This window comes from Convolutriloba macropyga, chromosome 9, assembly GCF_964194025.1.
Source record: "Convolutriloba macropyga chromosome 9, txConMacr16.3, whole genome shotgun sequence".
Classification (NCBI taxonomy): domain Eukaryota; kingdom Metazoa; phylum Xenacoelomorpha; order Acoela; family Convolutidae; genus Convolutriloba; species Convolutriloba macropyga.
This window is the reverse complement of record NC_134476.1, coordinates 17009210-17081298: the sequence shown is the minus strand read 5'-3', so window position 1 is coordinate 17081298 and position 72089 is coordinate 17009210. Positions and strand designations below refer to the sequence as shown.

Genomic DNA, 72089 nt, shown 5'->3' with positions numbered 1-72089 from the left:
ACAGTCTTCGTGATAATGAGAAATGTGAATTGTTCGTTTTAATTTGAAATGATTATGAAAATCGTGAATTGTTGATCTTGTGGAGACATTCACAGTGAGAAATCGGGACTTCCATTATAATTCTTTAGTATTCACGTATGGTGCGGGGAATCAATTGTATCCGAAACAATTGACGATAATATTGTTTTAAATTTTCAGTTGAAGCTTGCTGGAATTGTTCATCTGGTTTTACCGTGTTATTTTCCCTTTGAATCCCATGTAGAAATTCAATCATACAATCGGAGATAGAGAAAAAATGTGTATCAAGTATTAGAAAAGCTTGGCGGCAAGTTATTGGGTGGCGTACAAAAAGTAACGTGTCTTTGGTAAGTGTAAAGCGTAAGCGTCATGTATGACGTGAATAACGGCCAGCATTTAGTCTCGATTGTGTTAAATAGTTGTTTTTCTTAGTAAGCCATAGGAAACATAATCCTATCATATTGTCTCACTGTTATCGGCACCAATTAAACTTTATCTTTAAAAAAATCCAAACCTTACTCCATACAACGCGGAAGAACTATTCTCATTAAAAGCAAAAATCAACAAAATCTGGAAGATATTAAAACTTTTTTATATAGATGAAATACTAAATGATCAAAGACTCCGGCTTCTACTTAGCACAGCCTCGCAAAAAAACGACACTAATTTATCCAATTTTGAGAATGTGATCTCTAGAACCTGCAGTTTTTGTGCCTTTTTCACTTTTGTGAAAACAAGGTTGAGTAACAAGTCATGAGTTTTTGTACACTGTTTGCAACCGTTTGGCCGTGGCGTGCTGTATAATTATTTCCGTTGATTTTGGTGCTCTATTACCGTGCTCTATAACAGGGGGCGAAAAACGTACTGGGGGCCACAAACCGCAAAGATCCGCACTTGGTTTTGTGATGCTATCAAGCAACTGGGCTTGACATCATTGCAGACTTCTGTTAACAAATTCTACACAAATTAAAAAATTTCCTAATTAATTATTGTTCACATTTTTTTGTTCGGATTATCAACTTGTGGAGGGTTTGCTGGATCTTTGAAGAGCCACCTACGGTGAAAATTTTAGGGCAAGAGATTTCAGCAAGATTATTGGGTCACTGAAAAAAAGAAAAAATTTTCTTCATATTCAAGCAGATGAAAATGAGTTATCAAATACTGTTTCAGAGGAGCTGTTTCAAATCAGCTGTTTCAAATCTGAGGAGCTGTTTCAAATCAGTTATGAAATACTGTTTCAGAAGAGCTGTTTCAGATGAGCTTGTTACTCTCCTCTAGTCGGGCGAGAGAATTCAGCAGAGATTAGGGCGAGAGAATTAAGATTATTGGGTCAGTGAAAAATAAGAATTTCGTCATATTGAAGCAGATGAAAATCAGTTATCAAAATCCCATGACCCACTGAAGAGTGAAAAGCTCCACAGTTATTGAAATATTGCACGTGCTGCTGGGGGTGCAAACAATTTGCGCCCACAAAGCTGGGGGGGGGGCACAAACCGAAAATATCCCAAATTATATTAATGTTTTCAATGAATGAGCTTGTTACTCTCCTCTACTAGTCATCAGATTTTGTACACTTTTGCAACTTTTTGGCCGTGCTGTATAATTATTACCCTTAATTAGGGCGAGATTAGGGGGAGAGAAATCAGCCTGATTACTGGGTCAGTAAAAAAAAAGAAGAATTTCTTCAGATTGAAGCAGATGAAAATCAGTTATGAAAATCTCATGACCGACAGAAGAGTAACGTGCTACTGGTTATTGAAATATTGCACGTGCTACTGGGGGGTGCAAATAATATGCATCCACAAAGCTGGGGGGCACAAATGGAAAAGATCCCAAATTATATTAATGTTTTTAATGAAGTTCCAATGTGTTTAGATTAAATGAGGAATACGATATGGGATTTTCATTAAAAACATTAATAGAATTTGGGATCTTTTCCGTTTGTGCACCCCCCAGTTTTGTGGGCGCATTTTATTTGCACCCCCAGCGGCACGTGCAATATTTTTACATAATGATTTAATATGTAATGACACGTGCTCTATAACGGGGGGCGCAAAACGTACGAGGGGAGCACAAACGGAAAAGATCCATGCTATGTTTTGTGATGCTATCGAGCAACAGGGCCCCACATCATTGCCGACTTCTGTTAATATAAACAGATGTTGAAAATTGGGGTCTTTCCAATTGTAGCCCCCCATTATTGTATGTTTACCATGTTTGGGGGGGGGGGGGGGCTATCGGTTAACTGACCACTAAGCTGGGGGCACTATAATTAAAAAGACCGGAAATTTGAGTGCTGTGTTCATAAATAAGATGCCGAGGAGAGGTCCTGTATTTGTAAGATTAAAAGAAAAATTATCAAAGTCTTAACGTCACTAGCAAAGTTCTAACGTCAATTATTTTGATATGTAGGATAAAAAGTAGGGAAAAAAATGAAAATCAAAATGGTTGGACTTTGGAGCATCCGCTACGGATTGATCTTGGCCCTCTCTCCAGCAACCCTCTCCAATACCATCCAATAAATAAAAGAACCCAATACAATCTTCCAGCACCACCTCCTTTTCCCGCTGAACACAGTTGCAACAGCAGACTTGAGATTGCCCCCTTACAGAAGAAGGAAAGGACCCTGCGAGAAGCTACGAAAGGCGCAAGATTCAACAGAAGGCCTGGTTCTAAAGAACGTGTTCCGACGCGTTAGACAACCTTACACTAAAAAAACACTTTTCATTGAAATTCTCCTAAAAAACCAATATTTCTCATTACATGCCGACTAGAAAGTAGAGCTAGATTCTGTTTTGCCCCCAGCCTAGGGCTTTTATCTTCTACGCCAAGCCGCAAGTGCTGTTTTCTTACATAATGATAACGGCACTTGTGAAAACAATTTAATATTTGAGATTAAACAAAGAGGCTCGGTAATGTGCGTTCGCACATTAAGTTCCGAACCCGCTCATCTACATTTTTCACTTAATTGTCTACCAAATGAGGAAGAGATAAAAAAAATTAACATATCAACATAACGTTCATCAAACTACTAAAAGAATAAAACATTCTACTCTTGAGGGCCTATGAGACCTGTGGCTACCATAATATATGAATACAAGAAAAGACGGCAAAAAAATCAAAGATTTACAAATATTGTTCAAGCACAAGCTTGACTTCCTTAATTTGTTTTGATTGATTGATGACTTCTGATTTGTTTTGATTTGTAAAATTTGCGGGTTTTATGTTTTACCCACGTGTGCAACCTAGCAATTCATTGTAATCTGGAAATCTCTTGTTAATAAGTAGTAAACATTGGTGACCCTTTTTTATCGTAGTTAATAATCAAGTTTCCGATTTTTCGAGTCAAAAGGAATGTAAAGCAAGAAAGAACACAGCAATTACAGTCAAACGCTTTCTACTTCAGAGGGCACGTTAAAGAAAAAAGAAACTTCGGATTTAGGTTGTTCGTTGCAGAAAAGATTTAAACGTCAAAAAATAACGGTCAGCATCAAAGGCGATAACAAACACATTTTGATATTATTTTTTCGTAAAAAATTTGACGTTCTCTGACTCTCTGCAAAGTTAAACAGACCCAACAAAGTTTAGGTTAAAAGAAAATCAGACCACACCACACTTCACTTCATTAAAAAACCAGGTCTGATTGCTTTTTTGCTCAAATTTCAGAACAAAGGAGTTTTGTATCGAAAGGTAAACCACTTAAATCTGTAGCTTTCGTATAAAAGCAATCATATCGTCCTGCCCCAGAACAATAACACCCTCAACACTTTCACAGGACAACAAAACAAGCGTCCAGAGCAGCTGTTTTACAGCACCAAAGAAACTGAATACTCTCACGCGTGTCCATTGAAGTTGCTTTTGATAATACTTGATTTATTCAGCAGTTACAAAAAACTTAACAAAAACCAAAACTGACAAACTGATAGATCAAACAAGAACCAAGTTCAAAACTGTTGCAATAATCACCTGTATAAAAATGCCCAGCGCCAATAATAAGAAAAAGGTTATACAACAACAGCTGCAGAGGAGAGAAGCAGAATGGACAGTCAATGTCAACTTTCTTGAGGCAATGATTCAAGAGGAAAGTTTAGAGGGCATTAATTTTGTCCTATGAGTCTCTTTCTCAACAAAAGCTGCAGTTAGACAAACTCAGCGACGACCTTTTTAAATACAACCTCACACAAAATGAATTGAAAGAAATAATGGAGAAATCAGCAGAACGAAGTCTAGTTATCATGAAGTGGAAAAAATATCGCAAAGACCATTCAAGAGAAGTTACTACAGACTCCGACAGCCATTTGCCAGAGCGCCAAAAAAGAGCGCAACCACAGCAAAATAACAGTCAAAATGACGAACCCTCAACAACCCATAAACCCTATTACAATGACGAGGGTATCCCGAACTAATCATTTCTGACAATGGATCAAACTTCACATCCGCAAAAAAGATGTTGGATCTGAGCAAAATCGGTATTGAGAACAACTACAACAAGTCCCAGTTACAGCAGCAAAATATCATATGAAAAATGAATCCACCTCTAGCCCCTCACTTCGGCGGAATATGGGAAAGGCTAATTCAGTCTGCCAAACGCACTTTGCTCATAATTTTAGGCAGCCAACAATTGAAAGCCGAAGTTTTCAGACAATTGTAGCCGACACTGAAGGACTTCTCAACTCCAGACCAATTACATATGTCTCCTCAGACGCAAACGATGAAGAAGCACTAACCCCTAATCATTTCTTATTAAGACGCCCTTACAGCCCTTTAGCACCGTTAACATTAACCAGCCGAACATTTAGTAAAAAGGAGTTCTCTTACACACAAACATTACTGGATCATTTTTGGAAAAGTTTGCAAAAGGCGTGCACATCAGATCTTATCAGCCGACCAAAGTGGAGAACAGAATCAGAACAATTGAAAGAAGTCGATTTAGTCTGGCTCTTGCATGAGTTCACTCCGAGAGATATTTGGCTAATGGGTCGAATTGCGAAATGCCATAATGGATTGGACGGACGAGCACGATCCTTCGAAATCAAGATATCAACTGGAGTGCTGAACAGACCAGCAGTAAAATTAGCTAAAGTTTTACACAATACTTGAAACCATTAAATTTTAAATTTCAAACGACGTATTGGTTTTGAATTTCCATAATCATTGTGTCCAAAGTCAGCGTAACAATTATTCAATTCACACAAGCTCAAACAATCGAGCTCAAACAATCACGAAGAAGTAACAACGCTGTGAAAATACAAAACGAAAAGAGAATTTTAACTTCCCCAAGTCCCTATCTTCCCTAAAACTACGCGGAATCCAGCTTAAAGTGTTTCTTTGCCCTCACCGACAACAGTCATCATCAAGTTTTTGTTATTTTTGCCCTTATTTGCCAGTTCGACAAAAGCTAACGTTTCCGGAATCCAACCCATATAATTTTGTCAACAGCCTTCAGATCGACGGAGTATACACCTTCACATCAACAGAGTTTACAGGATATACTTCCAACGATCTTCAATTAAACTTCAACTTTCACAGCCCCCATGAAGCCTAATAACTACTTTCACATATCCTTGTCATTCAACAACACAATATTTCAACCACCACGCATCAAATTAAAACGTCGATGCAAACGTATGATCACCAACTTTCACCTACATATAGCCGGTGTATATGTGTCGCCCCGGAAGAGTGTACAACAAATTTACACATTGACACACACAGAAAGCCAAAAATGCCCTCAATTATGACAACAGATCATCTTAACAGCTTCGACATTACAAAACAATGTTGATTTTACATATCAGCAAAAAAATCATGTAAACTTGATTGTCGAAATCTTAAATTGTAAAATACAACAAGAGTATTCAGTTTTACCCTCATGCACGCGGCCCGGAGTGTTCAAGCACAAGCTTGATTTCCTTAATTTGTTTTGATTGATTGATGACTACTGATTTGTTTTGATTTGTAAAATTTGCGGATTTTATGTTTTACCCACGTGTGCAACATAGCAATTCATTGTAATCTGGAAATCTCTTGTTATTAAGTAGTAAACAATTATTATTACGACCAAAGCTCCTTGTCCATTTTTTGAAAACCCCTAATAACCAAATCAAAATGGCATCAGATAAAATTTATGCTCAGATTAACCGACACTTTGTTGGAACAAAACATGGGACATTTCCTCAATGCGACTTGGCAACAAGTCGACTAGAAATGAGCAAAAGGGGCAAAGTTTATTAAAATATTGCCTTTTAAAAAAAAAATTAATTTCGAACTGATTAGAAACATTACGCATTAAATGATATCATTGAGAGAGTTTTTTAAACCTCAATAGAGCGTCTGAGGCTCTTCATTATACAGGATATGTCATACGACTAGAAGAAAAAACGACAAGGACAGACAAAAACTAAAAATTTCCACGAAAATTTATGCACGAAAACGATTTCCACGCCAATAATAAGAAAAAGGTTATACAACAACAGCTGCAGAGGAGAGAAGCAGAATGGACAGTCAATGTCAACTTTCTTGAGGCAATGATTCAAGAGGAAAGTTTAGAGGGCATTAATTTTGTCCTATGAGTCTCTTTCTCAACAAAAGCTGCAGTTAGACAAACTCAGCGACGACCTTTTTAAATACAACCTCACACAAAATGAATTGAAAGAAATAATGGAGAAATCAGCAGAACGAAGTCTAGTTATCTTGAAGTGGAAAAAATATCGCAAAGACCATTCAAGAGAAGTTACTATAGACTCCGACAGCCATTTGCCAGAGCGCCAAAAAAGAGCGCAACCACAGCAAAATAACAGTCAAAATGACGAACCCTCAACAACCCATAAACCCTATTACAATGACGAGGGTATCCCGAACTAATCATTTCTGACAATGGATCAAACTTCACATCCGCAAAAAAGATGTTGGATCTGAGCAAAATCGGTATTGAGAACAACTACATCAAGTCCCAGTTACAGCAGCAAAATATTATATGAAAAATGAATCCACCTCTAGCCCCTCACTTCGGCGGAATATGGGAAAGGCTAATTCAGTCTGCCAAACGCACTTTGCTCATAATTTTAGGCAGCCAACAATTGAAAGCCGAAGTTTTCAGACAATTGTAGCCGACACTGAAGGACTTCTCAACTCCAGACCAATTACATATGTCTCCTCAGACGCAAACGATGAAGAAGCACTAACCCCTAATCATTTCTTATTAAGACGCCCTTACAGCCCTTTAGCACCGTTGACATCAACCAGCCGAACATTTAGTAAAAAGGAGTTCTCTTACACACAAACATTACTGGATCATTTTTGGAAAAGTTTGCAAAAGGAGTGCACATCAGATCTTATCAGCCGACCAAAGTGGAGAACAGAATCAGAACAATTGAAAGAAGTCGATTTAGTCTGGCTCTTGCATGAGTTCACTCCGAGAGATATTTGGCTAATGGGTCGAACTGCGAAATGCCATAATGGATTGGACGGACGAGCACGATCCTTCGAAATCAAGATATCAACTGGAGTGCTGAACAGACCAGCAGTAAAATTAGCTAAAGTTTTACACAATACTTGAAACCATTAAATTTTAAATTTCAAACGACGTATTGGTTTTGAATTTCCATAATCATTGTGTCCAAAGTCAGCGTAACAAATATTCAATTCACACAAGCTCAAACAATCGAGCTCAAACAATCATGAAGAAGTAACAACGCTGTGAAAATACAGAACGAAAAGAGAATTTTAACTTCCCCAAGTCCCTAACTTCCCTAAAACTACGCGGAATCCAGCTTAAAGTGTTTCTTTGCCCTCACCGACAACAGTCATCATCAAGTTTTTGTTATTTTTGCCCTTATTTGCCAGTTCGACAAAAGCTAACGTCTCCGGAATCCAACCCACATAATTTTGTCAACAGCCTTCAGATCGACGGAGTATACACCTTCACATCAACAGAGTTTACAGGATATACTTCCAACGATCTTCAATTAAACTTCAACTTTCACAGCCCCCATGAAGCCTAATAACTACTTTCACATATCCTTGTCATTCAACAACACAATATTTCAACCACCACGCATCAAATTAAAACGTCGATGCAAACGTATGATCATCAACTTTCACCTACATATAGACGGTGTATATGTGTCGCCCCGGAAGGGTGTACAACAAATTTACACATACACACACACAGAAAGCCAAAAATGCCCTCAATTATGACAACAGATCATCTTAACAGCTTCGACATTACAAAACAATGTTGAATTTACATATCAGCAAAAAAATCATGTAAACTTGATTGTCGAAATCTTAAATTGTAAAATACAACAAGAGTATTCAGTTTTACCCTCATGCACGCGGCCCGGAGTGTTCAAGCACAAGCTTGATTTCCTTAATTTGTTTTGATTGATTGATGACTACTGATTTGTTTTGATTTGTAAAATTTGCGGATTTTTGTGTTTTACCCACGTGTGCAACATAGCAATTCATTGTAATCTGGAAATCTATTGTTATTAAGTAGTAAACAATTATTATTACGACCAAAGCTCCTTGTCCATTTTTTGAAAACCCCTAATAACCAAATCAAAATGGCATCAGATAAAATTTATGCTCAGATTAACCGACACTTTGTTGGAACAAAACATGGGACATTTCCTCAATGCGACTTGGCAACAAGTCGACTAGAAATGAGCAAAAGGGGCAAAGTTTATTAAAATATTGCCTTTTTAAAAAAAAAATTAAATTCGAACTGATTAGAAACGTTACGCATTAAATGATATCATTGAGAGAGTTTTTTAAAACCTCAATAGAGCGTCTGAGGCTCTTCATTATACAGGATATGTCATACAACTAGAAGAAAAAACGACAAGCACAGACAAAAACTAAAAATTTCCACGAAAGTTTATGCACGAAAACGATGTCCCCCCACAATCAAATAAATATTAAGCTAAATATTTATCCCTAAAAACAACAAAAAATTTCCTGTGCATTTTTTAAAGTTAACAAAATTTGAAAAATCAAATGGCGCCCATTATTGTGATACTGTGAAAAGAGAACAAAAACCTACAAAAAAGGGGCAAATTTGCAAATATCACGAAAAATAATTTTATGAAAACTGGTTGTTCCAAGAAGAAAGACCATATGAGGAAAGTAAAACGGTTGTAAAGAACAAATTTTATTGCAAAAGATAAATGATGTGAATTGTATATAGAGATGCTTAGCTACACTTTAACAGAAATAAAATAAACAGATCTCAAAAATCTATCACTTTTTTTTTTATTAAAAACAAATAATTTCAAAATTTATAGCCAACAAAAGCTCTCGACTAAACGAGTAGACAGTTTGTCCTACAACTACTCGAAAAAAACTAATTGTGACTGTTATTAATGAGACAAAATCATAAGACTATGAATTAACATTGAAAACAAGCTGAACTAATAAGTTTCACAGACAACTTTATGAAACCACAGTTTTGAAGCCATTAAATTTATAAGATATTAACCGCGAGAATATAACATCTTCATTTGCGTCTCCTTTGACCATCATAATGACTTTTTGTAAAACGACTATCACAAATTGACAACAAAAAGAACCACAAAAAACTGAAAAGTATCTAAACTTCACAAAATTCTTCTGAAACAATTTGTCTAAGCCCTGAAGACATCATTTAAAACGTTTAAACAACCGAAAAATTATTGTTTGATTCAACAAAACATTAAAAAATCTGTAAATAATGAGGCTAATTTACGAATATGAAACAACATTGTATAATACGAAAACCCAAACCAGAACAAAAAGGGATAAGTTTTTTAGAAATTTATTTCGAAAGTGAAAACAACCATAAGCTATTTACCGGTATCGGTTATTAGATTCATTTGTTTATTTATAGTTGGCCATTGAGACCTTTAATTGAGCCCTTCAAACCATATGTTATGAAAACCGAGAATACGTTCAGTTTCAAATGTTGTAAAACTTTTTTTCATTTAGAGTGTTAAAAAATGTTACAATTTGCTATTGAAACAAAAACAACAGCAAAAATGAAAATTTTGCAAATAGATCAGAAAATTTTGTATGAAAACTCATAGTACCAAAAGCAAGAAAACCTTCTATTAAAACAATCCGCCACAAAATTATTTTGTCTTCTATACGGAGGAGAGATCGACTCGTACTTACTGAGAATAAACAAAATGTTATTAAAATACTAAAAAATTGACAAGTTCAAAAAAGCACAGAATTTTCCCTAAAACAAATACATTCAATATCATAAGAGACATTGGGTGACAACCGAATGAATTGAAAAAGTTCACTAGCACCTCCTGAGGAAGAAATATAGATCTTTCAGTGGTTAAATTTAAAATTAAGACTGAAGGCAAAAGACAAGAATTCAGGTAAATTTTACTATAACTCTTCCCCAAAGCCATAAAAACCCTTTGGTTCTCTGAAAACAAACTGTACCTACATTCAGCTTCAAATTTACGCAAATTTGAGCCGCCATTAACGGGCCGGGCATAAAAAAACAAAAGCAAAATATTTTGAAAAATGCAGCATCAAAAAAAAACCAAAAAGTCCCTGATTCTATGAATCCCCGATACTGTCGAACCTCTCCCTGATTTCGTCGCGCTCCCAGCAACCCGACCATTAGACAATTTTTGCGTGGAAGTCATAAAAATATTTAAAAAAGAACGATGCATTTTGTATAATTATTGAGTCAAATCTGCAAAAAACGGCAAAGTTTCAATCCCAGAAGACTTTCATACGGCACCTAATTGCATCTAGCGCTCTTTTTGAGATTAGGGAGTCTGTTTTAAGGTTTCTAGGTCACTAAGTATTGGCAAATGTTAACAAAGTTGACCAAAAAAGCATATTTTGTGTCATTTTTGATAAAAGTTATCAAAAATTTTAGCCAAAAAAAACTTCAAGCAAACAATTCAGCAACGCTGTTCTATCTCTAACGGTAACAACAACAATCTGTCGTTAAAAATTGAACTTATTTTGAACTATTTTAACGAAATTGTGCCAAATTTTAGCAAAAATTACTGAAAATGTGAACAAAAACAGTCGAATGTTTACAAAACTTTAAACCTCGATGACTCCCTGTAAAAAAAGAAAATCGAAAAAAAAAATTCTATACGATGATTATATCGATCAGCCAAAATTAAACACATTTGAGTATAATAGTTCCTCTTCCCCACTAAAGTGGGGGTCGGAACAATAACCTTGCCCAAAAACAGGGTCTTTTATCCTTGCTAAACTTTTGCGTGGTTTCTCTATAAAATCTTAGCTGTATTCTGCTAGAAAAGATACGTTTCTTGATTAAAGAATACTAAATTCTAAATTAAAAAATTGTTTCGTGTCGCAGATTCAATTGATCAGCCGACCATATGCATCAGCACGAACATCTGCCAAAGATTTGATATCGTCTTTTCAATTGGAATTGATCTTTTTCGGTGAGATTTTCATATCAGTATTTCGGCTACCTTGCTGCAAAGAGTTGGTTAGTGACACTTTTCCTCCCTTCTTGAAGGTCCTGAAAGCCGTGCGATTGATTCGTCGTTGACGAACGCGGGAATAATGTGACATTTCGACTCGCCTCCAGATATCCGATAAATCCATCTTGATGGGTTTGGGCTTGCGTTTGTCTTCAACTACTGAGCGGAAATTACCGTTTAGATGGTTGGCGAGCTGCATCTGAGTTTCATTGGAGTTGTTGATCGCAGAGCCTATGTGTCGTGCATTGAGTTCATGAGTCTCATGTCCATCGCGAGTTGACAACGATAACCAAAAAATGAACGATGCCAATGTAAGAACAGTCAACACCTCAACGCCTGGCAATCTCCTATAAAGACAAAACTGCCAGTACCCTCGCAACCGTATCGTGATCCACCCCCCCCCCCCCCCCACACTATTTCTGGCCTTTATATGGCCAACCCTCCGTATTACCATAAGAATTCCAAAACGGATGTGGTGGAGGGGCGGGGGGGGGGGGGGGGGGGGCAACCGTTTGGTGCCACCCCATAGCCATCTTAGTTCTTTTTCGTTATTGACACCACACCCAGGACATGTAACCCCCCCCCCTCCTTCCCCTAAAAAACAAAGGGCCAAAATGTGGTTAATAATTGAAAAAACAGGAGTCAATTACCGAATATCAACCCACATTTTCTCAATATTTGATGTATGATAAATTTATCTCGCTTTTATTTGACTTAGTTATCAATAGTTTTCAATGGTTAAACAGACAACTACACAAAAAGTCCGAATAAAAGATGCTCTTAATGTTTTCTTTTTTCTAGTAACAGATTGCCGCAATCTCACCTGTTTCCCAGTAAAATCAGAACTATGGTGGTAAAATCAGAACAGAAGTCAAAGGCTAAATTGATTCATATTTCTGGTCGCGGCTGAGAGGAGAGATAAGTTCGGCTGTTTATCTATAGCTAGCTCCTCTCAAAAATCACCCCCCCCCCCAGCTTAACAGGCGAATATAACTTTTGCGCCCCCGTCGTACGTGCTGTTTTCTACTCAGTAATCTTTTTATACCGACACACAAATTGTAATTGGGGGCGGATCTTTTCCGTTTATGCCCCCCCCCCCCCCAATCTTACTGGGTGCATATTATTTGCAACCCCCAGACGCACGTACCATATTGTTACATAATGGTTTTCTATGTAGGGGCACGTGCTCTTTAACGGGGGGGGGGGGGGGCATAAAGTACTGGGGGGCACAAACGGAAAAGATCCTTGGGGGCAAAGGAAAGTGTCTTTTCCATCACAGCCCCCCCCCCCCCCCAGATTAGTGGTCACTTAGTGGAAAGGCTATTCTGGGAGGGGGTCTTTCCTATTATAGCTCCCCCCATCCACGATATAGTACAGCCCCCCACTTTGGTATGCTTACATGGTTATGGGGAGGGGCTATGGGTTATCTGACCACTAAGTTTGGGGCGGGGGGTTATAATGGGAAAGACCGGGTGGAAGGGCGAAACAGAATAGATGGTGTGAGAATTTCGATTCAAACGATAATCTCAAACTAAGTTAGAGAAATTGGATCTATTCTTTTTCGCCCCCCCCCCCCCTCCCACCAGTGGTTTTTATGACCCCCAGTTACAAATTATATGTTGTTATATAGCACGTTCCTATGTAAGAAAATAGCACGTGCGCCTTGGGGTCATAAAAGATTTATGCTCACTAAGCTGGGATGGGGGGAGGGCGAAACAGAATAGATCCGAGAAATTATAAAGTTTATTTTACCATTTTATTCAGGAGCAAATTGGTTCAAGTCACTAAATTGATATAAATGGATCTTCAAGAAAAAGAACATTGAATCAAAAATTGGCTCAAGCTGCTTATTCTAGTTAGTTTTATTAGAGTTAAGTTATTTGATGTAGAATATACCCGGCATGTATTAAATGATAAAAACAACATCAGAAGTGTGAATGATTAATCAGAACTCTTCTGTAAATCTCTCAAATCCACAGTAAAATATCAATTTTTCAATCTCTCATTTTTGAGAAAATAATTTTTTTACTAATTTAAAGCGCTATTCAGTTAGCCTGTAAAAGTCAATATCCCAACAGGTTACGGGCAGAGCAGTCTTCTAAGTCGTAAAATTAGTTTCTAAGGCAAAACTATTTTGTTGCTGACCATAAAAATTTTTTCCCTCCTAATGTTTTTTTCTTTTCACATCTCTTTTGCCGGGCCACTCTACGATGGATATATAGACAGTGAAGATGCTGAATTAAACAGGAAAGGCCATTTGTCGATAACGCAGACAAAGGGACACTACAAAGCATTACTAGGGACAGAAGAGTAACCCAATGAGATTGCCACAATCGCCAGGTGAATGCAAGGAAGAGAATAGGAAGCACAAGTTGCTGAAGAACACACATGAGAAGGAAGAAAATGCTGACATTAATGAGAAAATAAACGAACCTTTGGGGCCATCTATCAATGACTCTATATGAAACAATTCTTATTCTGCTGTGAAATTACTGCTGGGATATGACGGCATAAGAAGTGGAGCAAAAGCATGGAGATGGAAAGAAAGCATAGAGATGAGAAACGTGAGGAGACGCCGACAGTGGTGACATTGATAACACAGCCGGCTCAACTGCATCTTGAACACTCCGGGGGTTCGGACATTTTCTTGATCAGAGGGCTAGAGCTGCTCACAAAGCTTGAAAAGACAGAATTAGCAGTCTAACACACCCTCTTCTACGCCTTGGTCATCAATTTTCTGCCAATGAGGTTTGAAAGGTTGGTCTTACAGGAAAATTTCAACCCGCCAGTAATTTAAAGGAGTCAAGGAAGAGCTTGCAGCAATTCAAAGAGAGCGCAGCACCAAGACACAATTGGTAAATTGGTTCAGTGGCCGTAGCAGTGGAGCGTTTCTTCATTTGAGTCATTTGGAAAAATGGGGTAATAACGATTGTAGAGGACAACCAGAGTTGATTCTAAAACCCAGCCGAGCACAAAAGTAGCGTGAAAAATCTAAAAAAAAGTTCCAGTTCATTCGGGACAAGACACACGATTGGAGTATTTCAATTTACTACGTATCTACTGACGTTTTGGAAGGGGAAGTCTTCCCAATATCGTTACACAGATGGTGGAAGAATTCAAAGCATATTTGATGAGAACAGACTATATGCAACCACCTAAAACCCTGAAGATGATTCAAACTTTTCTAAAAAATTAGTTTGAATTAATTGAAACCTTAACTCAACAGGTTAATCAGACAGAAAAAAATGATATAAAGTGGATATAAAAGAATCTCAAATAAATGGAGCTTTGAATCAATAAAAGGTTCAAACTGATGATTCTAGATAGTTATTATTGGAGTTATATTTGATATAAAATCTATCCGCCAAATGTAAAAAGATTATGATAGAATCGGAAGTGTGATTGAATTCTAGAAAACGTGTAATTTTTTTCTAAATTTGGTATGATCTGTGACTGATTCCTTTTTCAACCCTAGTCCAAATCTTCATCTCGACCTTTTTATCAGATTCTTCCTGTAAGGCTTTAAATTCTCCTGTAAAATTCCATTTTTCGTTCCTTAATATTCAAAAATTCATTTTTTGCTCATTTAAAAACGGATTTCATTCGGTCGGTGAAATTACATAAGCAAAAAGATGACAAAAATGTATGCCTTGCAAAAAGTCCTGCCATTTTGTGATCAATGATCAAAAGTTTTTAGATTTTTTTGATTTGCGTCCCACCCCCCATTGCCCCTTCGACAGGCACAGATCGTGTTTGCTTCTATAGTCACCCGAATCTACTTTCTCAGTGCTCTACCTATTTCTGATTGGGTGTGTAATATGGTCTATTATCTTCCGCCATTAAATTTTTGGAAGGTGGGACTCAAAGCAAAATTTCTCAAAATATGTGTTCTTGGATAACAAAATGGCACCAGTTTTGTTTTTGAAGACAAGCAAGGTGTACGTTTTTTGTATATGTTAGGTTCTGTTGCAAGATAGTACAACGAATTGTGATTTTTGGTATGTAGTACTAATTGATCCCCGGGGCGGGGTTTGGTGAATAATTGATGTAAGATTAGCGGTGAATAGTGGTGAAAAAAAAACAATTTTCTTCACAGCGTTGAATGCGATGAATATTCCTCTTTCACCGCTTCAGCGGTGAAAGAAAAACATTTTCTTTCACCGCTTAAATAGTAAAAAAGATTATTTCGCCGCCTAAAAATATTTTTTTCGCATTTAACGCATTGAGCGCAAATCTTACATTATTTATTCGAATATCTCTTAGCGGTTTTTAGTGGCGGTGACACCTCGTCCCGGGGCTGTTTAGCGTAGTTCTGCGTTGTTTAGTTAGTTAGCGTAGTTCTGCGTTGAATTTTGCGTTGAATTTTGCGTTGAACTTAGCGTAGATCTTACATAATTTGCGTTGAATTTAGCGTAGATCATACATATTTTGCGTTCAAATTAGCGCAGATCTTACATAATTTGCGTCGAAACTAGCGTTGATCTTACATATTTTGCTTTGCATTTAGCGTTGATTTTGCAAAAAACAGGATGCGGAAATCTCTGGGTATGACACTCAAACCACTGACCTCCTGCTTGCCTGTCGCATCTTCTACCACTGTGCCAGAGAACCTTACTTTTCTTCGGAACCGCACTCTTTACAAATCGGACTGTAACATCACGTGTCGCTTAAATTCGTCGTTTCTAATCTTAGATCTTACATAATTTTGCGTTGATTTCAGCTTATCTTATTCGCTTTTCTTTCAATGTTTGCTCTAACTCTCTGTCTTTTCAACTCTATACACTTCTTCTTACACAAAACGGGTTTCTGATTTTTTCAAAAAATCGCAAAAAAATTTCCCCCACCAAACGTATCCCCCTGACACACAACACCCCTCCCCCACCTCGTACCTATCCCCCACCTCAACCTCCGCCCCCACCCTCGTACCCCCCTCCCAACACGTACTCCCCCAGACTGAGCCTCCACCCCAACACACACTTACCCCCACTTCTCCCCCTCCCCCACGTACGTCCACGCCACAAAAATCAAAAAGCCCAATAATTTAAGGTCAACGATAAATTCAACGCAAAAAATGTAAGATCTACGGTAAAATCAACACGAAACTAGGTAAGATCTGTGCTAAATTCAACGCAAAGAATGTAAGATTGGCGATGAAAGCGTTGAATTTATATAAGATCTACGCTAAATTAAACGCAAAATTTGTAAGATCTACGCTAAACTCAACGCAAAATATTTAAGATCTACGCCAAATTTAACGCAAAATATGCAAGATCTACGCTAAATTGTACGCAAAATATGTAAGATTGGCGTTGAAAGCTTGAATTCATGTAAGAAGATCTACGCTCATTCCAACGGAAAATATGTAGGATTGGCGATGAAAGCGTTGAATTTATATAAGATCTACGCTAAATTAAACGCAAAATATGCAAGATCTACGCTAAACTCAACGCAAAATATTTGAGATCTACGCCAAATTTAACGCAAAATATGTAAGATCTACGCTAAATTGTACGCAAAATATGTAAGATTGGCGTTGAATGCGTTGAATTCATGTAAGAAGACCTACGCTCAATCCAACGCAAATTATGTAAGATCTACGGTAAAATCAACACGAAACTAGGTAAGATCTGTGCTAAATTCAACGCAAAGAATGCAAGATTGGCGATGAAAGCGTTGAATTTATATAAGATCTACGCTAAATTAAACGCAAAATTTGTAAGATCTACGCTAAACTCAACGCAAAATATTTAAGATCTACGCCAAATTTAACGCAAAATATGTAAGATCTACGCTAAATTGTACGCAAAATATGTAAGATTGGCCTTGAAAGCTTGAATTCATGTAAGAAGATCTACGCTCATTCCAACGGAAAATATGAAGGATTGGCGATGAAAGCGTTGAATTTGTATAAGATCTACGCTAAATTTAACGCAAAATATGTAAGATTTACGCTAAATTCTACGCAAAATATGTAAGGTTGGCGTTGAATGCGTTAAATTCATGTAAGAAGATCTACGCTCAATCCAACGCAAAGTATGTAAGATCTACGTTAAATTCTACGCAAAATATGTAAGATTGGCGTTGAATGCGTTGAATTCATGTAAGAAGATCTACGCTCAATCCAACGCAAAGTATGTAAGATCTACGTTAAATTCAACGCAAAATATGTAAGATTGTTATTGAACACGTTGAATGTAACAAACGCTCGAGCGTTGATGTTACATAAATTCAACTCATTTAACGCCAATCTTACATATTTTTGCGTTTTTTAGCGTGGACAATTTGGCCCGGAATAATCCGAAGGCCTAAATATTTTGCGCCCAATAAGCTGCTTGTTTTCAGAGGAGATCCAACTCTATTTGCACGCCCTCAGTGGCACGTATTATTTTCTACATCGTAAGATGCTATATAACAACATATAATATCCCCAGTGGTTGTGGAATTTTTATCGTGTAAGATTTGATAAGATGCTTACTAAGAGTTTTTATCGTGTAAGATCTTATCAGATCTTACACGATAAAAATCCCTCTTATCAGATCTTACACGATAAAAATTCTGGTAAGAGGAATTTATATCGTGTAAGATCTGATAAGACATCTTATAGGATAAACATTCTTCTTATCGGAATTTTTATCGTGTAAGATCTGATAAGACATCTTATAAGATAAACATTCTTCTTATCAGAATTTTTATCGTGTAAGATCTGATAAGACATCTTATAAGATAAACATTCCCCTTACCAGAATTTTTATCGTGTAAGATCCGATAAGAAGGAAATTTTATCGTGTAAGATCTGATATGACATGTTTTAAATTTTTCAATATAATCGTATAACGTAGTCAAGGTCCTATGAATGTAAAAAAGTATCGGTCAGCTAACCAATTACGAAACAAAAAAATGCTGGTTGATTCTGTTTTGGCGGCAGTTTTAGTGTGAGTCTTATCTGGGTACTATGCCTAAACTTAGCAGTCCAAGATAGTTTTGGTCTTTGAAAAAAAAATCAGCCTTGTTTGATAATCACCGCTTCGGAGAAAGCCCCTGCAACTCAAATAATCTATTTTACAATATCTTATAAAACTTACAAGACAGTATAAGATATTTTTCTCTTTGTTGCTCTGACACTTAAGTGTTGCATGCTGTAGCTTTTCGGCTACTGCTTGAGAGCAACTCTGAATTGTCTTCAATATGAAGAATATACCATACTTCAGGAATTTATATAAGAGAAAATTTTCATCGTGTAAGATCTTATAAGAGGAATTTTTATCGTGTAAGATCTTATAAGAGGAATTTTTATCGTGTAAGGTCTTATAAGAGGAATTTTTATCGTGTAAGACCTTATAAGAGGAATTTTTGTCGTGTAAGATCTTATAAGAGTAATTTTCATCGTGTAAGATCTTATAAGAGGAATTTTTATCGTGTAAGATCTTTTAAGCGGAATTTTTATCGTGTAAGTTCTTATAAGAGGAATTCTTATCGTGTAAGATCTTATAAGAGGAATTTTTATTGTGTAAGATCTTATAAGAGGAATTTTCATCGTTATGAACTTATAAGAGGAATTTTCATCGTGTAAGATCTTATAAGAGGAATTTTTATCGGGTAAGATCTTATAAGAGGAATTTTTATCGTGTAGGATCTTATAAGAGGAATTTTTATCGTATAAGATCTGATAAACGTCTTATCAGATCTGATAAGAAGATGCATCCCCTTACAGGCTATTAGCAAGATGATTTTGTCAGAAACTTGTCAGATCTTACACGATAAAAATTCCACAATCACTGGGGATGTTATTGAGTGCGTAAAAGACACTGGGGGTCAAAACAGAATAGATCCCTTTTATAATTTGGCGCAGTAAAATGTACTGGGAAAAACAAAAAACCAAGACCAGATCATCAGATTAACAACTAACTAAGAACGGAGGATAGACAATCTTTTAAGGATTGAGTAGTTTTGGTCAGTGGAATCCCACTTCTTATCTAGTTTTGCGTGACATTGCTGGCCATCTTTTCGGAAAAAAAACATCTCATTTTTTTTTAAAATCGATAGTTTTTAATTATCATCTTTAACAGTTCAAATTTCTGACGGTCGTACATCTATGCCATCAGAAATCTCAGTTAAAATTAATTTTTAATTGAGTTTTCTCTTTTGGAATTAAAACTTACAAAGAGCTGAAAAAGAACGAAATCTTGTGTTTGTTATTTTTTGGGATCTACTCTTTGTTGCCCCCCCCCCCCCCCCCGGCTAAGTGGGTTTATATGCTTTACGCCCCCAGGCCCTCGTGCTATTTTTTACATTGTTAACTGCCATATAACAACATATAATTTAAAACTGGGGCGTAAACTGGGGGCGGGGGCAAAACAGAAAAGATCCAATTTTTATAACGACTGCCATAAAATATTATCTGGTCAAAAAATTGGTTCAATGTTACTTGAACTTATTCGCACTTATTAATGTTGCACTTATTCGCACTCAAATAGCATATTCAAATGAACATCTATTCCAATGAATAGCATGTGTTCAATAAGAACATGTTTCAACAGATACTTAAAAATGAAAAATTCGTCGAAGACAATTTCTGATTAATATTATTGTCCAACGGAGAACGCATCAGACCAAAACACTTGTTTATAAATCAGATTAAAAGAAGTTTCAAACAAGTTTTAAGAATGAGATACAATTTGAACATCAAACGTTTTGACGGTAACGACAATTTGGTCTCCATGAGAATCAAAATGGATAATAAACATTGGAAATACAGTAGAGCTTGGTTCTTTCAGTAGTAACGTAATTAAGGTAATTTCTAGGACCAAGGTTTTTTGAGAAACATCATAGAACAGACTAGAGAGACTAGAAAGAAGGCAAGTCGACGCCCCGACCGAGAACCCCGTCCACCCGAGAGGCATCGACATTGTCACAATTAACCTAGAGTAAGGCTATCTTCACTTTTAATAGATTTTTTTTCGGAAAAACTGTCGTCAACTGAATGTTTAAGGTGAGTTGATTTTACAGCAGCTTCCACAGAGCAAAAAATTTTTTTGCACAAAATTCAAAAATTATAAAATTTTTTTCCACAAAAAAACCTAACAACTTGGAGATTCCTTCCTATGATTAATCAACTCTGTTAATTTAAAAGATAATTTTGGTTTGGAAATATCAATATAACAATTTGTTTTGTTTTTGCTTATGTTGTTGGTATCTGCGATATGGCAGAGTGTCAGACCCGGATATTTCAGCTCCCATGACGTCCCTAATCAGCCCTCTCCAATGACACCAGTTTTGGGCAGCCTCTGCTGGTTCTGGTAGTAACCCAAATTGTAGAGGCTTCATGTCAGATAGCACTTGCGAGACCCAGGTTTTCTTCAGGGCGCTGTTGTGGCATGTCCAATTGTTTGGACGTTTTTGAGGCAACAGTTTCTTTGATATGCGGTCTGTGTCCATGCGGCCGGTGTGCCCAAACTAATTCAGCCGTCTTTTGGTTAGTGTCTTCTCGATGGATGAGTTGTTGCAATTCAGCAGGATGTGTTTGATGCGCAGTTTTTGTCGCCGGCTCATTTTTCCCCGGTATAATATGAGTGGCACCTTTGCTAAAGAGACAATTTAGATAATAAAGAAGACCCACGGTCAATTAATTTCCATCAATGGTGTTATAGTGAAGATTGAGAAGTTTTCATCACTTTCATAAAAAGCATAATTGAATCAATGAAAGAAGTTTTACATAAATTCAACAAAAAAATCTAGAATAATGAACCAATGCATTATCTTGATCATACGGTACTCAGCAATTGAAACAGCAAAAGTGATCATCAATTCGGCTGCGGTAGGAAGTTGAACAATTTTGTACTGGAAAAGCAGCAGCCGACAATGGAAAACTCGAAGTACATTTTCTCGCATCGAATATTGGAATTTCAAACACTTAAGTAGCTTTCTCTGCGCTTTCTCAACTCCAGTATAGTGGAATTCTATTTAAGCTGATCTATATATGACAAGCGAACGCAGGACATAACTTGTCCAGCATAGGTTGAGTCATTCAGTATCGTCTCATAGTAGCATTTGCACGGGAAGTTCTGAAAAAATAGGTATCGCTATATTTGAGGATGAAAGAGCGCACTCCCCGAGTTGAGGTTTGGTCAAAAAATAATGTAAGATTAGCGGTGAATAGCGGTGAAGAGGAAACTTTTTTCACCGCAAAATGCCCGCATCTTTTAGCGTTGAATGCGGTGAATTTTTGCGTTTTTTAGCGCGGAAAATTTTTTTCACAGCGTTCAGCGGATTTCTTACAAAAAGGAAACTGCCGTACAGGGTGTCGAACCTCTCACCTCCTCCATGTCAACAACTTCTTCTTCTACTGCGCCATCTATCACATACTGCAATGCTATTTCCTGCGAACTTAAGATAAGCGTTGAAATTAACGGTGTTTATTTGTAAGATTTGCGATTTTAGCTGTGAAATACTTTTCAGTGAATTCTGCTGGTAGCGGTGAAAAAGGTAATTAAAGTTTCCTGGGAACTATCAATTACAGAACCTAGAGACAAAAACAGAAAATGCAGTGTCAAAAATGACCGGAGTTGGCGAACTCTTTGTGATGACCAATCATGGGTCATGGGTTCAACGCGACCAAAAATGAGTGTACCTAATGTGATGGTTTCAAAGAAGTCAGATTTGATCATGGAGACCTTTTCTGATTCGTTAACGAACATCAAACTTATAGTTCCTTTAATAGTTGTCGGACACGCTGAATTGTTAGATTTGATTCCTTTTCATTCCACACAATTGGTTATACACCTGGCACGAAAAAGGCTGAGTGGAATATATCTCACGAGAACTACTGTTAAGGTCTCTAATTATAGCAACTAAATAGGTTTCCAACTTGGACGAAATGAAATAAATCGGACCACGCTTTTTATCAGGAGCACCAATTACTTACATCGGTAACGCACCGCAAAATCCAACTGAAATTAAGGCAAACTGATGAAAAACATCCACTCTAAAAAACGCAAAGACAAGACAATTATTTCCAACAAAATGCAAACACTGCCGCAAAATTAGATGTGAGTTCCACACAAGTGTAGCAGTGAAGATTTGCAAACTTAGAGAATCGCTTTTTTCTTTCCATTGCCTTCCGTTTCAGTAGCCTTGCAACAATTATTCAATTGAACTGAAATTCGAAAAGATTCTCCCGATGTCAAGCTCAGATGAAGAACCACGTCAACAAATGAAACAATCCACACCTAGAGCCCAATTTTAAAAGGAGGGTGAAATTCACATTAAATTACAGGCAATGCAATTACCTGTCTAATCGCTGCAACCTCTATATCTTAATCTTAAACCAAGTGGCACATTTTTCGATGATTTCTAGTCAATTTGTTTAGCTAGTTTATTTTTTGCATTGTCGATCATTCTTACCAACATTCATATTGCAAGACATTCATGTTGCAACTGAAGATATATTTTTGCTTCAAAATGATGATAATCTGCACAGCACATTCTCAAAATGATCATTTCAAAAAAATCTTATGCAATCAGAATAATAATAGAGCATTAATAGGTCGCCAAAGTATGATCAGAGAGCGATAGGTTTTGTGGTAAAACTAATACAAGCAATTAATTGACTCTTTCCATGTAGAAAACAAGTGGAAAACAAATTCAATACAAAAATATTTCCTTATTCAATCATTAAGCAACCTAGAAAACGTAAACAATAAAACAGTAAAAAGTTCACCCTTTCAAAGAGTAACAATCAGTGTAGTAGTTCTTTTTGAGTAAATATCAGGGAACCTAATACAAATGGTTCAAAAAATATGATCAAATAATTCGATCTGAAAACATATTATACCGGTATCGGCTGATTGATGAGCTCAAAGAAAAAAACCGTTGTCGAGCTGAACCAAAAGTAGAGGATGTCGTGCAACAATCAAGTCAGAAGTAAAACTTGAAAAAACATTGACTTTTGTCCTTATCGCAACCAAAACGAGTTGGTTGTTCCCACAACTTAAAACTGATAAAAAACTTAACAAACTAAGCTGCCTAGAACAATGTAATTGAATCCTTATCTACATTCTCTTACATTTTATGGTTTACCCCTCGTTCAAAGAACAAAACCTTCTTTCCCCAAAACAATTTTGAGGACAAAGGTCTCCCCTGTTACTGGCAAAAAGTTTCATATAACACAAAACAGACACAGAAAAGACACCAAAAAGACACAGAAAAGACACCGAAAAGACACAGAAAAGACACAGAAAACAGAAGACAAGCAGTTTTAGTCAGCGACGAAGCCAAGATTGGGTTACAGACGTTACCCAGCAAAGACGTTTTTTTCGGAAATTGGGTTTCAGACGTCACCCCGACGAGAGGTTCTAACTTTTTTACTGGTTTCAGACGTCACCAGCAGAAGTCCGCCTGAGGTCTCAGGCGTTACTTCTGATGTCCTGTTCCCCGTTTAGAGCCATCCAAAATCTCTACTTTTTTTTCGACAAACAGTCTCCAAAAAATTGATATTTGTCCCACAAAAATTTTTTTTTGTTACTATAACACCTCGATTGATAAACCTTGACTAGTTTTATTATTTTCAAAGCGAGTAAAGGCAATTTTCTCGCTTTTAAAGAAAAATCTGCGAAAAAAAACACAAAAATCAGAACAACTTTTTTGAATTCAGAAAATTCAAAATACACAATTTAGTTTTCTGACTACATATCCGTTTCAATTGCGGAATAAACCAATAAACCACTCTTTTGAATTGGTTTGTAATCAAACAGTAGGCTATTTGCATCGATATATTCAATCAGTAACATATAAATAAGAAATGTCAGAAAAATTTTTTTGAATTCAGAAAATTCAAAAAACAAAATTTAGTTTTCTGACTACATATCCGTTTCAATTGCCGAATAAACCATTAAATCACTCTTTTGAATTGGTTTGTAATCAAACAGAAGACCATTTGCATCGATATATGCAATCAGTACCGTATAAATAAGAAATGTCACAAAAAATTTTTTGAATTCAGAAAATTCAAAAAGCACACTATAGTTTTCTGACTAAATATCCGTTTCAATTGCGGAATAAACCATTAAACCACTCTCTTGATGTGGTTTGTAATCAAACAGAAGGCTATTTCCATCGGTTTATCAAATCAGTATCATATCAATAAGAAATGTCAGAAAAAAATTTATGAATTCAGAAAATTCGAAAAACACAATTTCGTTTTCTGAACCCATATCCGTTTCAATTGCGGATTAAACTATAAAAACACTCTCCTGAATTGATTTGCATTCAAAAACAAAGCAATTTTCATCGATTTATCCAATCAGTATCATATAAATGAGAAATGTCAGATAAAGTTTTTTGAATGCAGTAAATTCAAAAAACACAAGTTAGTTTTCTGATTACATATTCATTTGAATTGCCGTGTAAAACACTAAACAAACCCCTCAAACAAGTCATTGTCAGTCGCCGTTATAGTTTCAACTGGATAGGAAAGTAATTAGAAAGTCATTAGGCTCCACACTAAATATCAAAACTTTCATTTGACCAAAATAACTACCATTTTAATTTTTTTTTGGAAAAAACTTCCAAAACTTGATTTTTTGCAGAAGTCCTCGGTCTCAGACGTTGCCGTCGGCGAAGTCCCTTTATCACTATTGGTTTCAGACATTACCATCAGCAGAAGAGGAGTTTTCGAAGAAAATTGGTTCCAGTAGTCACCAGAAAATTTGATGTGTTTTTTTCTACTTTCATTTTTTTTGAAAGGCAGATCTCAGACGTTATCTGTCGGAGAGAGCCTTTAGAGTTTAGTACAGTCAAGGCATTTTAGAAATAACGAAGACAGATTGAAAAAGAGCATATAAAATCAAACAATTTTAAAGAAAACGGAAAAGTTTTTGCAAAACCCGAAAAAAGACAATACACCAAAGAGTTCTGAAGCTTTCCACAATATGACTCTTCTCTGCAAATTTCTAGCATTCAGTAGCCCTTCGGTAGTCCTAGTTGCCTGAAGGCATCGCATTTTCACAAGTTTCTTATCTTTAGCCGTCACAACAACAATAAACTCCTAGAAAAAGAAAAGGTTTCAAAGTTTTTATTATTTATTAGGTATTTATTAATCATAGTTTTCGGTTAGGGTCAGGGAGCTAAGGAAAATTTTCGTGGCTAGTTTTATAGGCTTTCTTGTTGGTAATATATTCCGATTTGAGAGAAACAGACGAGTGCTTTGAATTTTCAAGAAAAAAGAGTTTAATATAACAATTATTTGAGTTCTGGTCTAATATTGGATCAACTGCATAATTGTAGCAAAGCACAAGTTTCCTGTCAACCACAGTAGCCAGACACAATAGTTAAAACAATCAAAGCCAGCTATTTAACAAAAACTGCTGTTTATTCAACAAAAAACAAGCAATTATTTAGGTCTGTTGAACGAGAGTCGATTAAAGCGCGCGAAGGTTCGGAAAAGCTTTTAGTTTTTTAGCGCAAAAGGCTAGATTTAGCACACAAAACACATTCTAGGACATCACTTTTTGAGAAAAATTTCGTCGCTGGTCTTTTTAACAAGAAAAAACTAGGATCATTAGCATTCAAACATTGGGCAACTTTTTTACATCAAAAAATTTGGGTCGCTCCGGTTCTCAAAGCCGTTTTTCACCTTCAGTAACGAGCTTCCTCACCAACATCATCAACAATCAGCTACAACAGAGCAGCAGCCACCAATATGTCGAAACAGAACAGCGCTGAATGTCAGTTTGCTATCAATATGTTCAAAGCGAAAGAAATGTCAATGAAAAAACTGCTCGATCTCCTTGAGAAAACTGTGGAGCAGAAAAAGAGTTTCCGATCATTGTCTTTGATGATCAACAAAATCAAAGGCCAGGAAACAGAGCTCAAGAAACTCTCAGAGGAAGTGATGAGACAGCAGCCACATCAAAGCACTGCATCATCTATATTGAATAGGCAAACGGCACTAATAACTCGCCTCAATGAACTGGAACTGCGAGTCGATCTGTTGGACGACAATGGCCAGCTCAGTCAGTCTTCCAGTCGCATTAGAGATGATGTCAGCATGATCTCCAGCAGAAGAAACATGTCTCGGCAATCAACACCTGCGCCCAGTGACCACAAGGAACGAATCCGGCATCAGCGCGATATAGAAGAAAAGCAGACCAGCAGTAACATCTTCAATCAGCCGCCCCCAATACCACCACGGCCAAGACAACCATCATTGTTTCCAATCAGCCGCCCCCAATACCATCACCACAGACAACCATCATCAAGACATAGTATACCGGTATCGGCTGATTGATGAGCTCAAAGAAAAAAACCGTTGTCGAGCTGAAACAAAAGTAGAGGATGTCGTGCAACAATCAATTCTGAAGTAAAACTTGAAAAAACATTGAGTTTTGTCCTTATCGCAACCAAAACGAGTTGGTTGTTCCCCGCAACTTAAAACAGATAAAAAAACTTAATAAACTAAGCTGTCTAGAACAATGTAATTGAATCCTTATCTACATTCTCTTACATTATATGGTTTACCCCTCGTTCATAGAACAAAACCTTCTTTCCCCAAAACAATTTTGAGGACAAAGGTCTCCCCTGTTACTGGCAAAAAGTTTCATATAACACAAAACAGACACAGAAAAGACACCAAAAAGACACAGAAAAGACACCGAAAAGACACAAAAAAGACACAGAAAAAAAAAGACAAGCAGTTTTAGTCAGCGACGAAGCAAAGATTGGGTTACAGACGTTACCCAGCAAAGACGATTTTTTTTTGGAAATTGGGTTTTAGACGTCACCTCGACGAGAGGTTCTAAATTTTTACTGGTTTGAGACGTCACCAGCAGAAGTCCGCCTGAGGTCTCAGACGTTACCTCTGATGTCCTGTTCCTCGGTTAGAGCCATCCAAAATCTCTACTTTTTTTTCGACAAAAAGCCTCCAAAAAATTGATATTTGTCCCACAAAAAACTTTTTTTGTTACTATAACACCTCGATTGATAAACCTTGACTAGTTTTATTATTTTCAAAGGCACTTTTCTCGGTTTTAAAGAAAAATCTGCGAAAAAAAACACAAAAATCAGAACAACTTTTTTGAATTCAGAAAATTCAAAAAACACAATTTGGTTTTCTGACTACATATCCGTTTCAATTGCGGAATAAACTATTAAACCACTCTTTTAGATTTGTTTGTAATCAAACAGAAGGCTATTTGCATCGATATATCCAATCAGTATCATATAAATAAGAAATGTCAGAATTTTTTTTTTTAAATTCAGAAAATTCAAAAACCCACAATTTAGTTTTCTGACTACATATCCGTTTCATTTGCGGAATAAACCATTAAACAACTCTTTTGAATTGGTTTGTAATCAAACAGAAGAGTATTTGCATCGATATATCCAATCAGTGTCAAATAAATAAGAAATGTCAGAAAAATTTTTTTGAATTCAGAAAATTCAAAAAACACAATTTAGTTTACTGACTACATATCCGTTTAAATTGCGGGAAAAACTATTAAACCACTCTTTTGAATTGGTTTTTTAAACAAGCAGAAAGCTATTTGCATCGATATATGCAATCAGTACCGTATAAATAAGAAATGTCAGAAAAAATTTTTTCAATTCAAAAAATTCAAAAAGCACACTATAGTTTTCTGACTAAATATCCGTTTCAATTGCGGAATAAACCATTAAACTACTCTATTGATGTGGTTTGTAATCAAACAGAAGGCTATTTCCATCGGTTTATCAAATCAGTATCATATCAATAAGAAATGTCAGAAAAATTTTTTGAATTCAGAAAATTCTAAAAACACAATTTCGTTTTCTGAATCCATATCCGTTTCAATTGCGGATTAAACCATAAAAACACTCTCTTGAATTGATTTGCATTCAAAAAGAATGCCATTTTCATCGATTTATCCAATCAGTATCATATTTCCACAATATGACTCCACAATATTGGATCAACTGCATAATTGTAGCAAAGCACAAGTTTCCTGTCAACCACAGTAACCAGACACAATAGTTAAAACAGTCAACGCCAGCTATTTAACAAAAACTTGTGTTTATTCAACAAAAAACAAGCAATTATTTAGGTCTGTTGAACGATTAAATCGCGCGAACGTTTGGAAAAGCTTTTAGTTTTTTAGCGCAAAAGGCTAGATTTAGCACACAAAACACATTCTAGGACATCATTTTTTGAGAAAAGTTTCGTCGCTGGTCTTTTTAACAAGAAAAAACTAGGCTCATTAGCATTCAAACATTGGGCATTTTTTTACATAAAAAAATTTGCGTCGCTCCGGTTCTCAAAGCCGTTTTTCACCTTCAGTAACGAGCTTCCTCACCAACATCATCAACAATCAGCTACAACATAGCAGCAGCCACCAATATGTTGAAGCAGAACAGCGCTGAATGTCAGTTTGCCATCAATATGTTCAAAGCGACAGAAATGTCAATGAAAAAACTGCTCGATCTCCTTGAGAAAACTGTGGAGCAGAAAAAGAGTTTCCGATCATTGTCTTTGATGATCAACAAAATCAAAGGCCAGGAAACAGAGCTCAAGAAACTCTCGGAGGAAGTGATGAGACAGCAGCCACATCAAAGCACTGCATCATCTATATTGAATAAGCAAACGGCACTAATAACTCGCCTCAATGAACTGGAACTGCGAGTCGATCTGTTGGACGACAATGGCCAGCTCAGTCAGTCTTCCAGTCGCATTAGAGATGATGTCAGCATGATCTCCAGCAGAAGAAACCTGTCTCGGCAATCAACACCTGCGCCCAGTGACGACATGGAACGAATCCAGCATCAGCGCGATATAGAACAAAAGCAGAACAGCAGTAACATCTTCAATCAGCCGCCCCCAATACCACCACGGCCAAGACAACCATCATTGTTTCTACAAACATCTAATGAACCAGGACTTCAAATTCAGCATGTGCTTGAAGCCCGCCAATAAGCATTTTTAAAAATAGGTGTTTTTCATCGGATCAAGGAGTTGTTCAAATCAATTCAAACTCATAGCCAGAGTTCCCATTTGTATACGAAGTCTAATACGTCAAGATTTTTTGGTATAGCTTGCCTAGGAAAAAGGTTAGGTCTTTATTTGGAAATTTGCGAAAATTTGAAATACTGAATTCTAAAAATAGGTCTTTTTCATCGGATCAAGGAGTTGTTCGAATCAATTGAAACTCATAGTCAGAGTTCCCATTTGTATACCGAGTCTAATACGTCAAGAATTTTTGGTATATCTTGCCTAGGAAAAAAGTTCGTATTTCAATCGGAAATATCGACTTATTAGCTTTTTCTATTTTCAAAAATATAGAAATTTCATCAGGTCAAGGAGTTATTCAAATCTAACCAAACTTGGCATAGAGTATCCCCTGTGTACCTAGAATCTAAACAAAAATAATTTTTGCTAGAGCTTGCCTAGGAGAAAAGTTAGTTTTTCATACGGAAAGTTGCGAATTTCGCGATTAGCGAATTTTAGAAATAGGTCTATTTTATCGTGTCAAGGAGTTTTTCAAAGTGAACCAAATTGATATCCCAGACTACCAGTACTATTTATGCTGTAATGCAAAAAGAATGGTCCGCCTAACTTCCCTAGAAAAAAGTTCTTATTTCAATCCGAAGTATCGACTTATTCGCTATGTATTATTTTTGCTAGGTTACAATTTGTTTTGTTTTATTTATTTGGTTTTCCTGGGGGAGAGTCTTATAGCACGGATTTTTGCCGTTTGCTTGGACTCAATTCTCCTATAGTTGTTTGTAACTCCGCCGTAGCCGGTCCCCAGCCCGGTTGAGAGAAGGAGGAGGGGAACACACCCAAAGCATACTGGAAAATCTCAAAGTTGTTCGTTAGATCAACCGATGTTTTTTTTCCGACAGTAGTAAACCTATTTTAGCTCTCTGCTGCTGGCTGGCTGTTTTCTGAGTTGACAATAAAATCAGATGAAGCTGATTCAGGTAACTATACGATGTGGAAAAAATCGAAAAAACGTAAAGCTTTTCTTAGTGTAGATCTTCATATTCTATATATTCTATATTCAACGCTAAATATGTAAGATCTACGCTATATTCAACGCTGAATATGTAAGATCTACGCTAAATTCAACGCTAAATATGTAAGATCTACGCTAAATTCAACGCTAAATATGTAAGATCTAGGCTAAATTCAACGCTAAATATGTAAGATCTACGCTAAATTCAACGCTAAATATGTAAGATCTAGGCTAAATTCAACGCTAAATATGTAAGATCTACGCTAAATTCAACGCTAAATATGTAAGATCTACGCTAAGTTCAACGCTAAATATGTAAGATCTACGCTAAATTCAACGCTAAATATGTAAGATCTACGCTAAATTCAACGGTAAATATGTAAGATCTACGCTAAATTTAACGCTAAATGTGTGAGATCTACGCTAAATTCAACGCTAAATATGTAAGATCTACGCTAAATTCAACGCTAAATTTGTAAGATCAGCGGCAACTAGCGTTGAGAATTCGGAAAAATCACCGCAATTTTCTTACATAATTTTGCGTTGAATGCGTTGAATTTTTGTCTTTAAATTTAACGCATTCAACGCAAAATTATGTAAAAAACTTGCGGTGAATTTTCCGACTTGTCAACGCTAGTTGCCGCTGATCTCACATAATTTTGGCTAAATTCCTCGGCCCGGGAGGCAATGCAATTACCTGTCTAATCGCTGCAACCTCTATATCCTAATCACAAAACAAGTGGCACATTTTTTGTTGAATTCTAGTCAACTTGTTTAGCTTGTTTATTTTTTGCATTGTCGATCATTCTTACCAACATTCATATTGCAGACTCAGTACAAAAACGCCACACTTAAAACAAAAATAGGCGATTGCGTTCATGCTGATACCAAGGACCCTTATAAGTTGCAACTGAAGATATATTTTTGCTTCAAAATGATGATAATCTGCACAGCACGTTCTCAAAATGATCATTTCAATAAAATCTTATGCAATCACAATAATAATAAAGCATTAATAGGTCGCCAAAGTATGATCAGAGATCTCTCGAGCGATAGGTTTTGTGGTAAAACTAATACAAGCAATTAATTGACTCTTTCCGTGTAGAAAACAAGTGGAAAACAAATTCAATACAAAAATATTCCCTTATTCAATCATTAAGCAACCTAGAAAACGTAAACAATAAAACAGTAAAAAGTTCACCCTTTCAAAGAGTAACAATCAGTGTAGTAGTTCTTTTTGAGTTAGCATCAGGGAACCTAATACAAATGGTTCAAAAAATATGATCAAATAATTCGATCTGAAAACATATTATACCGGTATCGGCTGATGGATGAGCTCAAAGAAAAAAACCGTTTTCGAGCTGAACCAAAAGTAGAGGATGTCGTGCAACAATCAAGTCAGAAGTAAAACTTGAAAAAACATTGACTTTTGTCCTTATCGCAACCAAAACGAGTTGGTTGTTCCCGCAACCTAAAACTGATAAAAAACTTAACAAAGTAAGCTGCCTAGAACAATGTAATTGAATCCTTATCCACATTCTCTTACATTTTATGATTTACCCCTCGTTCAAAGAACAAAACCTTCTTCCCCCAAAACAATTTTGAGGACGAAGGTGTCCCCTGTTACTGGCAAATAGTTTCATATAACACAAAACAGACACAGAAAAGACACCGAAAAGACACAGAAAAGACACCGAAAAGACACAGAAAAGACACAGAAAAGAAAAGACAAGCAGTTTTTGTCAGCGACGAAGCAAAGATTGGGTTACAGACGTTACCCAGCAAAGACGATTTTTTTTGGAAATTGGGTTTCAGACGTCACCCCGACGAGAGGTTCTAATTTTTTACTGGTTTCAGACGTCACCAGCAGAAGTCCGCCTGAGGTCTCAGACGTTACCTCTGATGTCCTGTTCCCCGGGTTAGAGCCATCCAAAATCTCTACTTTTTTTTTGACAAAAAGCCTCCAAAAAATTGATATTTGTCCCACAAAAACTTTTTTGTTACTATAGCATCTCGATTGATAAACCTTGACTAGTTTTATTATTTTCAAAGCGAAAAAAGGCAATTTTCTCGCTTTTAATGAAAAATCTGCGAAAAAAACACAATAATCAGAACAACTTTTTTGAATTCGGAAAATTCAAAAAACACAATTTAGTTTTCAGACTACATATCCGTTTCAATTGCGGAATAAACCATTAAACCACTCTTTTGAATTGGTTTGTAATCAAACAGAAGGCTATTTGCATCGATATATCCAACCAGTATCATATAAATAAGAAATGTCAGAAAAATTTTTTGAATTCAGAAAATTCAAAAAACACAATTTAGTTTTCTGACTACATATCCGTTTCAATTGCGGAATAAACCATTAAACCACTCTTTTGAATTGGTTTGTAATCAAACAGAAGGCTCTTTGCATCGATATATCCAATCAGTATCATATAAATAAGAAATGTCACAAAAATATTTTTTGAATTCAGAAAATTCAAAAAACACAATTTAGTTTACTGACTACATATCCGTTTGAATTGCGGAAAAAACTATTAAACCACTCTTTTGAATTGGTTTTTTAATCAAGCAGAAAGCTATTTGCATCGATATATGAAATCAGTACCGTATAAATAAGAAATGTCAGAAAAAATTTTTTGCATTCAGAAAATTCAAAAAGCACACTATAGTTTTCTGACTAAATATCCGTTTCAATTGCGGAATAAACCATTAAACCACTCTCTTGATGTGGTTTGTAATCAAACAGAAGGCTATTTCCATCGGTTTATCAAATCAGTATCATGTCAATAAGAAATGTCAGAAAAATTTTTTGAATTCAGAAAATTCTAAAAACACAATTTCGTTTTCTGAATCCATATCCGTTTCAATTGCGGATTAAACCATAAAAACACTCTCCTGAATTGTTTTGCATTCAAAAACAAAGCAATTTTCATCGATTTATCCAATCAGTATCATATAAATGAGAAATGTCAGATAAAGTTTTTTGAATGCAGTAAATTCAAAAAACACAAGTTAGTTTTCTGATTACATATTCATTTGAATTGCCGTTTAAAACACTAAACAAAGCCCTAAAACAAGTCATTGTCAGTCGCCTTTATAGTTTCAACTGAATGGGAAAGTAATAAGAAAGTCATTAGGCTCCACACTAAATATCAAAATATTCATTTGACCAGAATAACTACCATTTTAATTTTTTTTTTTGGAAAAAACTTCCAAAACTTGACTTTTTGCAGAAGTCCTCGGTCTCAGACGTTTCTGTCGGCGAAGTCCCTTTATCCCTATTGGTTTCAGACGTTACCATCAGCAGAAGAGGAGTTTTCGAAGAAAATTGGTTCCAGTAGTCACCAGAAAATTTGATGTCTTTTTTTCTACTTTCATTTTTTTTGAAAGGCAGATCTCAGACTTTATCTGTCGGAGAGAGCCTTTAGAGTTTAGTACAGTCAAGGCATTTTAGAAATAACGAAGACAGTGTGAAAATGAGCATATAAAATCACACAGTTTTAAAGAAAACGGAATATTTTTTTGCAAAACCCGAAAAAAGACAATACACCAAAGAGTTCTAAAGATTTCCACAATATGACCCTTCTCTGCAAATTTCTAACATTCAGTAGCCCTTCGGTAGTCCTTGTTGCCTAAACGCATCGCATTTTCACAATTTTGTTTTCTTTGGCCGTCACAACAACAATTAACTCCTAGAAAAAGAAAAGGTTTCAAAGTTTTTATTATTTATTAGGTATTTATTAATCATAGTGTTCGGTTAGGGTCAGGGAGCTAATGAAAATTTTTGTGGCTAGTTTTATAGGCTTTCTTGTTGGTAATTTTTTCCGATTTGAGAGAAACAGACGAGTGTTTTGAATTTTCAAGAAAAAAGAGTTTAATGTAACAATTATTTGAGTTCTGATCTAATATTGGATCAACTGCATAATTGTAGCAAAGCACAAGTTTCCTGTCAACCACAGTAGCCAGACACACTAGTTAAAACAGTTAAAGCCAGCTATTTAACCAAAACTGGTGTTTATTCAACAAAAAACAAGTAATTATTTAGGTCTGATGAACTAGAGTAGATTAAAGCGCGCTAACGTTCGGAAAAGCTTTTTAGTTTTTTTTAGCGCAAAAGGCTAGATTTAGCACACAAATCTGTTGCGTCGCTGGTCTTTTTAACAAGAAAAAACTAGGATTATTAGCATTCAAACATCGGGCAACTTTTTTACATCAAAAAATTTGCGTCACTCTGGTTCTCAAAGCCGTTTTCACTTTCAGTAACGAGCTTCCTCACCAACATCATCAACAATTAGCTACAACAGAGCAGCAGCCACCAATATGTCGAAGCAGAACAGCGCTGAATGTCAGTTTGCCATCAATATGTTCAAAGCGACAGAAATGTCAATGAAAAAACTGCTCGATCTCCTTGAGAAAATTGTGGAGCAGAAAAAGAGTTTCCGATCATTGTCTTTGATGATCAACAAAATCAAAGGCCAGGAAACAGAGCTCAAGAAACTCTCAGAGGAAGTGATGAGACAGCAACCACACTAATAACTCGCCTCAATGAACTGGAACTGCGAGTCGATCTGTTGGACGACAATGGCCAGCTCAGTCAGTCTTCCAGTCCAATTAGAGATGATGTCAGCATGATCTCCACCAGAAGAAACCTTTCTCGGCAATCAACACCTGCGCCCAGTGACGACAAGGAACGAATACAGCATCAGCGCGATATAGAAGAAAAGCAGATGAGTAGTAACATCTTCAATCAGCCGACCCAATACCACCACGGCCAAGACAACCATCATTGTTTCTACAAACATCTAATGAACCAGGACTTCAAATTCAGCATGTGCTTGAAGCCCACCAAAGAAATCCTAAAAAGGAAGTTCATGAAAGTCTTCTAAAATCGAAAAATAACCAAACAAACGCTCCGAATCATTTTCCCTGCTTTGACAAAGATACCAGCCAAGAATTCACATCTCCAACAAGATCAAGGAAACTCGAAATTGCCTCCAACCTGGTAAATAGAGATGTCTTGCGATATTGAAACAGCTCAAATCAACTTGAGTGACAACTTTGACACTTCGCAGAACCATTTGCCTCCAATCCAAAATTTGAACCTTTCAGGTAATCACTTACTTTCAAACCCCTTCAATTTGGCAGATCCAACTATTCAATTACAGGCAGATGGTCTATTTGCCCAAAACTCGGTATCGGAGAAAACCTTTAATTTAAAGTTGCCAAATCAAAGCAATAATCAGGATTCAAATGCCAAGAGAAATCCTCTATACCATAATTTTCCCAATCTGCAACAGGATTTTGGACCTTCTCAAATTCAAATAGGAACAAGTGGATACCTTGATAGTCAACTGTTGAACTGTGATCTGCAAAAACTCCCCTGCTTAACCACAGTGGCAAACAGAACCTCGCATTTTCCAAGTAGAACTGATAAAATAGTCTCAAAAAACAATTGCCTACAACCCAATCGTTGTATTAATCCTAAAACTGGGGAACATTCCGCAGGTTTCCCTCCAATTACTGTGCCACCGATAGAACAACAGCATCAATATACCGTCTTAAATCCTGCAGCTCCTAATTTTCTGCCAAACCTGGTAGCTCCACAATCAAACGGAATTGCGGCTCCTGTGCAATTTCCACAACCTGTTAACAGTCAATATGGAATTGCCAGCACTTTCCCAGTTAAACAATGTGTGACACATCCCAGTCAGTTGTGTAGCAACCAGTTTATTCATGGCTCACAAGCTCCATCGAACTTTCAAGCTCCAGTAACTTCCACGATCCATGCCCCAATGTGCATTAATCAACCGCTAAATCCTGTTGGACAAAATAAGTTAAGCCAGCCTTTAATTTACCAGAGTTTACTGCCCACTGTCAGTCAACACGTAAGCTCAGTATACTCGAACCCTAATGTAACACAGGAAAAAGGAAAGGAGTCAGAATTTCAATGGTGACCCTATCCACTTTCACGAGTGGATCAATAACTTCAACACGATGATTCACAACAACCCTTCCATTACAGACACGCATCGTATAACCTACTTGCAGAATTCTGTAAGTGGGAAAGCAAAGGACTTGATTCATGCCTATTCCTGCGATCCATCTTATTATCAGACAGCACTGAATGAAATAATCTGACATTTCGGTGATCGTACGATAATTGTGAATACGTTCATTAACCAGCTCGAAAACAGGCAAATGAACTTCCAAAACACAAAAGCTTCATTGTCTTTTCCTCATTTTTGAAAAGACTTGTGCAATCCTTCCAATACCTTGGCTTTACAGCAGACCTCCAGTCTACAACACTCATTAAGAAAGTCAAAGAGAAAACACCACATCATTTGGTTCTGAAATGGACAGAACATTGTCTTACCGATCTCAGCTCAGACCCGACTCTCGTGGACTTTCAACAATGGTTAGAGCTCCAAGCTCAAATCTACGATAAAGTGAGTCGGGAAAGCAATCAAAGAACCATCAGTTCTCAAGCCTCAAAGTTTGTCAACTCGAACAAACTGCAAATCAAGCCAAACAATAGCAACCTCGCATTTTCAGTCAACAACGCATCAGCGGAAAATAGTAGAAAACATTGGAACTTTGCGCCTCAGCAAAAACAACCATCCACTTCACAAAACGTTCCGAAAAAAATTTTTAGCACAAAACGATCTTGTAAGAAGTTCAAACAAGAACACAGCATTGCCACATGCCCTGAGTACCAATTGTGCTCACCAAGTGATTGATACAACCTTGTTAGCCAAAACAATTTGTGTACAAATTGCTTGAGCAACAAACACCACAAACAATCGTGCCCATCGCAAAAACGATGTCAGGTTTGCAGTGGATTCCCCCACACAACCCTTCATGATCCCGCCAAGCAAATCGAACGCCCTGCAACAGCCTTTTCTACTGAAGTTTTTTCTGGTAACAATCCAACAGCTTCGTCTAGTAGCAAAGCTTCAAGTCAAACACCAAATACATCTTCTCAACAGAAAAGTCAAACAAACAAAGCCCCCAACAGCCGTTATGGCCAAATTTTCATCAACCAAAGCCAGCAAAACGTGCAACGACGTAATTTAAACGGCAATGCAATTAACCAATCGTTCAGTATTAACCAATGCTCAGAAACACCGAAGAATTGGTATGAGCAATTGCAGCTTATTCCTGTTTCATTCCTCAAGAGGAATAAAGCATTCGATGCCTACGCCCTCATAGATCCCAGTGGCCAATTCAGCTTTGTATTGGACGCCATAGCTGATTTTCTTGAGCTTCCCCGTGAAACTCAACAGTCAGTACCACTACAATTTCTCAATACAGAGAACAACATGTCCCTCTCAAAGATTGTTGAGCCAGTCACAATAACTCCATGTAAGTCAAATGAAATATTGTTTGAACTCTCTTGGACGTTCAGCACCCCGTCTCTGAACGTCGCAGCTGCAAAAACTTTTGAACTTAATCAAATTTGTGATGCCATTAGCAGTTTGCACCACATACATTTCCCAAATACTGCCGATGGCAAATCGGCGCCCTCCTCGGTGTTAACGCATTCGCATTCACCTACCCTACACATGTTATACCTGGCAATCAAAATCAACCGTTTGGTGTGAAAACTAAACTTGGTTGGTCCCTCGCTGGTGAATATGAGATTTGTATCTCAGCCACCACTCAACAGCCCGCAAGTCAGCAGAAGAAATTCATTTTCAATGTGTGAAGAAACAGAACAGATGAACCCGGACTTGACGAACTTGTTCAACAGTTCTGGAGTATTGAAGCAGATGGCATTCAGGAGGACCGTGAACAAATTTACACAAAGCCAGAAGAACAGTTTCTTGATATTTTGAAGAACTCCATCAATCACAATGGTGACATATATGAAATCAAACTGCTTTGATTTCCGTGAACAAGTTTACACAAAGCCAGAAGAACTGTTTCCGTGAACAAGTTTACACAAAGCCAGAAGAACAGTTTCTTGATATTTTGAAGAACTCGATCAATCAGTTTGATTTCATATATCTCACCATTGTGATTGATGGAGTTCTTCAAAATATCAAGAAACTGTTCTTCTGGCTTTGTGTAAACTTGTTCACGGTCCTCCTGAATGCCATCTGCTTCAATACTCCAGAACTGTTGAACAAGTTCGTCAAGTCCGGGTTCATATGTTCTGTTTCTTGACACATTGAAAATGAATTTCTTCTGCTGACTTGAAAACTAAACTTGGTTGGACCCTCGCTGGTGAATATGAGATTTGTATCTCAGCCACCACTCAACAGCCCGCAAGTCAGCAGAAGAAATTCATTTTCAATGTGTCAAGAAACAGAACAGATGAACCCGGACTTGACGAACTTGTTCAACAGTTCTGGAGTATTGAAGCAGATGGCATTCAGGAGGACCGTGAACAAGTTTACACAAAGCCAGAAGAACAGTTTCTTGATATTTTGAAGAACTCCATCAATCACAATGGTGAGATATATGAAATCAAACTGCCCTGGAAATCAGAGATAAAGTTGGAAAACAACTTCTATTCTGCACTGAACCAAGTCCAAAGCCTCAACACACGCCTTCAGCGTAAACCTTCGTTGCAAGAAAAATACAATAAGACTCTCTTGACAGACCTCGAGAAAAACTATGTCAAACCGGTGGAAATGCAAGGTCCCCATCCAGACAGAATTTGGTACCTGCCACACCATCCTGTGGAAAATATCAATAAGCCCGGAAAAGTCCGCCGAGTTGCAAATGCCGCATCAAAATTCCGCGGCCAATCGCTTAATTCAAACCTTCTTACCAGACCAGATCTCCTTAATAACTTTTTAGTTGTCCCTATGAGATTTCGAGAACATCCCGTGGCGGTCCTTGCGGACATCGAAAGCATGTTTATGCAAATCGCCATCCATCTGTTTGATCAACCTGCTCTTCAACTTCTCTGGTTAGCAGACAATAAGATACAACAGTACCAATTTACCAGACTCATCTTTGGAGCAAATTGCTCGCCTTCGTGCGCAATATACGTTCTTAACCATTGTGCCAAAGAGAAAAGTCAACAGTTCCCAGAAGACCTCAAAGCCGTCAGCAAGCACTTTTACATGGATGACTACATCCAATCACATGCAACAGAAGAAGACGCTTGTTAGGCAGTTCTTGAAACAAAACATTGTCTGCAAACAGATGGATTTCGACTCACAAAATTTGTTTCAAACAGCTCTCTAGTTCTAAACCAAATCCCTCCAGAAGACAAAGACAACCAGACAGATGTTGTTAGAGTTCTTGGTGTTAAATGGAATCTTGAGAAAGACTGCTTTCTTATGAAACCTCTCACTAATATCCCAAAAGATGCCTCAGCATACACTCAACGTAAGATCTTTAGTCTTGTCTCCTCGATCTTCGACCCAATAGGGGTAATGTCGGCATCAACGATCCGTTTCAAAATAGTTCTTCGAGAACTGTGAAAACTTGGGAAAAAATGGGACGAACAAATTGCCCCTCAAGTAGTTAAACCACTTCAAAAGAATTTGGACTTATAATTTTCTTCACCAGACGTGACATTGAACAGAACTCTGAATAAGAGTTGCCATTCACCAGAAAGTGAAAATGAAATCCATATGTTTGTCGACGCCTCAGCTGTAGCAGTTGCAGCCGTTGCATACTTGAAAAAAGTTCCTAACTTATGCACTGATGTTGAAATTTGTTACTTAATAGGCAAATGCAAAGTTGCCCCAATTAAACAAATCAGCATACCCAAAATAGAGTTGGAAGCCGCAGTCATCGGAGTATGCCTTCTTTCAACCATCATGAAAGAGTCATCTTTTCACATTACTCGCTCTACAATCTGGACAGATAGTCAAGTAGTACTTGATTGGTTATCGACAACCAAGAAGCAACCTGCCTTTGTTGCGAATCGCCTCAAAGAAATCCTTGCATCAACTGGTGCTTACCAATGGAAACACGTTACCAACAAAGAAAATTCAGCTGACCACGGGACTCGTGGTCTGAATCCAGACGAAATTCCAGCCAAGTGGCTAACAGCGCCAGCATTTCTTTCCACAAGACGGCTCACCGCTCCAGAAAACTCTTCAAAGCATGTGTTAGCGACGCATGAATTTTTACGCAATTTGTCGGAGCAAATAATCGAAACGACACGGTTCTCAACTTGGAACAAGTTGCTCCTGACTTTAGCAACAGTCTCCAATTTTGTCTTTCGGACCAAAAAGCAAAGGCCTAAAGATCAGCAGTATATAACAGAAGACGTCACTCTTGCAAGAAATCGGCTGATCAAAATGTCGCAGCAAAATTTCTTCTTCTCAACAATCCAAGCCCTGGAACGTGGTTCCAGGATAGATTCAAAGTGCAAAATCTGTTCGCTCAACCCAATGTTTGACAACAATGGAATACTTCGGTCATGCGGAAGATTGCAATTTGCGCCAGATAACCTCGAATTCGAGAAATTTCCGATTATACTGCACGCAAGAGACAAGATAGCGAGACTCTATATAGAGCATGCACACAACATTTGCGTTCACCAAGGAACAGAGCCAATGAAAATTTTTGTGCAGCAAAGATACCACATCATTGAACTCAGAAAAACATTTTTGAGCATAAAGTACAGATGTTTTCTCTGCAGACGATTTGCAGCTCAAAACATTCAACCCGTCATGGCTCCCCTGCCTGCCTGCCGTTTCCCGACTTACTCTACCCAGTATCCTTTCGCGAACAGCGGAGTCGACTTTTTTGGACCCTTTTATATAGAAGATGCCAAAGGACAGATTGAAAAACACTACGGCCTCATCTTCACTTGCCTGGTTACTAGGTGTGCCCATCTAGAAGCTTGTCCCGATCTCAACACTGACACTTTTTTAAACGCCTATCGACGTTTTGTAAGTCGCAGATGCCAGCCAACAACAATGCTCAGCGACAATGGCAAGACATTTATTGGTGCATCTGAGGAACTAAAAAGATCTGTGAAACGTCTCGACAACGACAAAATCTACAAAGCAATGGCAGCAACAAACACAACCTGGAAGTTCAATCCTCACTATGGACCTCAATTTGGCGGTATTTGGGAGCACTTGATCCAGACCGCGAAACGCACTCTATTGATCATTCTAGGCTCCAGAAGACTGTCGCTTGATGTGTTCAGGACAATTTTTGTCGAGACCGAAGCTATATTGAACTCCAGACCACTAACGATTGTCGCTGACATTCCAGAAAATGAAATCACTCTCACGCCAAACCATTTTCTGATCAACAGACCATTCAACTCTCTCCCACCAGGAAAGTTCGACAGCCATGAACCCGCCAAGTCTTGGAAGAATGTTCAGCAAATGGTCAACCATTTCTGGAAACGACTCGTCAAGGAGTATCTTCCAACTCAGTTAAAGAGGTCCAAATGGAGCGATAGTGACCAAACACCACTCAGAGTAAACGACATCGTTTGGATTCTGAAAGATATGACTCCACGTGGAATTTGGCCCATTGGACGTGTTCTCGAAGTCTACCCTGGACGAGATGGACAACACCGTGTGGTGAAGGTGAAAACGGCTGGCCGCACCTACGTTCGCCCGGTCTCCGCCCTCGCACGCGTTTTGGCTGATTAGCCCAATTTTTTCTTGGCCTTTTTTCGAAACGGTTTTCTAGGCAACTTGGGTTACACCCAATTCGACGATCTGGTCAAACGTCTGTGATGTGTTAGTTGGCCTCCTTTTTCCCCTGGAGCATGTCGTGCAACAATCAAGACAGAAGTAAAACTTGTCCTTATCGCAACCAAAACGAGTTGGTTGTTCCCGCAGCTTAAAACTGATAAAAAAATTTAACACACTAAACTGCCTAGAACAATGTAATTGAATCCTTATCTACATTCTCTTACAGAGGAAAATAGTCGCAAAGCAATGCCGGATTTCAACCATAGTTAAAATAATGGTCTACTGGGCGAATCAGGAATGATTCTACATCGTGATGAACTTGGACAGCCTTTACTTTGGACATGAAGTTCTTCTTTGCTAAAAAGTTACAGAAAAAGCCGACTCTCAGAGTTTGGTGGCGGTTTATACGAGCGATTATACAAACCTTATTGTCAAAATAATTTTTTATTCAGTTTCCACTAAATTGAAATCTTTCAATAAATCGTTGTTGGACCAACCCAGGTGAGAGGTCGAAACTATGAAAAGACTCATAAAGTCGACATTGGGGTAGTTTCTCTACGTTAAATACACGGTCGACTCCCTTAGTAAGATTTTTTAGAAAAGAAATTTTGTCCCTGGCCAAAAGTTTTTGCCAACTGAAGAAAAACCATTAACACTTGCAACAACATTATATGCAAAAACGCATCAGTTAAAACCCCAGGTCGACCAGTGCCATATCGGTCGACTTAAAGTAGTTCATGACCTTATCGGTCGACCTAAAGTTGAGCATGACCATTAGGTTCGACCTAAAGCCGACCAAGACTATTAGGGTCGACCCTAAATCTTTTCATACCCAACATTGGTCGACCACGGTCTTTTTATACCCGATATTGGTCGACCACGGTCTTTTCATAATTCGACATCTCAACTGGGGCATTTAACTTCGAAAATACTGGAAACTAGAAGAACAGGTTTTAAGGAAAGAAAAACAATCTTATCGAAATTTGGCACTAAAGCGGAACAAAAAGACCTCTTTGTCAATACGCCAAAGCATACCTGTGCCTTTTAGTGATAAAACTTATGAAGAACGAATCAGTAAACACGCTAACAAAAGCTGAAAATTGAGAAATCTTGAGAAAATTCATCATCATAAAGTTACTGATGATGCCAGCTACAGTTCTTCAATCAACTCCATTGGGTCTTGTTGACTGCGATTACGTCTTCTTCCATAAAAGCCACAACAACCACAGTCATGCAGCCGAAGAAATTTCAATCCAGATCAACGGCATAGCTGAAAGATCGAACCTCTTTAACAACACCCAACAATATTCCTGTTGAACAGCAAAACTCTTAACGGAAATGTCGAAAGCAGAGGAAAGGTCCCAACAAATCAAACGTCGACGGTCATCATGCGCAATTAGTGGAACCAAGATTTCCAACAACTCAATATAATGACAATCTGACCTATTTTCCGCTAATTTTGTTCGGTATAAATCAACCTCAGTATCGTCGAAAAGGGAGAAAATTTAAAGAAAAACAACGTGACATTGCGGCGAAAGCACTAACACCCAAAGCCTCAACTCTAGGATTGGTGAGTTTTCTCCCACCCCTCCAATTGCAACGCATACAGACACATAATAAAAAAAATTAAGGTCAACTTGACTTAATTGAGTTAAGGTAAACCGTTGTAAACGGTCCGTAACCGTTTAGCCCCCCAATCCTTCCCCTTGTTATATTTAGTTCAAATTTTTTGAGTTCATATTCATAATCGCTGTAAAAGTCATATCTCTAACTTTGAATTTTCATGACTTTCAATGCCAAACCTTTTCACTCATTATCATAAATGAGTTTCATCGTAACTTTGATCGTAAATGCGGGTAAAAACCACACCATTGTAAGCTATTTTTTAACAAGCATACAAGCTCACAGAAGAACATACAGCAAAATAAACTCTTGAAAATCAGTCGTTGTCTCTGAAAGCGGATCAGACTAAAGAAAAGATACCAAATTCTGGCGCATCCTCGGTTTTAAAACCGAAACATCGACTCACAAGACAGAGACAACTTAAAATATCTGAGTAGTAGTTTTTCACTAAAATTTTAAAAAATCCAACCACCTAGCTGAAATAAACGTGCTATAGATTTTTTCATCTGATATTTTTAGCACTTCAAATTTATAGGCTGTCAGGCTTTCTAAGTAGGTTACAGTTCGATTACCCTCCCCCTGCATCGTTAATGGCACTCCGAACATTATGATGCAATCCGCTCAATGCAGTTCTCTAGTCCATGCGGCTAGAGGTCCCACATTTGCTAATAAGATTGACTGGGGCATGAGCGGATGAGGCTGCGGGTTCTCTTTTGAACCAACGCATAGGCTTACGACGGGGATAGTCGAACATATACATAGTTAGCAAAGCCTGATCTTTCTTAGATTATAGCACGTTCTAGCTCAGCTAAAACTCTCTGACCCTAAGTCTAGCGAAAAAGCATTAAAAAATTCAGGGTTCGATTCAAACCTTCTTACATTCAAACAGATAATATAGCTGATTCTGATTTATAGTTTTGCACCAGCTGACACTCAAGTGCAAAAGTTTTTGTTTCTAGGCACAAAATTTTCTAAAAGGTAAAACAGTATCCTCCCCAGGTTAGGGCGTTTCTCTGCAACCGTGATCAGACGAAACCCTCCCCACAACGCAAAGCGTACATAAAATACTTTCATAAACAGCATTCAAGCAAGATTTGATAAAACATAAGACAACCAAATCATTGTTAGCTGTCCACAACAGCAACATAAATAGCATTCAAGTTGTTGTAGATACAAAAAAACGATCACTACGCGTTCTAACAACATTTTAAGTGCTAACTATAAGTGCTGTGACTCATAACACTCAGAGTGCAATAAAGTGTTTTGTGAATGTCATCGTGCAACCATAAACTAAGTAACAATTAACCAATGAGACAAACCAAAGCCATATCAAGCAAAACCAAAACAAAGCCAACCTCCAAAGCTCAACTCATGCAACTCTTGAAGTTCAAAGTCATTGAGTGGGAAGCAGCACAAGACCTACTCGACGAACAAATGCAACAAACAGAAGCAGCAGCAGACCTCCAAGAGCTCGTTGACGAATTTCGACTGCAAAAAGCGGAGCTTGATCGCATGTGTAACGAGCTCATAAAACAACAGTTGACAAAGAAGAGCTCGACACTGTTGCTGCAGATTCTGCACGGAGAAATTGCAAATGGCTGAGAATCAAACAAAAAATCAGTTTGCTTCATGGGTCAAACCGTCAAAAGTTTATCTCTTTCGACACCTCCTCGGAAGAACCCAACAAACTACGGAGCAAGGTTGTTGTTTCAAGAACCAGACGTAAACAACCAAGCGGAATGAGACGTAAAACGCCAACGCAAAATGCGGGTGAAAACGCTGAGAGCTGGGATGAGGTGTTTCGTTCTGATGACCATGATTGTGTACCGTCCAAAAACAGTCATCGTGATCTTCAAAAAAGGGAGTAATGTAGCAAAAAATAACGCTTAGAAACCAAAAGACAACAGTGAGATACAGGAGCATCGCAGCCTCAGTGAAGATGCGAAACAGGTTCAGAGTTGCCCGATTTTTGATGTGAATGTCCCAAATCAAAGTTTTGATACCCTCAATTTTTCAAGCGCTCAACCAACCATCAGACACTGTGTACTGGAATTCCGGTACAACACCTGGATTTCAACTTCGAGCAATGCCTGACAATTTCACTCAACCGTTTGCAGACAATAACTATCCACGTGATCAGCAAGAGGCACGTCATTTGTTCGGTAGTCAAATGGATCACGCATTCCCCAAGACAAACAAAATGATGAACGCTCTCAACGGAGAGATTATTCGCCACTTAAATTTCATGCCACAGCAGGGTTCTGAGCAACAGTTCCCACAAAGACCCCCCCCAATTCTGAGTGTACCAATCATCAAGTGATGATGATTGGTACACTCAGTCTACCTCAGTACACTCAGTCTACCAAAAATTAGTCTTGACCATTTCTCAAGCATCAATGGTACAGCTTTTTCAAGTCAACCATTCACGACAATCCAGCTCTTTCAACTGTTCAGAAAATGACATACTTGCAAAACTCAGTAACTCACAAAGCAAAAGATTTCATCTTTGGTTATTCTTACAACGGAGACTTCTCTGAGGAGGCACTTCAGGAACTTATCAGAATGTTTGGAAAGCCGCAGCATGTTGTGAGTGCGTACCTCACACAACTTGAACAATGGCCGAAGACCAGAATGGATGATCCCAGCAGCTTTGTAAGTTTTGCGTCCTTCCTCAGACGTTTGATAAAGACCTTTCGACTTCACCATTTTGAATCGGACCTAAAGGCTTCTGCGGTAGTTAAAGTTGCCAAGGAAAAGTTGACAACACCAATGACGATTCGCTGGAATCAACATGTAAGGAGCATGAGAAGGAAGCAACCCAATTTGGCTAATTTTTCAGATTGGATAAGCACATATGCAGAGGCTTGCGAGGATGTTTCTCCACAAAGACCACAGAGAACAATCCGGTTTGAACGGCTTTCCCAAGGCCAGAAAAACTCCAACATGATTTATCAAACCAGCTTAAGTTGTCAACTATTCTCTGGGGATCACAACCTTGGTCGTTGCAAAGAATACCTGAGCAAGTCTGTAGCTGACCGTCAGCAATTGGTGAGGCATCACAACTTTTGTGTCAATTGTTTGAAGAGATATGAGTGTGGATTCTGTAAATCAAAATTCGATGTCTTGTAGAAGGATGCAATGGGTTTCATCATTCAACTCTCCGTCGAGACGACTTCAGGACTTCGCAGAGAAGTGATTTCCAAGCAACGAGTAAAGGGGGATTTAAATCCGGGAACAACCCGGTGCAGTCAAACTACGGTAGAAACTTCAGCCATACAACGTCTCAGCTTTCGTCAACAATCAGTAACACGCCAAATACCAGCAACAGAAGGGGAGACAATCAAAACAATTTCAACCCTCGTAATCCAACCTATGGAAACAACAGCTCAAATCAAACTGTCAATCAGCAGCACAGCAATCCTCAGCAATCTAATGACAAAAGTAACACCAACATTCAATCAGTGACCAGCAACGAACTGAATGATGATTCATCAAGACTTCCACGGGTGCAAAAGCACACTTGCAGCAGAAATCGTGAACCCACATGGATCAGAGCTTTTATACAACTACAGGCAATACCAGTCACGCTCTTCTATAAAGACTTCAACATAGATACTTATGCACTTTTGGACAGTGGAAGTGATAATACAGAGATCACAAAAAACATTGCAGATGCTCTTCGAATTTGAGTCCCCAAAGATTTAGAACTACCCGAAAAGAAATGTTGAATAGGCTTTGTAGAGACCATGATCGTCTGGCAGAAATCAATCTCCCACAATTTCGTGACAACAAAATTGGAATACTCATAGAAGCTGATGCTTTTCTGGCTACTGTTCCAAGACACTTCACTACCTGTAAACCAGGAACACCCTACGGAGTCACCACAATGTTAGGATGGACTCTGACGGGCCCTGTGCCACAAGAGCACTTTCAACCAAACAATAAAGGAAGCAGCAACTACAACATCAACCTTTTCAACCATCTCAAGCGATGTAGTGACGACCCGGACGAAAATCTTCTCCATCTTTTTTGCACCTTTGAAGGTGTCAACTTTAATCAGGGTTCTACAAAAGGACACAATGATGAGGACCAGAAGGTACTAAAGACTTTGGCAGAGACCACAAATCACAACGGGGAAATATATGAGATTGGTCTCCCTTGGCGTGAAAAAGTCACACTGCCCAACAACAACTTCATGGCAAGGGTTCAGTGGCACGCCTTGCAGAAGCGATTAGAGAGAGACCACCAACTGAAACAGAGATATATGGCCACTATCTTTGATGATATGGATAAGGGATACGTAGTAGCTGTTCCGAACCAGGATTGCAAAGAACATTCGGTATCTACTGCATCATCCCGTCATCAACAAGCAAAAAAACGGATAACATAAGACGAGTGACAAATGCAGCCTCAAAATAAAAAGGGGTTTCTTTGAACAATGCACACACTGCTAACGGGAGCGGACCTTTTGCGCAATCTACATGGACTTCTTCTACGGTTTCGTCAGTAAGAGATTGCAGTAACAGCAGACATAGAGGCTATGTTCATCATGTTGGAAGCAAAGAAGAAGACCAAGATTCTCTCCGTTTTTAGTGGAGCGACAATGATGAGGAGAGGACATCCAAATACCAACGACTCATTTTTGGAGCAACTTGTTCACCCGCCTGGGCAATTTTTGTGCGCCAACGATAACAGACAAGAGCATCCAAAAATATTTGACTCAATCACAAAACAATTCTACATGGATGACTTCATTCAAACATTCGCAACAGAAGGAGATACAATCAAAACAATTTCAACCCTCGTAATCCAACCTATGGAAACAACAGCTCACATCAAACTGTCAATCAGCAGCACAGCAATCCTCAGCAATCTGATGACAAAAGTAACACCAACTTTCAATCAGTGACCAGCAACGAACTGAATGATGATTCATCAAAAATTCCACGGGTGCAAAAGCACACTTGCAGCAGAAATCGGGAACCCAGATGGATCAGAGCTTTTATTCAACTACAGGCAATACCAGTCACGCTCTTCTACAAAGACTTCAACATAAAGACTTATGCACTTTTGGACAGTGGAAGTGATAATACACAGATCACACAAAACATTGCTGATGCTCTTCGAATTCGAGTCCCCAAAGATTTAGAACTACCTCTAGCTTCGCTGAATGGGGAGCACATGGTGACAACAGCTGATGTCATGATCGGAATTGGTTCGCTTCGCAGCTCAAAACCGAAGACAAGTCTTTCAGTGTACGCAACCTCCATCGAGCAGATCCAGATGCCTACTGTCCCCGCAGAAATGTTGAATAGGCTTTGTAGAGACCATGATCATCTGGCAGAAATCAATTTCCCACAAATTCGTGACAACAAAATTGGAATACTCATAGAAGCGGATGCTTTTCTGGCTACTGTTCCAAGACACTTCACTACCGGCAAACCAGGAACATCCTACGGAGTCACCACAATGTTAGGATGGACTCTGACAGGCCCTGTGCCACAAGAGCACTTTCAACCAAACAATAAAGGAAGCAGCAACCACAACATCACTCTTTTCAACCATCTCAAGCGAGGTAGTGACGACCCGGACGAAAATCTTCTCCATCTTTTTTGGACCTTTGAAGGTGTCAACTTTAATCAGGGTTCTACAAAAGGACACAATGATGAGGACCAGAAGGTACTAAAGACTTTGGTAGAGACCACACATCACAACGGGGAAATATATGAGATTGGTCTCCCTTGGCGTGAAAAAGTCACACTGCCCAACAACAACTTCATGGCAAGGGTTCAGTGGCACGCCTTGCAGAGGCGATTAGAGAGAGACAACCAACTGAAACAGAGATCTATGGCCACTATCTTTGATGATATGGATAAGGATACGTAGCAGCTGTTCCGAACCAGGATTGCAAAGAACATTCGGTATCTACTGCATCATCCCGTCATCAACAAGCAAAAAACGGATAAGATAAGACGAGTGACAAATGCAGCCTCAAAATACAAAGGGGTTTCTTTGAACGATGCACTTCTAACGGGAGCGGACCTTTTGTGCAATCTATATGGACTTCTTCTACGGTTTCGTCAGTATGCGGTTGCAGTAGCAGCAGACATAGAGGCTATGTTCATCATGTTGGAATCAAAAAAGAAGACCAAGATTCTCTCCGTTTTTTGTGGAGCGACAATGATGAGGAGAGGGAAGAGGACATCCAGATACTAATGACTCATTTTTGGAGCAACTTGTTCTCCCGCCTGCGCAATTTTTGTTCTGCAAAAGTGCGCCAACGATAACAGACAAGAACATCCAAAAATTTTTGACTCAATCACAAAACAATTCTACATGGATGACTTCATTCAAACATTCGCAACAGAGGAAGAGGCAGCAAATACAGCGACTGAGCTGAAACATGTTCTCAAAACAGGGGGATTCAACCTCACCAAGTGTCTCACCAATAACCCTGCTGTGCTGGAAAGGATTCCTGAGGAAGACAGAATTGGAGTTCTAAAGTTGCAAAGGTTACTTGGTCAAACATGGAAACCTCAATCCGATCAACTTCTTTTGCGAAACCCCAACTGAGCTATGAAAAAGAGAATATCACACAGAGAAAGCTTCTCTCAATGACTGCTTCTTTGTTTGATCCCATTGTAATAATCTCGCCTTTTGCAATTCGACTGAGATGCATCTTGCAAAAAGTCATCAAGCAAGGACGCAATTGGGATCAGCTGCTATCAAAGGAACATTACCACGAAATTCAACAATGGATGGAAGACTTACAGAATATGCCTCCAATTCCAATCCCCAGATCTCTAGTTCCGAACGACGATGGAACTCACGAGTTGCACACCTTCACAGACGCTTCACTTTCAGCAGTATCAGCAGTGGTGTACCTGAGGACAATCTCCGCTGACGGCTTAATAGCTACGCACTACGTCATCAGCAAATACAGGGGGGCACCAATCAAACAGTTGAGCTCGAATTTGGAGCTCGAAGCAGCTACATTGGGAGCAGAACTAACAAGCATCTGTGAGACCGAGAACAGATGTGAGGAGCAAAAAATTTTGGACCGACAGCACAGCAGTACTCAACTGGATCAAATCAAAGGATCGACAGAAGATGTACATCGCAAATAGGCTCAACAGAATTGCTGAGATCTCAAACAGAGATGATTGGCGACACGTACCAGGAAAAACGAACCCAGTTGATCATGGTACCAGAGGTCTAGCTCCATGCGATCTTCAAAAAATGTGGATAGCAGCACCTTCTTTCTTGATCAAGCCTGAGAGCGAGTGGAAATTCTCCGTTGACAAACCAGCTCAAAGATACGCCACTCAAGTTGATGACAAGACCAGTGAAAAACCGTTGGTAGACCCAAACAGATTTCCAAATTGGCCTATACTCATTGGCACACATAGGACAGTGCTTGAAGCAGTACGCGTACTGAAGAGGTCGATCAAACGCGACTTACCTTGCGACTTGGACGACTTCGCGGCTGACGAAAACAAGGTTCGAACCTTTCTCTTGAGGATATCTCATTCCACACACTTCAAGAACACAGTTTCTCGACTTCAAAGCGGACTACTCCTAGACAGGAAGGACCAGCTATTACCATATACACCCTTTCTGGATAGCGGCGGACTTCTTAGGGTTGAGGGACGAATTCAGAAATCTGGATTGCCTTTTCAGAGCCAACATCCGGTGATACACCACAGCAAGTGCAGAGTTGCCAAACTGCATATCGAAAAAGCACATCACGACTGCGGGCATCATGGATTTGAACATATTTGTGCACATATCCAAGCAACGTTCATGATAGTTGGAATCCACAGAGCTCTAAGAGCTTTAGGGAAGTACTGCTTCATCTGCAGGCGCTTGCGAGTAGACAATGTCAGACCGAAGAAGGCTCCTCTACCAAATTTTTGGTTTTTGGAGCACGCCAAACTCTACCCATTTAGGAATACTGGAATGGACATGTTCGGTATTTTTCACCTTGAAAAATCCAGAAACCGGACAGAACTCAACTATGTCTGCATGTTTACATGCTTGTTCACACGAGCAGTACACTTGGAAGTTTGTGATGACCTCTCCACTGACTTTCTACTAATGGCTATTTGACGTTTTGTATCCTGACGAGGAAACTCTGATGTCATTATTTCGGACAACGGAAAAACTTTGTTGGAGCTAACCCGGCAATGAAACTCAATTTTAAGGAAGATTACAAACCAGACAATAACTACATGCGTATCCAGCTGGAGCAACAGAACATCCAGTGGGCGTTCAACCAACCTCTGGCACCGCATTTCGGAGGGGTTTGGGAACGACTTATCCGGTCGGCTAAACGAAGCCTACTTGTTGTCCTGTGAAGCCGCCGACTTATTTTTCAGTCTTCCATACAGTCGTAGCGGAGGCAGAAGGAATTCTTAACTCACGCCCACTGACGCATGTTGGGAGCACTTTGATCGACGAGGAACCATTAACACCGAATCATTTCCTGATGAGAAGACGCCACTTCTGCCTAAAACCTCTGGCAAACTACAGAACCAGGTTTTCAATTAAAGACTTTAGGGAGTCACAGACCCTGTTAGACCACTATTGGTCTGGTCTTCTCAAAGAGTTTGTACCGGAACTTAACAGACGGACAAAATGGCAGCAAGCCAACGCTGAACTCAAGGAAGACGATGTTGTTTAGCTCTACAAAGATTATAAATCGCGAGGAATTTGGCCCATTGGTTGGATCGTCAAAGCACATGTGAGTAGAGATGGAGTGGCAAGTAGCTTCGACATCAAGACCAGTACTGGCAAACTGCAACGCCCGCAGTGAGATTGGGTAAAGTGTTTGAAACTGACGATGATTCTTCTTCTTCGTTGTCCGCGTTCTCGTTCTCCTTCAATCATGTCAAACTGATGCATAAAACTCACTCAAGCGGAAACTTTGGAAGCAGTAAATTTGATTATCAGATGTCAATTATTTTGCCTTTTTCTGATAATTTAATTTGTTAAGTTTTGTTGTTGCGTGCCGGAGTGTAAACGGTCCATAACCGTTTAGCCCCCCAATCCTTCCCCTTGTTATTTAAATCAAATTTATTGAGTTCATATTCATAATGGCTGTAAAAGTCATATCTCTAACTTTGAATTTTCATGACTTTCAATGCCAAACCTTTTCATTCATTATCAAACATGAGTTTCATCGTGCCACACTTAACTTTGATCGTACTTGCGGGTATAAACCACACCTTTGTAAGCTATTATTTAACAATCATACGAGCTTAAACAAGAACACACAGCAAAATAAACTCATGAAAATAAGTCGTTGTCTCTGAAAGCGAATCAGACTAAAGAAAATTAACAACCGTTATTAAGGTTAAGTTATGTTAACGTTTACCTGAACTTTAGCTTAACTTTAAGTTAAAATTACTTTAAATTTCTTTAACTTTCTTTTAAAACGTTCTGCAGTAAAATTATCAAAACAGTTAGGCTTGCACAATAAAAACGAAGATCCAGTGACCCGAACTTTTTCTTCGAGGCGAAAATCGTAAATGGTCAAATTTTTCAGCCTTCCCATCCATTAAAAAACTTTATATAGCAGAAGGGTACTCCTACTGACAGTAACTCCAGGCTAAAGTACAAAAAAATTGTGTTCAAAATTGTTCTTGATTTAAATCAAAGTTTCTCTCGAGTCTCAATTTTACCATCGATAACGTATTTGAAAGACTCCTTTCACGAAAAATTGACAAATGATCGACTTAATATATCATTCTGACCACGATGAAAACGAATAGCATGGTCAGCACTTAAAAAGGTTAAAAAAATAACTTCCAGTGCCTCTCAATTTTTCAAAATTATTTAAAAATATTTTTCTCTTTTGAGTTTAGACGTTTCACTGACTAAAGTCACGAAAAATTTTACCGGAAAAGATCAGGTTGTTTTGCCTTACCTGACCGTTACCTTAACCCACCTTAATCTTTCTTAAATTTACCCCCATTTCGTTAGTTTATACCTTAAATTTTCCTGAACAATTAAGAGGGCAACACCTCATTTCTTAAATGAACAAATCTTTACTTATTTTTAAAACACTATGTTTTTACCTCAACTAAAATTAGTTACCTTAAAAATTAAGGTTAAATGAAGGTATTTTTCAGGCGTTTTAACCTGAAACCTTAAGGTGTTTTCTGCAAACTTTTAAGGTAATTTCCAATAATTTTGCCTTAAGTGTTCAGGTGTTTCTCAGGTAAATTCAAGGCAAGTTTGGTAAAAATTGAGGTGTTGCCAATTTAATTTTTCAAGTAACTTTTAGGTAAATTTAAGATATGTTAAGGTAAGTTCAGGTAAAGCAGAACTACCTGAACGTTTCAGATAAGGTAAGGTGTTTTCCAGTTAAATTTATACGAGTTTTGTTAGTGTGTATCTCATCAAGTTCATCCTTTATTTTGCTCAAACTTCAATTTTTAAGTAGCAGATGTGATACATAATACTATACCTATCTCTATCTCCAACTCTTCCGACTGAAGCTTAACCCTACTTAACTGTGCTACCCTATTAAAAAAACACTGAATTCCGATCCACATCAACGAGTACAATTGATATTAGTCCGGCAGTGTAATTATTTAAATGGATTTATTATTTCCATATTATAACAGAAAACTTGAGTTAAATTCAAATTATGTCGCATATATCAAAATAAAAAATAATTAAATTTATAAAGTCAACCCAACCAGTAAACAGTAGATCTAATTCATTTTCCAAATTTAAAGTCACGCCATGTTGAACAAGTAAACTTCCACAAAAAAGGGTTCCTTTTGTAAGCTGAGGAGAAGAAAGTTCTAAGTTGCCAATTTATTTGTCGTGTTTGATTTTAATTTCGCTGGGTAGTTCATTCCAATCTAGTATCGCTAATCTAACAAACGAGTTTTGCCTTTTGATAGAGAACAACTTTTGGTTTCAGAACAGTTTTTTTGTCCTTATAGACTCATGAAGGTTCCAGGTGATTAAAGGACGTCCCGATGTTGGTGAAAAAGCAGGTTGTAACTGTTTTTTATTTTCCAAAAGTTTTGTAATCTTTTTGTTTTTAAAAAGAGTTTTACGGGTTGTATATTCCGACTGCCTTTAATATCTTGAACAGATTCAAATTTCTGTCTAAAAAAGGTTGCTCGTAATGACCAGTTAAGCTGTTTCTCAAGAGACTTTATTAAATTTTGCTCAATTTAGTGAATGATAACCGCTGAGTAGTGCAAGTGACTTAATACTAGGGCATTTAGGACAAGTATCAACAGTTTATGTGGAATTGATTTTCTAAGAGCATAAATTGTTTTTATTCCTCGGGCCATTTTTCGTAAGATATGTTCCACTTCCTCTTGAAACGTTATGTTGCTTTCTATGTGAACCCCTAAGTATTTTACTTCACGTTTCTCGTTTATTGGAATTGAATCTAAAATTATCTGTTCACTGAAATCTTTTCTTTTGCTCTTACCAAATATCATGAATTTAGTTTTAGAGGTATTAAATGTGAGGTGATGTTCATGAAAAAATCGAATAAGTTTGTTTGCCTTTTGCTCTAACTTGATTTCCCTTTTGTCAATGGAGGTATCAATGGTTAAAATAACGGTTTCGTCAGCATATTGTATGAAATCAGTTTCATTGTCAACTCTTGTTGCCATGTCATTAATGTACAGATTAAATAGGAGCGGACCAAGTACTGTTCCTTGTGGTACACCTCTATGAAGCATTAGTTTATCTGATATGCAGTCTTGTAGTACAACGGATTGGCGGCGGTTTGTAACGAAACTTCTTAAGAGATTTTTTGAGTTCTCATCAAAACCTATGTTGCCTGACTTGATATTCAAAATTTCATAATTGATAGAATCAAAAGCTTTTGATAGGTCAAGAAATGCTGCTGTGACAAAAATGTTAATGTCAGTTTTGTTTCTGATGAATTCTGTGCAAAATAAAAGGGAATCGATGGTAGAAAACTTTTTCCTAAAACCATGCTGATTTTTACTTAGTAATTTGATGTCGTGAAGGTACTGACAAGTTTGATCCCTCAAGATGGTTTCAATGATCTTAGAAAGGCATGGGTTAATGGAAATTGGGCGATAGTTATTAGGTTCCTCAGGGTCATCTTTCTTGTATAGTGGTACAACATGTGCTCGTTTAAGCTCATTGGGGAAGCAAGATAATTTGATGCAGTAGTTCACAAGGAAATTTAAATTAGGAACAATGACAGAGCTTGAGTCTATAATAGCCCATGCAGGAATGTTTGATGGTCCAATCAGTCTATTTCTCCCCAGTGCCCTAATTGCGTCATGACAGTCTTTTTCCGTTACATAGTGAAAGCTAAAAGTTTTTTGTTTAGGATTGCCTGTCCCAGAAGTCTGTAGTGGATGCTGAGGGCCTTGGAATTTCCCAAGTGTAGAGAAACGATAGTTCAACAAGTTAGCAAATTTTTTGTTTGGGTTACATAATCACCAAATACATTTCTCAAACTGTAGATTCTGGGTTTTGTTTTTTCAGAGTTTCTTACTTCATTTATCAGCATCCACTTTTTTCTGTCACTTTCTGCTGCTTCAATATGATTTCTATGAAATCTGTTGAAATTGTTGTCATTATTAATACGAAACTGGTTTTTTAGATCAATGAAATTTTCATAGTCTTTATCATTCAAAAACCTATCTCGATCGACCATCAGTTGTCTTGATTTTCTAGTTAACCATTTGTCTGTTAATGTAAAAAAACTGTTGTCAATTCGGATAAAACATTTTTTAAGTGGAGCTTTTTTCGAAAGTGCTGTCGTAAAATTTTCAGTGAAAACTTGTAGCATTGAATCCAAGTTGTTCTGAACATATATTTTTTGCCAGTTTTGTTGTTCTAGGCAGTGTTTAAAATCAAGTGCATTATAGTTCTTTTTATCGAAAATTTTTCTCTGGACTGGTACCTTTAGTTTCAACATGAAGACCTAATAGACTTAGAGTAGCAAAGTGGTCACTTTTTACTATGCTATCACAAATTATAGTGTCGTTTATAGTTGAACAGTCAGTAATAATGTAATCAATAAGGCTTTTGGTATTGTTTCCCCGGTTTAAACGAGTAGGAATGGTTTGGTTCTTTATATGTAAATCATAAGGAAGTATTACTGTTTCAAGCCTAGATCTTTCCAAGGTATCTAAATAGGTATTGTTATAGTCGCCCAGAAGTAATATCTTTCCGTTTTTCGTAATTGCATTATCAATGTTAATTGCAAGTTGGTCCAAAAAATCAGTGCTGTTTTGTTTATTGGGGTTATAAGTAACATTCATTAGTAAGGATGGACAAGTTGGTATTTTCAATGAGACCCATACGCTCTCAAAATTTCCCGTAAAAAGATTCAAGTCATTACGAATTTTTGGAGAAAAAACCTTTTGAACAAGAATCATAACTCCACCACATTTTTTCGTTTTCGTTCCGGCAGGCGAAATACGGTCAGATCTGAAATAACAGTATCTTTCGTTTTCAGGATTGAAAACGTTCATATCATCAAACTCACAAAGCCATGTTTCTGTGAAACAAAACAAAAAATGCAGTTAGGACCAAGATCGTGCACTAGCGTGCGTAGTTGTTCTTCCTTGCTAAGAATGCTTTGTACATTTAGATGATAAATTTTTGTTTCCGACTCTCTTCTTAGAGTCATTTTGATAGACTCATTGTATGTTAAAACAGGTCCTGGGTTTGTTTCCATCTCACCAGCCCTTAGGAGTAGCGTTAAGCTAATCAGAAAAAAATATAATAATAATTTTACATCCTACAAATAAAAACCCTGTTTGTGGAAGGTACTTAAAAGCTTTTCCAAAGCCTTCGTCGGAAGTTTTTGTTTTGCTATGTAATGTAATTGCCACTGTTGACGCTGGAATTCTTGAGGCCAACAGTAGCAAAACTAAATAAAAACATTTTGATTGTTGGGTTGACGAAAAGAAGATGTTCAATGTCATTTTTCTTAAACAATTGCAACAACAGTTCTCTAAATCATCAGGATTACAAATTATCAATTTATTGGAATGGGGGTCTTTGATAGGATTGGGCATAATAGTTAGAAGCACCTTTATAGTTTAGTGCGGAGTATCTTTAATTCACAGGCTGATAACTATTGTTATAATCGATAAATTATTTCTGTTTCTTTGGGGGTAGTTGTATGGTTTATTTCGATAATTAGATCTGTAGGCATTTTGAGGACTTCTATTAATTAGGCTTTTGTTTTGACGGATTCCTTTGGGACAGATTCTACCATTAGATGTCAAAAGAAGATGAGAAAGCAGCCAGTTTTTGAGAAGAGGCACACCATGCTGGTAGTTTAAATGCACATTATCAAAATATAAGACGTAATATCCAATGGAATCCTTACCGTTATTATTATCCTTGTCTATTGCACTATTTACATTTTTAATATTAGCATTAAAAAAAGATATCTTGAAAGATGGTTTATCGGAATAGTAAGATGTAATAAGATTATTGATTTCATCAATTTTTTCATTTTTATCCCGATACTGCTCAACGTTTTTCAATGGTGGTATTTCGCAAACAACGCAAACTTTTTTTCAATCCCTAAGTCGATTAGTTTTTTGTGTTCAAGGAAATTTTCCTTGGCAGATTTACTATTATGTTTCAGCACGTTGTTTGTTCCGTCTTGAATTACTAATGTTCGGATTTTTTTTGGGTCGTATTTGTTCAAAACTTTAAATTTCTTGTTGGTAGTGGACCCACGATAAGCATTAATTACGCAGTCGATTGGAATAGATTTGTCAATCTCAAGCTTGCCTATTATGCTACTGCCAATAACAAGGTTTTCGCATTCCAGTGACAGTTCTTTTTTTGGAAATCGCGAACCAAATCGTTCGCTTCCGTCATGGTGCCTACTGTTTTATATTCTTTTGCAATTGGAACCCCACCCTGAAAGGTCTCACCCCCTACCAGTTGGGGATTAGCCATATACAAACCAGACACCATCATCTTGGTAAATTTTGTAATTGTATCCTCTATAAATTTCTCTTTTTCTTCCAATTTTTTGTAAGTTTTAACATAGAGCTGGTAAATGTCTTGTTTGTTCAGAGAGGAATATGTTTATCATCGATCATTTTTGTTTAATAAACAATATTATTGCTTTACTGTGTGATTTGAGAATTGTTATGTGTTTAGAAATGCATGAATAATGCTCAGAATCGAGTGTTTTTAACAAAATTCTTTAAGATCAAAGAGGAGAAGGTCAGACTCTTAATGTCAGTGAGGATATTTTTCGAAAGTGAGGATATTTTATGTTGGTTCTTGGTTGTAACTTTAACGCAATGCAGTTACCGAGCAAAATACATTCGTTTTTGAAATCATTTTATTCATATTTGCCTAATGAAATTTTCATAGTCTTTATCATTCAAAAACCTATCTCGATCGACCATCAGTTGTCTTGATTTTCTAGTTAACCATTTGTCTGTTAATGTAAAAAAACTGTGGTCAATTCGGATAAAAACTTATTTAAGTGGAGCACTTTTCGAAAGTGCTGTCGTAAAATTTTCAGTGAAAACTTGTAGCATTGAATCCAAGTTGTTCTGAACATACATTTTTTGCCAGTTTTGTTGTTCTAGGCAGTGTTTAAAATCAAGTGCATTATAGTTCTTTTTATCGAAAATTTTTCTCTGGACTGGTACCTTTAGTTTCAACATGAAGACCTAATAGACTTAGAGTAGCAAAGTGGTCACTTTTTACTATGCTATCACAAATTATAGTGTCGTTTATAGTTGAACAGTCAGTAAAAATGTAATCAATAAGGCTTTTGGTATTGTTTCCCCGGTTTAAACGAGTAGGAATGGTTTGGTTCTTTATATGTAAATCATAAGGAAGTATTACTGTTTCAAGCCTAGATCTTTCCAAGGTATCTAAATAGGTATTGTTATAGTCGCCCAGAAGTAATATCTTTCCGTTTTTCGTAATTGCATTATCAATGTTAATTGCAAGTTGGTCCAAAAAATCAGTGCTGTTTTGTTTATTGGGGTTATAAGTAACATTCATTAGTAAGGATGGACAAGTTGGTATTTTCAATGAGACCCATACGCTCTCAAAATTTCCCGTAAAAAGATTCAAGTCATTACGAATTTTTGGAGAAAAAACCTTTTGAACAAGAATCATAACTCCACCACATTTTTTCGTTTTCGTTCCGGCAGGCGAAATACGGTCAGATCTGAAATAACAGTATCTTTCGTTTTCAGGATTGAAAACGTTCATATCATCAAACTCACAAAGCCATGTTTCTGTGAAACAAAACAAAAAATGCAGTTAGGACCAAGATCGTGCACTAGCGTACGTAGTTGTTCTTCCTTGCTAAGAATGCTTTGTACATTTAGATGATAAATTTTTGTTTCCGACTCTCTTCTTAGAGTCATTTTGATAGACTCATTGTATGTTAAAACAGGTCCTGGGTTTGTTTAGGATTGGGCATAATAGTTAGAAGCACCTTTATAGTTTAGTGCGGAGTATCTTTGATTCACAGGCTGATAACTATTGTTATAAGTCGATAAATTATTTCTGTTTCTTTGGGGTTAGTTGTATGGTTTATTTCGATAATTAGATCTGTAGGCATTTTGAGGACTTCTATTAATTAGGCTTTTGTTTTGACGGATTCCTTTGGGACAGATTCTACCATTAGATGTCAAAAGAAGATGAGAAAGCAGCCAGTTTTTGAGAAGAGGCACACCATGCTGGTAGTTTAAATGCACATTATCAAAATATAAGACGTAATATCCAATGGAATCCTTACCGTTATTATTATCCTTGTCTATTGCACTATTTACATTTTTAATATTAGCATTAAAAAAAGATATCTTGAAAGATGGTTTATCGGAATAGTAAGATGTAATAAGATTATTGATTTCATCAATATTTTCATTTTTATCCCGATACTGCTCAACGTTTTTCAATGGTGGTATTTCGCAAACAACGCAAACTTTTTTCAATGCATAAGTCAATTAGTTTTTTGTATTCAAGGAAAGTTTCCTTGGCAGATTTACTATTATGTTTCAGCACGTTGTTTGTTCCGTCTTGAATTACTAATGTTCGGATTTTTTTGGGTCTTATTTGTTCAAAACATTAATTTTCTCGTTGGTAGTGGACCCACGATAAGCATGAATTACGCAGTCGATTGGAATAGATTTGTCAATCTCAAACTTGCCTATTATACTACTGCCAATAACAAGGTTTTCGCATTCCGGTGACAGTTCTTTTTTTGGAAATCGCGAACCAAATCGGTCGCCTCCGTCATGGTGCCTACTGTTCTATATTCTTTTGCAATTGGAACCCACCCTGAACCGTCTCACCCCCTACCAGTTGGGGATTAGCCACATAAAAACCAGACTCCATCATCTTGGTAAATTTTGTAATTGTATCCTCTATAAATTTCTCTTTTTCTTCCAATTTTTTGTAAGTTTTAACATAGAGCTGGTAAATGTCTTGTTTGTTCAGAGAGGAATACTGTTTATCATCGATCATTTTTGTTTAATAAACAATAATATTGCTTTACTGTGTGATTTGAGAGCTGTTATGTGTTTAGAAATGCATGAATAATGCTCAAAATTGAGTGTTTTTAACAAAATTCTTTAAGGTCAAAGAGGAGAAGGTCAGACTCTTAATGTCAGTGAGGATATTGTTCGAAAGTGAGGATATTTTATGTTGGTTCTTGGTTGTAACTTTAACGCAATGCAGTTACCGAGCAAAATACATTCGTTTTTGAATTCATTTTATTCATATTTGCCTAATGAACTCATTTGTGGTATATCATCTTTTTCGAAAAACCCGTGTATTTTTTTAATATAGGTGGTGCATATATTAAAAAAAGATGGTTTTAAGAGTCTGACACGCACGTAGCAGATATTCGGCATGCTGTGTACATGCCAAGGTTATGATGCATTGGTTACATAAACAGAACGTGCCTCTGGTGGGTGCCAATATTGAGCCACTAAGCTGAGGGGCACAAACAGTCTTATAATTTGCATTTAATTTGTTTTATAATTATATTAATAAATAAAATACCAACAAAAAAATAGGGGGAAATGCACTATATTTGGTGAATCGTTCCTTCTTAAGCTTTTCTTGTTTTTTTTTGAAACACTGCTTCATGAAGAAACAAAATGGGGGAAGAAGTATAACATAAACAAGAAAAAAAATAAAGAAAGAAAAAAATTCATTTTGATACTCTGCTCGTGATTTCCGCGAGCAAGTTTCAAGCTGACTGTGATTTCCGCAGTCATCTAGTCTGAAACAAGAGTATTGAGATGAAAAAAGTTATGTGATTTCCGCGGAACATTATTATTTATACTGCATATTAAAGATAGCACCTAAAACAAACAAACTTTCACCCAGTGATCAAAGTCATTCTTACATAAAGGAGTGCAATTTTTTTTTAAAAATGAAAAAAAGAAGGAAAAAAAGTCACTGGACGTCCTCTAAGTTAAATTTTAACATTCTTTGCTTCAAATTTTTCAAAATGCTTGAAAACAAAACCTGAACTTTTTTTTTATATTTTTTTTTTCAAATACAATTTTTTTATTATTTTTTTTATCTCAAATTGCTAATGATTTCATCAGTCAAAGTTGATTGCTCAGATTGTGTAGTTGAACTAATATCTCATGGTCGTCATAGACAAAATGTTACTGGGCGAAACCAAGCAGGTTATCATGCTACAGAACATACGTTCACTAACAAAAAACTTTGATGAACTCACTTTGGAAATTGCGTCTCTGAAAGAAAAACCTATAGCAATCTGCCTAACAGAGACATGGCTTAAAGATGAGTTCTCATCAAATATTTTTCACATAGATGGTTATGATGAACTGGTTACAAGCAATAGGGAAAAAAGAGGTGGAGGTGTCGCAATTTTTGTACAAAATAAATTTAATGTTAAAATACGCGGGTCTCTAAACCTGAACAATATACAAGCGGTTAGTGTTTACTTCAGTATTGGAACAAAAAAGTTATCAATGACTTGTGTTTATATACCACCTAATGCCACCACGATTGCTACTTTTGACGTTCTTAGTACCTACTTGGAACAACATATTAGCGATCCGCAAAGCCTGCATGTGCTGTGCGGTGACTTTAATGTAAATTTTCTATCTAAAGGGAACAAACAATCATATGTAAGGGAATTGACCCAAACATTTGACCTAAAATTGGTAAGTGAGAACCTCATTACACGCGAAACAAAAAAATCAAGTTCTTATATTGACCTGTTCTTTACAAATTTTGAATCAGAGGTTACCAGCCAAAGAACAAAAATAACTGATCACTATTCACTTTTACTTAAATTGAAGAATAAAACCAACTTAGAAACAGAAAATAATTTTTTTCAAACGAGAAATTGGGCAAAACTTGAAAATCCTCTTCTTCAGGAAAAAATTAGTTTCGTTCTGTGGCAGCGATTAAAATAAATTGATTCTACCGAAAAAGAAATTAATGATAAATTCAAATGTTCACAAAGAACTGTGCAAGAAGCATTAGATCACTATTTACCTAAGACAACAAGAAAACATGTGCAAAAGATCTGGATTGACAACGAAGTCAAAAACGCTGCCGCAAAGAAAAAAAGGTTGTGGAAGAATGCACTCAAAACTCAATCAATATCGGCCAATAACGAATACAAACAACGGTGCAGGAAGGTAAAAACTTTGATAAAAAACAAAATGAAGACTTTTTATCAAAATCAAATTGAAAAAGGTGGAGCAAACACAAACCGAAACTTTTTTAAAATTTATGGTGACATAACAGGCAAAAAAATTGAAAATCGTGGAAAAATACCATCTCAAGATGAAGTCAACCATTTAAATGATTTTTTTACATCAATCGGAAGGAAAATGAACGCACATTTACCAACGAAATTGTTTCTAAAAACAACCGATAAAGCAGAACAATCTATGTTTCTTGCCGATATTACAGGCAAGGAAGTTTTTGATATCATTAATAATGCTCCGAATAAGTGCAGTGAGGACTGTTATGACCTCAATTACAACTGCATCAAGAAATTTTCTAATGTCCTGAGTCCTTTTCTCTCAAAATGGTTCAATGAATGCTTCAATCTTGGCGTGTTCCCTGATTGTCTTAAAATTGCAAAAGTTTTCCCACTTCACAAATCTGGAGATAAGAGTATACCATCAAATTTTAGTCCTATTTCCTTATTACCAACGATAGCAAAGATCTTCGAGAAATTGCTTCAGGGAAGAATTATCTCTTTTTTAGTGAAATTTAATCTGCTCTCAAGCTCCCAGTTTGGTTTCAGGGCCAAAAGAAGTACAGTTGACGCTGTTTTGTTTCTGATTGCACTCTTGCGACAAAAATTATCTGAGAAATCCGCTATGTCTGTTTGCACATTCCTGGATCTCAAAAAAGCTTTTGATACGGTAGACCATACAATACTATTAGACAAATGTTGTAATATTGGTTTGAGAGGTCATGTTTTCAATATACTTAAATCATACCTAACTAACCGCTCTCAGTTTGTTCAAATTGCAGAAGTTGTTTCAGGTACTGCTTTTGTTGATATTGGAGTTCCCCAGGGATCGGTTCTCGGTCCTCTGCTTTTCATAATATACGTGAATGATTTGAGCAATACGCAAGATGTTGACAATTTAACTAATCTTGAATCTAATATCATACTTTTTGCAGATGAAACAGTTATTGAAACTTCAGCCACCGCCGAAGAGGTTGTGATGAAACACAAAACTCAATTACAAAAATGTAATCAGTGGTTAACTAATAATAAATTGACAATCAATACTGAAAAAAACAAAATCAATGTTTTTTGGGAAAATTAAAACTTACTCCAAAAAAGAACAGATTAACATCGATAAAGAGAGAATTGAAAACGTTGACTCAATACGTTTTCTTGGAATAACAATAGATAATAAATTGTCTTTCAAAAATTATATTGATGTGGTTATCCAAAAATTAATAAAGTTCATTGGACTGTTCCATAGACTGAGAAAATTTCTTAGTAAAAGTCAAATGATTCAGGTTTTTAAAAGTTATGTTCAGCCGGTAGTGCAATATGGTATACTGATTTATGGAAATTCTGTTTTGTCAGATATTTCATTGATAGACTCAAAATTAAAAAAAACTCATAAGGATAATTTTCAATAAAAGAAAGTTCAACTCAGTGAGTGATCTAAGGAGAAAATTTAACCTGTTTTTAGCGAAAGAACTACACTTGTACGAAGTACTTAAACTGTTAATAAAAATGCTAAGAGACGAATGTGTTGTTAGTCACGTCAAATCTTACTTGAATGATAACGAATTTAACAGAGTAAAAAAAGAAGAAAAACAACAATGTGTCTTGATTGCGGTGATCGAAAAAATGTGACAAACCCATTGAGGTTTAAGGTCCGAAAAATGTTGAATTTGTTGATTTTTCTGGAACCTTCCTTTGTAAATACGGTTTTAAAAATAACAAATCAAAAAATAAAACGTTTTTGCCATATGTTTTTAAGAAATTACATAATTGACAACCAAGACTTCTCAAGTTTTTTTTTTGAGTACGTCTAATTGTAGCCCCCTGCACTCAGTTATCGGTTTATTTATATTTTAAAAAATTTTTTTTTGTTTTAACCAACCATGATTTAGTTCAATTACTATAGTAATTTTCTTTCGGTTCTTAATCAACAGTTCTTTGATATTCCTATATTGTGAGGCACCTGAAAACGGATCAACTGATGATCTAATGGTGTGCTCTTTTTCTGTTGAACTTCATTGTACATATATTTTGTGCACAGTAAAATAAACTTTTGTGTTGCTCGATAACAGAAAATGAACAATTTATTATTATTATTATTATTATTATTATTATATTACACTTATTATGTAAAATGGCACGTTCACCTGGGGGCGTAAAGTTGATATGACCACTAACCTGGTAAGGGTGCCGCGGGGGGTTGGGGGGGGTAGAATTAAATATCTTAGTCGCCGTCTTGCACTTGCAAAAACTCACTTTCGCTTACCCTAGACGATACACAATCAACCCTAACCCCCTCGTGTCCTGTGAACAGCACTCTTGTCCGTCAGGGCCACTTTTCGAGCCTCTTGATCATTTTGTATCGTGAGGGCACTCATTGGAGGGGGGGGGGGGGGGGGGTGGTGTTGTTGAGTTGGGTTCCTCTGATTTTGAGGGTCCATGAAAATAATTATTTTCATGGACCCTCAAAATCAGAGGACCCCAACTAATGCTTTAAAACGTTGGGAATTCGAAATAGATTTAATTGAGCTTTGTTTGTGCATCGTTTCCTTTGGCTCTGTAATCCAAACGCAGCCTCAAATGCCACTTGCATTTAGCCAGTTGAGGTTCAGGTACGCGTTGTGTTGCCAACTCCTATCGAAGGTTCGAGACCCGATCGGTGTCCACCATCGAATGTTACATCTTGGCTCAGATTCTCTTTTGCCTCAGTGACATTAAGAGACAGTCCAGCTGTTCTGTATGGCCACCTGATAGCTTTGGCAGTGTGGTTTCCAGCTATCTGGTGCTCGACATCTCTGCGTAGTAGCGATTGAGGTTCTTCGTTACCAAAATTCGACATCATTAGCACAAACCAGACAGTTGAAGCAAGCCAAAAAGTAAGGACCACAATAATCAAGGGAAAATTCCTGGAAACAAACCTTCAATTATGGCCTTCGACGAATTATAGGTCCACGCCCACTATGGTGTACGGCAGTTGGGGGCTATAGGTTATATAGCTACTAACAAGGGTGGGTTTGATTGGGTGTAATTAATGGGAAAGAATCACGTGTCGGTGTGCTAACCCATTAAGGGTTGTGTGGGTTGCATTTTTGTGCATCCAAATCCTCCCTACATCTACCCCCCCCCCCCTTCGGTACAAGGACTCCCGAACAGTTGAAAGTATTTTGAAAAAACTAGACGTGAAGTTGACATGGAAACCGCTTACTTCCACATATCCACCATCTTCCTAATGATCACTAAATCCAGTACCTAAAATGGTAGTCTCTAAGCTTCGGAATCAATATTTAGGCAAGTGCCAACCTCGTGTACAAATAAACTCTTATTTATATAAAGAGGTTGCCGCATTTTTCGCGGATTCTGTGGAACTCGAGAGCAACAATTAAAAGTCAAATCATCTGTCGAAAATATCCAGCCTGAGAATTGACGTGCAATTTGTGTCCAAAATAATTGAGTTTTTAGGCGTTATAAGGTGCAATGAGGAAGTTGAGAGGGGAGGAAAGGCGTGAAGGGAATTGGGGGATCTATTCTGTCCCCCCCCCCCCCCCCCCCCCCAGCTTAGTGAGCATAAATTTTTATGACCCCCAGGCTCACGTGCTGTTTTCGTACATAGCAACGTGCTATATAACAATATATAATTTGTAACTGGGGTAATAAAAAAAACTGGGGGGGGGGGGACAGAATAGATCCGAATTGGGAATTTTGAGAAGAGGGGCTACTGTTAGGGTTTGGTTTGCGCGGGTTGGGGTATGCGGGGGAGGGGTTAAGGTTTAGGTTACATTGGGAAAGTACCCAGCTTTTAGCCTAGTTGCTGAGTACGTTAAATCTACAGGATATAGACTCTAAAAACATATGCCGCCCTAACCCCCCCCCCCCCCCTGCCCGGGCCGAGAGAGTAAATTACACTTTTTTACACTCTTTGCTCTTTTTAATTACACCAGTCAAATAAAACTTTAAAATCGAATTACCCTTAATAAGTGGGGCACCAAAGGTGCAAAAATATTATGTTACACTTTTTACTACTTTATACTCCTTTCCCCGTTTTTTGGGCAAAATCCTCGGCCCGGGTGTTTATTGAACCCCATCTATGTTGCATTCTTTTGTAATATATGCAATAAAGAATAGTATACTATTTGAGATCTATTCCGTTTGTGCCCCCCCCCCCCCCCGTACGTTATGTACCCCCCACCCGTTAAGAGCACGTACCTTTACATAGTAAATCATTATATAACAATATGTCACGTGCGTCTGGGGGTGCAAATATTATGCACTCACTAAGCTGGGGGTAGCGGGGGGGGGGGTGGGACTCAACAAAAACCTTTAATCACCTATACTTTTTAGAAAACTTGAGAAGTATCATTGCGGTGCTCCTCAAATTCTCTGGAAATTAAAGATGAGCAGTCGGGTTTTGACGATTCTGTCTCAAGGCGGAACAACATGACATTTTTTGGTAAGGGTGTGTTCGGGCTATGATTTGGTAATATGCAACTGCCCAATATTTGCTGTGTTAGTTCTTTGATAGTTCTTCTTCATGAAACAAGAGTTAATTTGTTGAGGGGAGGTGTCCATACCTTATTTACATGGAGGACTTTTGGATCAATTCCGTTTGCCCCCCTCCCCCACTTGCCCCATTTATAGAGCACCAGTCATTACATAGTAAATCATTATGTACAAATATAGGACGTACTCTATGTGGTGCAAACAAAATACACACGCTATGTTGGGGGGAAGTGGAGGGGCAAAAGTAACAGATCCGTAATTTCATAAATAAGATTTTCGTCGCTGAATGATGCTATGAAACTTTAGTCAAAAAAGGGGATGCAACAGCAGAAGCATCAATCTCATCCAGGTTGAGATTCCAGACAGCAACTTGTATGTCCACACTGTCCCAGACGGAAAGATATCCAGACTATCGTGCGTTCACCAGACTTTTGTGCGTTCATGTCCAGACTTTCGAGCGTTCACTAGACTTTTGTGCCTTCACGGGGTTTTGTGCGTTCTTGTTCAGGCTTTCGAGAGTTCATGAGCAACCTTTCGTTTTTTCTTTTCCAGTCTTGTATGAGTTCAAAGTGTCAGACTAATTCCAAAAACAAATCGCTTATATACCGGAAACTAGCATAATCTATTCATTTCGTATACACATCCGCAAAATCTTTATTTAATTAGTAGAGTTTTGAAAAAATTGCCTAAACCTGCCAGAGCCTTGCGAAACAATGTTTTGGCTAAATAAAAAGTAGTATGAACAATATACGGTGTACATATGACATATTTTGTAGTACATGTTGCAGTATATATAATGTAGTATAAGTGATATATATGAAATATATGATATTGCCTATTTTGCCTATGATGATGAAAATGCATGCTATTATCGTGACTTTCGGATCAGGACATCAATTTCTGACAGGAAAGCCACGAGCAAGTAATCCACTTGAGTAGGAGGGTCCTCTGGCTATGAGTGTTTCGTAGAAAGAGAATTTCACTGATAAATTTCCTATTGATTAAGATAACTTTTTGATTATTTTTACCGCGTTTAACTTTTATACAATAAGAATCTTAAACTCATTTTTTGCTCTTGTCTTCAAAAGATCTTTCTTGGTTCCAATCTTAACAACCCTTTTTAGAAATTTCTAAATTAAAGAGCTGAGCATTTCTGGACTTTTAATCATCTGTGCTATATGCCTAGTTCACCCTTTCATAATTGGAGGCTAAAACTTACAAAATCTAGACAATATAGCGAATTTTTGAAACTTCAATGATTATTTGAGGCTGATCTATAAATGTGATAGAAACAATGTGATAGGCTAATGTCTGAAGCTTAACTGATAGTGGATGAAACAACACAAGATGAAAGCGAGTTTTCTGAAGTACGGAATTTGAACAGAAAGATTGCGCAAAAAATTCTGAGACCAATCGATAGCTTAGGACCAATGCTTGTTTCTATGTCTCATAGACCATCACAACAACAGTGCGCGAGAGCAATCAGAGGGCGTTTTCCTGCATTTAAGCTCAAACATGTCAGAAGTGGAAAACAAAATCAACTTTTTCATCCAACCAGAGCACTTGCTCAAGCGAAAGCTTAATGATGTCTCCTAAATTAAATCAAGCCTTTCTAAACGCCACTGAGAATGCTCGAAACACTCTTCCGAGAATTTATTCCAAAACAAGTTTTGTCTTTGTGACTGTTCACCATGAAATTGAACGAATTGATTTAAAATCAAAAATTGAACATCAAATAAATAAACGAATGGAATTGTTTTTTTTACAAATTTTTATTTTAGTCTCAGAATGCTTGCTTGTTCCTTCAACTGTTCTGTGAACGTTTTTGTTTAATTTAAACTATGAGAAAAATAAATGTTTCTTCTGTGTTATCCAAGATACAAATTTGAATAATATGTCCTCTTTCAACTTTGCTATGCATCAGTGTTTTAAGAGCTCTTTTAACAATGTTGATCTAATTCAGGTCAGCTCTTTTAACAATGTTGATCAACTTGGTCAGCTATATTGTTGGCAATTTATCATAAATACCGCCCTTGGTTTTGGTATTTTGCTCACATTTTCAGTCTCCAATTTTCTTAGACTTATTTCACGAGCAACTTTTTTATTTCAGTTTGTTTGTTTCCCGCTTTGCTGCAGTTTTTGTCTGTCTGCATCTTCCCACTTGATTATGAAATCAAGAAATCATTCTAATCAATTTTGCACGTTGCGTATTTTGAGTATTTCAGAATTTTAGTCCCGCTCTGCATCTTCACACAAATAATTGTAGTGATTGCAATTTTTGCGTCGCAATGCTGGCTGAAAAATTGCATATATTGATCCCGCATCCCGAAACAAAATTTAAATTTAACAAGCTTGACATAGCACAGTCAGCAAAAAATTATAGAAATCACGTTCGGAATCATTGCTGTTTGGGACAAACCTTCTTTCAATCCACCATACTTAGATGGGAAAGGGGAGAATACAATTTAAACTTCTTCTGTTGGAAAAGCAAAAAATCTTTTTAGATACATTACTTGGTCAGAAACCCAAATATAATCAACTTCGTTTAAAACCATTCTATGAGCTGACAATTCAGTCATATCAAGCCCAATAAGAATGCGAACGCAATGCTATAGAAGATGGACTCGGAAAACAAATGTCAATGAGCTTTTGAGGTAGCATTGCAATATGGGACAACCCTTGGGCACTTGTAGACCGAAAAGTAACCTCATTACATTGCTTAATGACCGGAGTTGAAAGTAAAATTGTGTTCATCTGCATACATCCTCGCAATTCAGTAGACAACTTAACCACACTAGCCTTCTGGAAGAAGCATTTATCGGCCAACGAAACATCACATTCGATATGCTTGTATTCTTATTCACTAAACAATAGAGGTGCGAAACGTACAGCAAATTGGACAAATCCCATGACCTGCTTTTCTATATCTTCAGCTCATTTGTTTGATTGTTAAAAGGGTTCGTGATTTTGTCTAAGTATTCTTCATTATATGGTCAAAAATTGCGATCCGCAGGACAACCATGCAATTTATTGCAAACAGCTATACCAATGAGTTTGCCAGCTTTCAAAATTCAAAATGCAAACATAAAACCCGCCAAGTTCAGATTTTTGTGGTGAAATTGCACATTGGCAGCTTTTTGGGAGTTTTGGTTTGTTTGCTTTGCACTCTGATGGGACCAACTGTTTATACTCATTCCTATAATGTCACTATAATCGCTCGCACGATCGGAAAACATGAAACCTTTAATGAAAACATAGCATTCAAATAAGCATTATGTACATTTTTTTGAAAAGTTGACTATTTCAAGTCTCTGAGACACGCTAAAGAATCCAATTTAAGGCCACGTATATCACAAATTACTAAAAAATTCATCAATGTGGGCTATCATGAACAGTTTTTAAAGGGACTTTGTAGTCAAACACAAGTTGCGTGAAGAGCACGAGCAGGAACTAAGAAATCAATGAATTTGGGTTGAAGCCTACAAGTTACAATGTAGTTGTATCCAATGTAGTTTACGACTGAATTGAAGAAAGGTAAGTGGTAATCCCAGTCAAGATTGCGTTGTTAGTAGTGCCGCACGCAAAAAAAAAATCAATTGATTTACAGTCAAACTTATTAATTTTCGGCACCAACTCCCTGAGGTTAATATTCGAAACTTTTTAACGTATTAAATACTCGGCAAATTTTAGCGGGCTTCTTGCAAAGTGCAAAATAAAGGGCATTCATTTGAATTCTTCTAGAATTGCTACAGTTTTGCCGCATTTCTTTATAAATGAATTTTGAGAAATTTTGCCAACTTCAAAAGTATTCATCATCTATCAACGGGCTTTTTTTGTTCAAGATTGAATTTTCGTTAACGCCAATCATATTTTTATCCAATGTAGTTTACGACTAAATTGAAGAATTTTAGTCCCGCTCTGCATCTTCACACAAATAATTGTAGTGATTGCAATTTTTGCGTCGCAATGCTGGCTGAAAAATTGCATATATTGATCCCGCATCCCGAAACAAAATTTAAATTTAACAAGCTTGACATAGCACAGTCAGCAAAAAATTATAGAAATCACGTTCGGAATCATTGCTGTTTGGGACAAACCTTCTTTCAATCCACCATACTTAGATGGGAAAGGGGAGAATACAATT

At 37.4% G+C, this 72089-nt stretch overlaps 4 protein-coding genes across 4 annotated transcripts; 2 read left to right on the top strand and 2 right to left on the bottom strand.

Annotated features, from left to right (window-relative positions):
- Nucleotides 1–11302: 11302 nt before the first annotated feature.
- LOC142346088 (uncharacterized) lies at nt 11303–12276 on the bottom strand. The gene is made up of 2 exons (XM_075398589.1): nt 12137–12276; nt 11303–11833 (listed from the first exon to the last, which is right to left on the bottom strand). The coding sequence occupies exons 1-2, from the start codon at nt 12151–12153 to the stop codon at nt 11422–11424; spliced, it is 429 nt and encodes a 142-aa protein (XP_075254704.1). The 5' UTR covers nt 12154–12276; the 3' UTR covers nt 11303–11421.
- Nucleotides 12277–50342: 38066 nt separating this feature from the next.
- LOC142346139 (uncharacterized) lies at nt 50343–50855 on the top strand. The gene has a single exon (XM_075398646.1). It carries the CDS (start codon nt 50343–50345, stop codon nt 50853–50855), a length of 513 nt encoding a protein of 170 aa, XP_075254761.1.
- A 112-nt stretch (nt 50856–50967) lies between these two features.
- On the top strand, nt 50968–51837 carry LOC142346138 (uncharacterized). Its single transcript, XM_075398645.1, has one exon. It carries the CDS (start codon nt 50968–50970, stop codon nt 51835–51837), a length of 870 nt encoding a protein of 289 aa, XP_075254760.1.
- A 14112-nt stretch (nt 51838–65949) lies between these two features.
- On the bottom strand, nt 65950–66808 carry LOC142346087 (uncharacterized). The gene is made up of 2 exons (XM_075398588.1): nt 66654–66808; nt 65950–66354 (listed from the first exon to the last, which is right to left on the bottom strand). Exons 1-2 carry the CDS (start codon nt 66668–66670, stop codon nt 66057–66059), a joined length of 315 nt encoding a protein of 104 aa, XP_075254703.1. The 5' UTR covers nt 66671–66808; the 3' UTR covers nt 65950–66056.
- Nucleotides 66809–72089: the final 5281 nt, after the last annotated feature.

Bases quoted from the DNA above. Each gene is read 5' to 3' on its own strand.
- LOC142346139 (XM_075398646.1), top strand. From the start codon at position 50,343: ATGACTGCTTCTTTGTTTGATCCCATTGTAATAATCTCGCCTTTTGCA.
- LOC142346138 (XM_075398645.1), top strand. From the start codon at position 50,968: ATGTGGATAGCAGCACCTTCTTTCTTGATCAAGCCTGAGAGCGAGTGG.